Raw genomic sequence first — 72,089 nt, forward strand, 5'->3', positions numbered from 1 at the left:
CAAAACCTTAAGTGACTCAACAATTTTTAATTTTCTCATACACTTCAATTCCTGTCAATGGCTCACGATTCACTCCCTTCTCAACATGCCCGTCGAATTGTTGTCTCATCTTCCTGTATGGGTGATTTCGACGAAGTGATCGTCTGGTATGCATGTACACATTCTTCCCCCAATGCTTCAAGCGTGTAATTTGCATGTCATCCTCATAAATAGGGCATGGTTTTTGTCCTCTCACTTTGTACCCTGACAAATTTCCATATGCAGGAAAGTCATTAATAGTACAAAACACCATGGCTCTTAATCTGAAATTTGTACCCGAAAGAGCATCAAATGTCACAACACCTTCATCCCAAAACAGTTTCAAATCGTCAATAAAGGGCTCCAAATAAACATCTATCTCATGGCCAGGTTGTTTAGGACCTGGGATTAGAAGTGATAACATGATGTACTTGTGCTTCATGCACAACCAAGGAGGTAGATTGTATATTGACAGAAGAACAGGCCATGTACTATGTTGAATACTAAGAGTGCTAAATGGATTCATCCCATCCGTACTTAATGCCAGTCTTATGTTCCTCGGCTTCTTCCCGAATTCTGGAAATGTCTTGTCAATGTGTTTCCATTGCAACGAATCAGCTGGGTGTCTGATCAACCCATCCTTCCTCCTCTCATTTTCATGCTAAACCAACTTCTTTGCTTCATCCTTAATTGAGAACAGGCGCTTCAACCTTGGTATTATAGGAAGATACCATACTACCTTAGCTGGTGGCCACTTCAAGGGATCCTTATTTAAGCCCTCTTGCTTGTATCGTGACACACCACACTTTAGGCAAGCATCCAATTTTGCATTCTCCTTTCGATATAGCACACAATCATTAGGACATGCATGGATCTTGGTGTACTCTAAACCCAATGGACACATCAACTTCTTCGCATAGTAAGTCGACTTAGGAATGTCATTTCCTTCTGGAAACATATCAGAGAGGGTTTCCAACAACAAAGTGAAACTAGTGTTGGTCCACCCGCTCTTCGCTTTCAAGTTATATAAAGTTAAAATCCCAGAAAGCTTGGAATACTTAGAACAACCAGGATACAACGGTGTCTCAGCTGCTTTCGACACATTCTCATATATATGAGAATCTTCATTAACATGATCTCCTAACCCGTCTATCATCTCTTCTATCTTGTCTTCCTCGACATCATCATTAAAACCCACTTCATTATCATCAAAACCATTCGGCTCTCTCTCATCAGCTTCATTGTCGTTAATAGAAGAATTATCCGCGGGAGGAAATGTTTCACCATGCCAATACCAAATACTGCAGTCTGGCATAAACCCACGAATAATCAAATGGTCCTCTATTTTCTTAATGTCTTCCCACCTCTTCACATTGTTACAATTACGACAAGGGCAGAAAATAGGTCTTGCTTTGGTTAGCCTTTGTTCAACGAGTGTACTCCATTGGTGTTGCACTGTGATTCTACAGAACTCGTTGACCCCGGCTAAGTATTCAGGTGTGGTTCGAGAACCACTATACATCCAACGACGATCCATTTCTAAAAATGTATGATTAAAACCCAAGAAACAAATTATATTCAACATCACATATCAACACATTCCAAATGCATGATTCCAAAGGTCCTTATCGCTCCAACCTAACCCATCCTTGGAAGTTTATTCTCACTAGCAAATGGTTGACCATTTTTCGGCCCTAAGGAAATTTCGGCAGCATTTCCCTATGGTTCTCAAAGTACACGATGTAATTAATTTCTTAATTACATATGTACCCCGAGAACACATTAGGGAATGCTAACACAAAATTACCTTTACTTCCGAAAAACAAGCAACCATTTACATCCTAAGTGAGAATACAATTCCAAGAACAGTCCCAAACAGGGACTATTCAAGATTTACTCCTAATGAGTAAATCTTGAACGGGTATCTAGGCATATGAAAATATAATGCATAATAAATATTAACACATTTGAATTGGCAGAAAATTGGAAGAAAATTAAACAAAAATCATAAGAAAGAAACTCTCAATGCAATGTACTAATTAAATAAAAAAAACAAGCTACAAAACAATTAATTACTCATACCAAATTGTCAGATTTAAGCCGCATTAAATCACCATCTTGAAATGAGGACAGAGCTACTTTAATGGAGTTGAGGGAGCTAAGGACCGAGCTGCTCCTGAAACATCATATTCAAGTCACTCCCATTTCCCACCAAAATCAAAAAATCAAATTAAATAGAAGTAAGTTTCCATTTCCAAACAAATGGCCAGGAATATCACTATAGTAAGACTAATACTGAATTTGGCTCCCTTTGTTTCTCTTCTTTTTAATAAATTGACCTGGAATATCTATTAAACCAGCAGTCCCTTAAAAATTCCAAAAGAATTTCAACCAACAAAAAGCAAAGTACTATCCGATTAGGCATCAAGTTATTTATAATTTACGTAATTAGATTCTTCATAGAATTAATGAAGTAGGATTTACTAATCCATATACTAGGCATTTTCTACTTCATTATTGTATTTATCATGTGTTATTGTGTGCTTAATTTTAAATTATACACTTTTGTATATGTTATTTAGGTCATTTCTCTTGCAATCATATGAGAATGTGGGATGCATTTTTTTGTTTCCTATTAAATTTCTTCTACTTACCCATCCAATGATTTAGGGTCAGATAACAATTTTATAAAGGTTTTTATTTTGATAACATTCAAAAGTTATTTGAAATATGAACTTTTAAACTTTTGTTCCTCTTATAGTGATTAAAAGAGTTAATATTTTCTCCATTAAATTTTGTGTTCAACGGATGTTTAAGAATACATATAATAATACATATATAGAGAGAGGGAAGTTCTATCAACTTGAGCTACCCCTCACTCTCGGATGTTTAACGATATTAATGTATGTATATCATATCAAATAATTATTGGGTAACTTTTAATCAATTTTAGAGTAACATTAAATTGAACAACTAACATTATAATGTAAGACATGAGATAAGTTTTATGTTGATAATACAAATACCTTTTCATCGTATTGTGATTGGTTTTTTTACTCATTTTAAAGGATTAACCTTATTGATAAAATATATAGTGAGATAGTTTCATGAGAAATGAGTAATTTAAATATCATAATAAGTAACAACTTATTATTATTATTTTATTGACAAAAAGATACTATCACAGAAATGGGGGAATGAGTATCGAACCCCCAACCACTTGAGGGCATCCCTCAATCTCTTATGTCCTCTATTTGTTCATTTCAATGTGGAAGTGAAAAGACTGAAAACATGGATAACCATAGGTTGACTACTTGAGCTACAAGCAAACTTAAATCTATACTAATTTTTCCAGTTGTATTGTACTAGTCAAATAAGCCAACCTTTCATATAAAACTATAAACATGCAATCTAGTGAATCTACATTACATTCCTAATCTAAAATCATTTGAATAAACAAAATAATTAGCAATTTTATAAAGAAAATCCCTCCTTAGATGCCAAATCTTTTGCAAGACATATTCAAAAAAATACCAGTACATTTCAACCTCACTTTAGACAATCCACCAAACAGTCAAAAATAATGCACGTAGAAGTTCCTAGTGCAGGGAGAAGTATTGCATTATTTTAACTAATGGTATTCCATTCAACTGATAAGTGGTATTAAAAATGACTTAGTCAGCTAGCTTTAGCAAAGAAAAACTATATATCTTGGGTAAGACTGTAGGAGACAACAAGACCGAAACACAAGTGCAGAGAGAGACCAAGGCCGCAATTTAATTAAAGCACAAAATATACAACTACCTCTTGATCAAAGCGAGAATCTTTTTGTGCCCAGTGGTAATCACATCCAAAGCTTATCATGCGCAGGACAACTGCAAATAAACGGATTCATGATGTAAGGGGGGATCCAGAAAGATAGTAATAATTTAGGGAAAAAATCAATCAATTAATTCATACTTAGCTCAAAATTCAAAGGCTTTTAAACTAAAACATAATAAAAACCCAAAACAAATGGAAAATAGTAAAATCAATCAATTAATTTGGGGGAAAAAAAAATAAAACCTATAATTAAGTAATTGCAATTAAGCAAACTGAAACAAGGGTTACAAAATTGGGGGAGGAGAGAGAAATAGTACGCATTAATGGAGAACTATGAGCGCTTCAATGGAGAACTCAGACAGCGCTTCAATGGAGAACTCAAAAAGCCCTTCAATGGAGAACTCGGAGTGCACTTCAATAATGGAGAACTCGGAGTGCGCTTCAATAATGGAGAACTCAAAGTGCGCTTCAATGGAGGAGAAGAGTGAGAATGAGAGGAGCAAAAGATTGAACTAAGCTTGGAGCTCCTTCAATGGAGTTGAGGGAGGTGAGGACGACGGCCTTGCGCGCGGGAGCTGCTTCAATATTGGAAAGAGAAAGAGGAAATTTTTTGACAGAGGGAGTGAGAAAGGGGAAAGTAAAAATTTAGGGCTTACTTTAAAACCTTATTCGTAACGGACACCCCATGCTAGTTACAAATAACAAGGTCAAAATTCTGTTGACTTTTCTATTTGTAACGGGCAATATTTGTTGGTTACGATTAGTTAGTTAATCGTAATGGGCAGAATAATGCCTGTTACAAATAACAACTTATTCGTAACGAGCACCAATCTGTCCGTTACGAATAACAACTTATTCGTAACGGGCACCAATTTGTCCGTTACGAATAACCCTTTTCCTGACCAATTCACAACTTTTTTGTAACGGACATTGAATTTTCCCGTTACGAATGACTTAATTGTAACGGAAAATCATATGTCCGTTACGAATAGGTTGTTACAAATAAGATTTTTTCCACTAGTGTGGCGACAGAGCCAATTCTTGGCGCCAGAGATATTTCAGCAGCGATAGAGCTCGAAGCCTCTTAGAAAGGTGATTTCGGCCTAATACAGCAATTTCGGGTTCCCTGGTACGCCAGTTAGCCCCTATAAGCAATTTGACATGATTAAGTAGTCGGTTTGATTACAATCGCAATAAGTGATCGACCTGACGAAAGATCATCTCACTTAGCTTAAAGCGCCTAAACGTTGGCTTATCACGGACATAATGGTTCAAAAGCAGCAAACCGCCGACGTACTGCCATAACGGAAGCAAAGTTAAAGCAAGCTTTAGAGATCGGCAAGCGTTGGCCTTCGGAAATTTTTCTTCGGAATATTATCGCAACAAACATTCAAGTATCATTCAAAAGCTCTTTTGTTCAGAGACGCGTGGACATTTCTTTCAAAGCTCTTTGTTCAGAGACGTGTGGGCATGTATTTCAAGCTCTTTTTTCAGAGACGCGTGGACATATATTCAAGCTCTTTTGTTCAGAGACGCGTGGACATTTCTTTCAAGCTCTATTGCTCAGAGACGCGTGGGCATCCTATTATCAAGCTCTTTTGTTCAGAGACGCGTGGACACATCATTTAGAAGTTAATATTAAAAAAATAAAGAATCTCTATTGTTCAGAGGCGCGTAAACATATAAAAAAAAAAAGAAGCTCTTTGTTCAGAGATGAGTGAAAATCGAAACAGCAAGATGGCGTTCCCTAGATTGTGGAGAGTTTTCAAAAACAACTGAAGGTGATTTCAAGCGAAGTTGTCTTCGATCATGTTCCCTTAGACGTGGAGGATAGTCATAAAGCAGAAGAGGATTGTTTCAAGTGAAGCAATCTTCGATCATGTTCCCTTAGACGTGGAGGATGGTCATATAGCAGAAGAGGATTGTTTCAAGCGAAATAATCTTCTATAGTATTCCCTTAGACGTGGAATGTAATCAAAGCGGAAGAGGATCGTTTCAAGCGAAGCAATCTTCAATATTGGAAGCAGTTACAAGCGTAGCGGTTTTCAAGCGGGATGACATAATCTTAGCAGGAGGTCATCAAAACAACAGCAAAGCAGCAGCAAATCGGTTACTTTCAGAGACGTGTGCTCAACGGTGCAAGATACGCGTTTCTTAACTCTTTTATCTGTTTGACTAACGCTAGTTTGCAGGTATCGGCATTTCAAGAGTGATTCAGGATCGCATAACGTTCTGAATCATTCTCCGTCCCTATCGATACTTTAACTTTCGTTTTCGAAACTTGCGTTTCTCCAAACTCAGTCAAAGTGGGGGCTTCTGTAGACACCCATTTGTGTCTCCCCAAAACCAAACCTAGTGATGAGTACCTTTCGCGTCGAATCATAATCGAATGAAGTTAAAGTGTGGAAAGTCTAGTGTTGCGGATAGTTTTAATTTCTTTTCTCTTCTCTCTGTTTTTGAAAACTTATTGTAAGAAAACAGCCAATCCATTTTGGTTGGTACATGATATGGGTCCAATAGTAGTGTAGTTGGATGGGGCTTGACAAGAGCTTTCCAACGATATATTATAAGCCCAATTCCGATGAATATTGAGGAAGTTATGGCCAAATTACTGAACTGGGCCCGGTTTGAGCCTTATATGCGGCCCAATGATCTAGGGGAGGGCCTAATATAGATTTATCACTCCTAATGCAATTAGCATTGATAAATTGACTTGTGTTGACTTTTTAGAGTTTTAATTAGAATCAACGAGCATTTTTGAGGAAAAATACGATACGATTTTATCCTCCTATACGGCAATTTTTATCTGATTTTAAGAAAACGCGTGAATTTCTGAATCAGCGCCAAACGCCAGCTGTAGCGCCTGGCGCTAGCATTGGCGCATGTCGCTAATGTTGGTGTCTGGCGCCAATGTCCGGCGTTGGCGCTAATCAGGTTTTATTTGCGTCAGAACTCTGTTTTGATATTTTATCTTTTGGACTGATTTTCTTTATAAATAACGTCGTAAAAACTCCGTTTTCATTCACCTACAATCATTAATTATAATCAATTTTCACCAATCTACCAATTCTTTCTTTCTCTCTCTTTTCTAAACTAGCCTTCTCTCAAATATAAAAATTCCGCATTCATTAGATTTAGAAACACTTAGCCATATTCGAAGTTGCCTTCGCCCTAGACGTGAAAGGTTTAATTTCTGAGGGTTTGGTCCCAAATCTCTATTTCAATTATTTAATTTAATTGTTTTGTTTATTATTTTCCTTGAAGTTACTAACGTGTGTATTTTGTTATTAGAAAGAGGTACGAGGCATCAAAGTAAATGCTTTAATTGTTTTATTGATGTTATGATATAGAGTTCATGCTTAGGTTGTTATTATGATTCCTAGTATCATGCCTAGGGTAACTTTAATACTAAGTATGATTGTTATGATGCCTTCTATTTTCTTTCCTAATATTCATGTTAGTATCATGTTAGGGCTAAAGATTTCATCTTTAATGATTAGTGACATGCTAGGGTTTGTTATTAATCTTGTTAGTATCATGCCTAGGATCTTGCTATTATTATGTTTTAACATGATTCATGGTTATTTTTATAATTGTTTTGATTATGATTATAATTTTATGATTGTTATAATTATTATTATGATGATTATTATTATGTCGCTTGATGATATATTATTTTTATTGCTTGATCACGACTTTTATGCATGTTTAAAGGGAATTTATACTTGTAATCACGCTTAATAAGATAATTAATAATCTTGTTTAATATGATTATAATTCAAGTGATCGCCAATAATAGTTTTATTTGTGCATTAAATTCAACCAACATAGATAAACAGGTTTAGGGTTAATCTTATTGATTGCATGTTAGTCAAAAAGCGCACATGGATACGATCAGAATAAAGTAGAGGGTTATTATTAGGGCAGGTTCAATCTCTTTTAGGTTGAATTTGTACCTTCATCCCCGAACTCTATTTGGTTCAAGAGCTTATGGAGTTGACGATCTCTTGGATCGTTAAGGGGTGTAACCTTCACCTCGTGAACGGTTTACAAGTTCCTAAAAAAAACTTGTTGGCGACTCTTTTGCTCTATCTTCTTTCCCTTTGGACGCCACCGTACTTTAGTGTATGATCACAGTGGGGTTCAAGCTAGGGGTTAACGCTTGAAATATTCCCTACACATATATATTTAACCCTAACATGATATTAACAATCATAAATATTTGGAAGAAAATAAAAGGCGTCATACTTTTAATCATACTTGATATTAAAGTTACCCTACACATGATACTAGGAAGATCAAAACGCCCTAACATAACATTAGGAATCATAATAACAACCTAAGCATGATTTATACATAATAACATCAATAAAAACCATTAAAGTACTTACTTGGATGCCTCGTACCTCTTTCTAATAACAAAATACACACGTTGGTAACTTCAAGGAAAATATAATCAAACAATTAAATTAAATAATAATTGAAAGAGAGATTTGGGACCAAACCCTCAGAAATTAAAACCTTTCACGTCTAGGGCGAAGGTAACTTTGAATAAGGCTAGGTGTACCTAGGTCTTGTGAATGCGGAATTTTGTATTTTGAGAAAAGGCTAGTTTAGAAAAGAGAGAGAGAATATCAAGAATTTCTTGATGAGAATTGGTGAGAATTAGAAAGAATAAGAATTGATGAAAATTGGTGAAAATTCGTGAGAATTGGTGAATGAAAACGGAGTTTTTAGAAGGCTATTTATAGAGAAAATCAGCAAAAAGATAGAAAATCGAAACAGAGTTCTGACACGCAAAAACGAGATTAGCGCCAGACGCTGACATTAGCGTCGGGCGCTAACGGTAGCGTCAGGCGCCAAGCTTAGCGTCAGGCGCTAATGCTGGCGTTTGGCGCTAATTTAATTATTGACGCGTTTTCTAAAATCAGATAGAAATTTACCGTACAGGAGGATAAAATCGTATTTTCCTCAAAAAAATCTTTTATTCTGATTAAAACTCTAAAAAGTCAATTTAGCAATGCTAATTGAATTAGGAATGAAAAGAACCTTCTAGAAGATTCTAGAAGACTAAAACTATTTCTAATTGCATTAGGAATGATAAATCCACATTAGGCCCTCCTCTAGATCATTGGGCCGCATATAAGGCTCAAAACAGACCCAGTTTAGTAATTTGGCCATAACTTCCTCAATATTCATCGGAATTGGGCTTATAATATATCGTTGGAAAGCTCTTTTCAAGCCCTATCCAACTACACTACTATTGGACCCATATCATGGACCAACCAAACTGGATTGACTGTTTTCTTAAAATAGGTTTTAAAAAACAGAGAGAGGAGAAAAGAAATTAAAACTATCCGCAATACTAAACTTTCCACACTTCACTCCATTCGATTATGATTCGACGTGAAAGGTACTCATCACTGGGTTTGGTTTTGGGGAAACACAAATGGGTGTCTACACCAGGGAGATGATTCAATATCAACCTATATCAACTGAACACCCCTGTAAGTACAATGATACCACGACGCCTTAGAATCATGTCTCAACATTTGAGAACCATAAGGTATTATACACTATGACAGATTCAGTCTGGTGTAAGGCATTCCTCCAAACCTTGGAAGGGCTGGCAGCAAAACGGTATAGGGCCATCCCTAAAGGATCCGTCTACTCCTATAATCAGTTGAAGTGAATGTTCATGGAACACTTTGACACGCTGGCTGATTGTACAAAAAATGACCATCGATTTGATGTCATTAGTTCAAGGAAAAGATTAACCCATACGAAAGTTCATTACCAGATTCAACAAAGAAGCAACAACCATCCCGAACATGAGCCGGGAAGTAGCGCTACTCGCAATGCAGAGTGGCCTATTACATTGGATGAAAGAGCCTCAAAACGTTGGCTAAAGCGTTGGGTAAAGCGCATGAGTTCATAAAAGCGGACGAGATTGACAGAGCCATACTGAACAGAAAAGCACCAAGTGACCCATTTAAGCGGGCTGAAGTCACCCGGGCAGAAAATACAGCCAAGGGGGATCAGCCCAGCAGTGCTGAACAAGGTCGCTGGGATGTAGACAAAACGGTGGAGATAAGGAGATCAGACCAAAAGCGAGGAGTCAGGGCTGGAAGGTTCGATAAGTACACTCTGCTAACTCATTCGAGATCCCATATCTTTAGCGTGAACAAAGTTGACGATAAATGGCAAAGACCGCCCAGAATGGTGAACAGAAATCGTGATCCCAACAAGTGGTGCAATTTCACAAGGACCATGGGCATACAACTGATGAGTGCACACATTTGAAAGATAACATATACTCCCTCCGTCCCCTTTTGATAGTCCCTTATGGACAAATTTTAGTCCCAAAATGTTCACCCCATTTGCTTTTTCCAACAACTATTAATATTAATTTTTTACCAAAATTCCCTCCAATTTGCAACAACATTTGTGCAAATTTAACATTCCCATGTAAATTCTAGCCTTGGAAACCCCTAGTCAATGAGCCAATCCCCAAAGGTTATAGTGTGCTATGATTTATGCATGATGCAATGTTACATTGCTTCTTTGATTTTTACTTTTTTGAAAAAGGAAGATATTATGCATTCAAGTCTCGCTCTCTAACTAGAGGTATCCAAGTTAATTCCCGTTACAACTCATAGGCAACCTAGTGTTGGAAACCTTGGACCATAACTAAAAATTAATCGTGTAACCTCTAAGTCCCCAATGAAGTCGCCACTGTAAGAAGGTAAGCCCATCGTAGGGGATCCTTCTCCTTAAATGCCCACGGCCCTTTCAAAGCCTAGGACTTTACACTTGTTAGGGTTTATTAGGATTTGAATTCTTGACTATTTGGGGGACGAATTAGAATTGATTCCATCATTACACTTTTTTGTAAGAAACAAGTAGGAGTCGCCAATGAGTTTAGAAAAACTCATAAACCTCGTTCATGCCTTTCTTTCAAGTAGAGTTCAAGGGATATTAGCACAAATCGTAAGTTTACCCTTGCCCAAATTGGTCTACGTATACCAAAAATGAGTTTGGGAGCGAGGGTACTAAAATAACGTTCCCTTTTAGGGAGGAATTAATTAAATAAAAGTTCGTTTAAAGTGATCAAACAAGTCTAATTAATTAATTAAAAGTTATTTAAACAAAAAATTTAAAAAAAAAAGGTGATTGATTTAAGTGCTCAGGAATTTACCACTTCTCCTTGCTAGATCTTCGTTTAGAACATATATGGACTCCTTATTGTTCGGGAACCTCCACCGTAGTAACAAGTATTGAGGGGGGTGAGTGTTTAGAACAAGAGGGTTAAGAGTTCACAAAAGTTTCTGCCAATGTTTTAGGTTCATTTCTGTCTGTTTCAGCCTCATATGAAGCCTCTATTTATAGGGAATGGATGCATTTAGGATTTCGGGGATTATGCCGCAGCAGGTATCGCGCACATCCAAATGGGTAGCGCGCGATAGCCCAGCGTAAGAAATTTAGATGCTACTCATGGCAGCGCAACTAGATGTCTTGCGCGCGATATTATGATAAGATTTGATTTTATATTTTTATGAAATTTTGAATCTTCCGGAAACACATCACTAAAGGTTATGCTGGTTGTCACGCGCAACCTTGTGAGTTGCGAGCGCCAGACCAACATGACTCATTGAGATGCGCGCGGATTTCTCTACGGCACCATTGATTTTTAACCTAGGAACCTCTAAATCCGTCATAATTAGGTTTTAACTTCGGGCTTAAGCCTAATTATGATCGGGCTTAGTCGACTTGGACCTTAATTCATTTTGTTTTGGGTTTGGCTAGTTATTATGCATTTTTGTGATTTAATTAGTTGTCCATAAGACTTCCTCACGTTGATCCAACATAAAGATGGCTTTATTTATTGTCATAGCACTTTCTGTCGGGACAAGAGGCCAAAAGTAGATGTCTACATCTAGATTTAAAATTGATATTCAATGACTAATTACCAGAAAGGAAACCTTACCTCAAAAGTTATGGAGAAGAGAAAGCCCAGAAGCCGCAATTAAAGGGAAAGGATTATGAGATTAAAGCTATGAAGCCGCTTCAATGGAAAATTGACATGGCAAGGGAATTAGCAAGAACGAAACCATCAGACAATTGGAGAAAGTGGGCTGTATTTACACTTTTTGAAGGTCAAAAAGGTTCGAGCACTGTAGATTAGATATGTCTTAACATTTTGAGGGGCAAAAAGGTCTGACCCCTGTAGATAGGAAATTTATTACTCCCTCTGCCCTTTTATTACATGTCTATTTCTCATTTTACACGGGAATTAAGAAAGTTAAAGATTCCGTAAAACTAATAATCGAGAGCATAAATATGTATGTGGGGTTAGAGAGATATAGAGAGAAAATTGGTTGGGAATTAGAAGAGAGAAAGTATTGGGAATTGATGTTAAAGTACAAAAAAAGAAAAAGGATGACAAATCATCAAAAAGAGAATAATATTGTAAAAAAGTACAACCTATAAATAGAAATAGACACTAAATTTTGATGACCCAAAAAAGAATATAGGCATGTAATAAAAGGACGGAGGGAGTAACAAAGAGGCAATCCTTATTTGGGTGTTGGGGCTTTTACAGGTTAGAGGTTTGGGAAAACCGTTGCCCTTAAATTATTAAAAGGGTACTGGATCTCCACTTCCCCCTATGAACATGGTTTTTTTTTTTTTTTTGGTTCTAGGCTTGAGCTTTTTTTTTTTTTTCTTTTGACGCTTATTTGTGTTTTTCTACAAGTGGACTAGTGGTACAATGTTAATTAATAATAATCCTTACCATTTCTATAAAGTATTTATATTATAATAGTGTTACGGTCTAATAATGACTCCTAATATTATAGTTCATAATCATGTGGTACCTTAAATTAAAGTGTTACAGTAAAGTGCTACTTAATATCAAAGTTTACAATCAAGTGTTACTTAATATCAATGTGTTACAATCAAGTGCTACTTAATATCAAAGTGTTACAATCAAGTGTTACTTAATATCAATGTGTTACAATCAAGTGATACATGATGTCAAAATGTTACAAAAGTGTTACTTATAAATTAATTAAGGTTCTAACCTTTAAATTGATACCATTTGGTGTTACCTAAGGTCAATTTTGTAGTAGTGGGCAAGCATATATATATATATATATATATATATATATATATATATATATATATATATATATATATATATATATATATATATATATATATATATATATATATATATATATATATATATATATATATATATATATATATATATATATATATATATATATATATATTACCAAATTAATTCAATTAATCAAATATCATAACAAGCTATCATGATACTAATAACACACTTGATATATCAATATAAAATTCCTAACATGATAATATGCGTAATTAATTAAATCAATCCTAGGCGCATATGTTCCTTTTGTAGTGTCTTATTAAACTAGTGGTACTAACTAAAAACATTCTATTTTAGAGTAACCTATAATTAAAGATATAAAAACATAATTAATCCCTTATAATTACAAATTTTCAACAAAATATTAACACTCTAAAACCTCTTTAATTAATAATCTAAAATGTTCAATTTAAATCTTTGACCTTTAAATGGGTAATATAAACCCTCTTGTTAAAACTCAATTGTTGTACTTTTGTAAAAATGCAAAAATATTTTCAAGCCTTAAACCCTCAAAATAAATCTGATAATTAAATTAAAATATTTTATATGCTTTTCTTTTTATGGTTTATTAAAGTTTTTTAATTTATACAAATTTAATGGTAAAACAATTATGAAATTCAAAAAAAAAAAAAAAAAAAAACCTAACTTCGTCCTCTAGACATTAAATTACCAATTTGGAAATATAGGGTTCATAAAACTAGAGATTTTGCACAATAAAAATTCAAAATTCCTACTACTTTTATATAATAAATTCTTCTATGGCAGCTTCCGGACAGAAAGTTAACTATGAAAAATCGGAGGTTTCGTTTAGCAAAGGGGTCAATGTTGATACACAATAGGAGTTGTTAGGAGTCCTAGCCATGAAGCGAGTTGACCAGCATGGGAAATACTTAGGCATTCCTACGATTATCGGGAGGTATAAGCGGATGGTGTTCGCGGCACTTATTGATAGAATCTGGAAAAAATTGAATGGCTGGAAGGAAAAATTATTATCTAGAGCTGGAAAAGAAATTCTCCTCAAATCGGTGATTCAATCAATTCCTACATATCTTATGGGTGTTTACAAATTGCTAGTAGGAATTATTCATGACATTCACCGCATGATGGCTCGGTTTTTGTGGGGCAACTATGACAATTCAAGGAAAGTGCACTGGAAGAGTTGGAGCGATTTATGTACACCCAAGTGTCTTGGGGGCTTGGGTTTCCACGACCTTAGTGTCTTCAATGATGCGCTTTTGGGTAGACAATCTTGGAGACTTGTTAGCCATCCGAACTCTCTTCTTAGTAGAGTGCTCCAAGCAAAATACTACGCTGGCAAGACCTTTCTAGACTCACGGGTGGTCAAGCTGTTTCTCATGGCGTAGTATATGGTCATCCAAGGCTTTGATCAAGGAAGGGCTTTTATTGAGAATCGGGGATGGCACTTCAGTGAATATCTGGCAGGATCCCTGGATTATTGGTGAAGAAAGTAGATTTATTTCTTCTCCTCCTTGTGACGAGCTGCAGAGAGTAAGTGACTTGATCAAGCACGAGACAAGAGAATGGGATGAAGATCAAGTCTTGAACTCTTTCAATGATGAAGATAGTCGCTGCATTCTTGCTTTGCCACTAAGTTCGAGAAGTGTTCCAGATATAGCGAGTTGGGCATTTTCAATGGACGGGTGATACTCAGTGAAGACCGCATATATGTTAGGCAAATCATGCAACCTCGACGACTTTCACAAGTCCTGGTTTGAAATCTGGAAGCTCGAAGTTACACCCAAAATCCGTCATTTTCTCTAGAGAATGTGCACAGGTACGCTTCCAGTTAGAGCTTATCTAAAGTATCGGCATATGACTTGCCCTTGGTGTGTGGCGGTTTCAGAGACAATGCGCCATGCTTTTTTTTTTATTGCTATACAATGAAGGATTTATGGGAAGAGTGTGGGTGCTCAAAGCTTAGATTATGGCCGCAAGATATGAATTTCATTGACTGCTTTGAGTCTTGGGGCAAATACAAGTCGTAATTGAGGTGTAGAAGTGCAATTTTGATGTGGTGTCTGTTGAATAGGAGGAATGATAAGGTCTTCAAAGGGAATGATTCATTCCATCCCGCACTAATTGACCGAGTGAAGAGGTTGGCAGACGATTGTATAGCCTACACTACAAAGATTTATGGCAGTATTGGTGGGAGAAAGAAGGCCAGCAGCTCCAAGACGTGGATTGCTCCACCATCAGGGGTCATAAAGCTCAATTGTGATGCTTCAATTCGAGATGATGGCTGGGTAGGACTGGGTGTGGTGGCTAGAGACTGGCAGGGGGATGTAATCTTTGCTGCCACAAGGAGTTTTCGTGCAATCTGGCCCCCTGCCATTGCTGAATGTAAGGCCACTATCATGGCATTGAGGTTAGCTAAACGGTATAACCTTTCCCACGTCATTCTTGAATCCGATTGCCAAGTTCTTATCAACAGGATTTGCAAGGGCTCTATTTACTTCACTGATCTCGATTTATTGCTTGAGGATATTTTATGTACTAGCTCTAGCTTCGATTCTATCTCTCGGTGTCATGTAAAGCGGGAGGGTAATACTGTTGCCCATAATTTAGCCCGCATTGTGCCTTTTGGTGTTGAACAGATATGGGAGAACTATAGTCCTTGTGAGGTTTCCCCATATATTTTGATGGATAAATTAATAATATAAGGCACCGTCCAATTTTCCTAAAAAAAAATCTTCTATAAAAATTCATTAAATTATTAATAAAAACATATTTAAATATGATACACAGTAATAAATTGAATCAGAGAGAGAGAGAGTTATTTTTTTTTTACAAAACATAATTAAAATAAGACCAAACGAACCAAAACTGAAAGAGGAGGAAAAGGAGGGTCGTAGCTGCTAGTTGGCGACTACTAGTCGGAGATGGATGGATTTCAATGGTGCACACAAATCGAGGGAGTGAGAGAGATGGAGAGTAGGGTTTATGGTTTTTAATTAATTTGTTCTTTGATTTCATGATCACATGGGATATTTATAGGCCTTATAAAATCAACTTTGGGTAGTTACCAAAGTGACATTGATGATAGGAAAGACTCCCTTGTCCTTGTTTTTAAATACTCCCCCCGTTTTTGTTTTTAAATGCATCACTTTCTTTTTATGGGTGTTTTTTTTAAAAAAAAATGCATCACTTCCTTATTTGGTAACTTTATACTATATTTTATCATTTCTCTTTCTTATTTTAAACCCTACTTAAATTATTTTATCATTTCTCTCTCTTCTATGCTCCCCACTTCTATAATAAAAATATTTACTTTTCCTCACATTCTTTCTCTTTCATGGTCCCCCACTTATATAATAAAAATATTAACTTTTCCTCACATTTTATCTCTTTCATGGTCCCATCTAACTTTCACTATAATAAATTATTCACCCACTCACAATATTATATTACTCTCCTAAAACTCCGCGCATCACCAAATGATGCAAATAAAAAAAAATGGGGGGAGTACTACAAAGCTTACTTATTTTATTATTTAAATACTTTTTGGAATCAACAATCTTTATGTAAAACTATGTAAATAAATATTTTTTCCCCTTCTAATGACATAAATATTTTTAAGTTCTTAAAATATATTTTAAAAAATCATTAATTAATTATAAAATACAATAAAATGCGAGGTATTACTGCCTACCCAAAACTTAAGCACAAAATTAAAAAAGAAGTCGTTTAAATGAATAGTTTACTCAATTTTTCAACAGAATGTCATGGGTAGGCTTGCGCCAAGATATTTCTATCGGACTCTGCACCATATATAGTTAGTCTGCACACTCTTTTGTAATTTTAAAAGATACTTGCAATACGGTCACCTCTAAAACGATATCCCTATATGTAGCCTCAAAATATTAGTTCTTAATTAAGTCTTTGCAAGTTGTTTTGTCTTCCATGCATGTTCGCTTTACGGGTATAAACACTGTAACACTATAGATTTAGTAAGTTTATCCACCACAATCCAAATGGAGTCGTTTCCACTTTTCGATCTAAACTAACACCCAAAAAAAGGCTAGAGTGATTCAAATTAATATAAGATGTAATTTTGATTATAGTGTACATGTTGTAAAAACAATACTTTGTAAAATTTTATATGATGGTGCACGGTTGTGCAATAATATTAGAAAAATAATCTATATGTGAGTTAGAACTATTTGTTCAACATTAAAGAAATAGAGAGAGAATAACTAATATATACAATTGGTTTGCTACTCCACCTATCACCAATTTGTGTGATACTTGTGCAATATTAGTATATAAACACTCCAATGTGCTCTTGTGCTTGGTCAAGTGATGTACATTCAATATGTGATTGAGTAGAGTTAGCACATCATATGAGTTCTTGGATATAAAGAAAATCAAATTTTAATTTTTTTTTTAAAAAAATACAAGTAACAATTAATAACAATAACAATATATGAATTAATTTTAACATTAGATACAATATCTAAGATATAATACAATATTAATTAATTTAAATTGAAAGATAGATTGTTAATGTTATCCCATTACATTGAGCAAGAAGATTAAAATGAATAATTTAATTTATCCAACTTTGAAATCTCCTCATATTTTATCAACTCCACACCCACTTCACTAAATCTTTAATCCATTACTTGTAATCCTGTAGTGTGTATACAAGCTGGTGGGGAGAACTCTAGAAATTTGAAATTAATAAAATTTGTGAATTCATATTGACCCGTGAACTTATATATTTGTCATGTGGGCTACCTCCAAATTTAGCCTTACTATCAATAAAGTATAATCAAACAAAATAGTTCACCTATATATAATACTAGTTCTACATAACATTTTTTAGTGAACATCAATTGTATGAGCCAAAATTACTCATAAATCTAGCCTTTTGATTTTCATTCCACAACAAAATTAACATACCTCAAATGGGTAAATACTCTAAGATTTTATCTTTAATTCTTTTTCTCTTCATCAATAACACAATCAAAGTAGTTCAAGGAGATGAAGATTTTATCCAAAAAACATGTAAGAACACTCAATACATTGATCTATGCATCTCTTCCTTGAAATCAAACCCTTCGAGCTCGAATTCGGATCTCAAAGGGCTAGCAACTATTATGGTAAATATTGGAATTGCCAATGCATCGGATACTTATGCTTATTTATCATCACAGCATTCACAAGTGCCTAAAAGTAGTGGTACAAGTGATACTAATATGAAGAATAATGTATACAAATTATGTGCTTCTAAGTATACTTATGCTAATGATTCTCTCAAGTCTACACTCCAAGATTTGTCCATGGAAAATTATGATTATGCTTCTATGCATGTTATGGCGGCCTCTGATTACCCGAATGCTTGTCACAATGCATTCAAAAGATACCGCGATATGGATTATCCAACGGTGCTCAAGGTTAGAGAAGATGGTTTTAAGCATATTTGTGCTGTGGTTTTGGGTATTGTTGATCAACTTTATTCCATTGATAACCATTTTTAGTGTGTAATTTGTTGTACTTATAATATGTTTAGTAAACCTTTATATTATGTGACATTGCTTATATTTCCTCTTGTTCGTCAGTTAAATATGTCAAGATCTCTTATTTAAAAAATGAAGTGTCAAGGTCAGATTTATTGGCTAATCTAGTTTTTCATCATAGTTGCTGATTACTAGCTCTTTATGCATCCGATGTGAATAGACTTTAGAATGCATATAGGTCAACATAATTGTTCAATCTGCTAGTGACATCTAATTTCTTACCCTTTTGTATTCTAATTATGCAATGTAGTACATGATTTCAATTATTTAATCTAGTTTTTTGTTTTTTTTTTTCCAATAAAAAATAATTGTAAAGACAAAAAAATTGAACATACGTCAATTTTCACACACAAAGTTTAGTGATATAGGCTTACCCATTAAGCCAAAGTGAGAGTGAGAGATAACTCAAGTGGTATGAGTTTCCCTCTCGATATCAGAAGATCGTGGGATCGATTCTCACCCCATCCTTTGAGGCTGCTTAAACACCAAAAAAATTAAGCCAAAGTAGTGTTTGATGGGTGTTTTCTTTATTACTGGAGTCACTTCCTCTTGTTGATTTATACACTAACTTTGATCTATGTGTGAATTTTAAATTTAGTTCATTCAACTTCTAGTTGATCGATATATTTGATTATTGTTGTGAATTTTGTGTAAAAATAATATAGGATTATCAACCACAATGGTTTGCATTAATTAGTTTTGCTTTTTATTGTGGCAATTTGAGAACATTTGGCATTTTTCTTTCACTAATGCTTATTTGCTTACTAGGTTATCCCCGTGCGTTGCTCCGTTGGAGTTAATCTTTCTTGTAATTTATATTATATTTTGTTGTATTACATTGCATATAAAGTTTAAAATTGATATTAAAATAATTTACATTTAAGGAAAGTAAAAATTTGAAATCACAATCAAATATCAAACAATTTAGGTATGTAAAATTATAATTTAGGAGAAAAACTTGCTTAATTGAAATTTATATAGACAATTTTTGCATTGAAGTCAAAATTGTAAATTAAAAAAAAAAATTAATAATTGATGACATCACACATAGAATTGGAGGGAAAAATTTTAATGTGATCGAAAATGACACGTAAGATAGTTTGAGGGTTGATATCAGCAACGTTTTGTTTTAATAATAGTTAATAGATTAATACGGAGTATCACAACATATCGTTTTGTACGGATGATTTTGAACTATAATCGCCACTTATTGTTTGAGAAATCATAAGAGCACAATATAAATGGATTTTAAGTAGGTGGATACTTCTCCTTAGCTTCCTCTTTACTTATATGATAAAGATATTCGAAATTTTTTATACACATCATTTTATATATCTCCTTCACTTATACAATAAAATAATACGGAGTACAATAATACTTATTTCTCTCTTTGAATATTGCAACATTTTTGTTCTTAGAAGCTTCATATACATTGGCATTATTGCAACATTCTCTTATCTTTTCCTCACATGAGTCTCTTTTATTATTATTTTTTTCATTTTTTATCAAATAAACAGCTTAATTATCATGTTTCCTATGCATATTAGGATAAAATAATGGAGGAAGTATTACATCAATACGTTATATCAAGATTTTTATGACAGTAAGTAACAATAATGTTCAATCGTTAAGTTCATCTATGAATGTGGAAAGTATAAGGTCTTGGACTTTTGGCGTCAATGATATTGATTGACACCAAATTTTAATGGGCCAGTGTTATCAAAGTAGAATAGCTATGCTAATCAAACTTTTTCTTTTTCCCAAATTATTGGCAACTTTGCAGGGTAATCGTCCAATGTGACAAGCTTTAGCTATCTTTTTGGAAATGGATAGTACTTTACTTGATTGAACACATATTTAATGAATTAACTTTGAGCTAATAATTAGCCATTTCTTCCCAATTGCTTTATATCTTGACTGTTATAAGATTGATTTTGCATGGGCTTGTACTTTAATGCTATACATAGAATGGAGTACACTATTATTAGAAAAGAAAGTAATCAGAGTTTCTAATTTTATTTCAAAAACTAATTAAGATAGATATGAGTCAAATTAGGGTATGTTCTAATACGTTTATTTTCATTTCAGTTCAGTTCAGTTCAACTCAGCTCCTAATTTCCATCTCTTATAAAATATTCAGTTCAGTTCATTTCAGTTCAGCTGAGTTCAGTCTATGAGAACAAGCCCTTAGTTATAGTCGTATTTGATTTATTAAGATGGTAAAAGCTAACGAGTGCCCCCGTGACGTTAGATAAGATAATTAAATGTAAAAATATTATAGTAAAATTAACATTAATTACACTGGTCGACGCTTGATTTTATCATGCATTCCGAACTTAATACTATTTTAAATAACATATTAATCCCTTATCCAACGCTGTGGGGCGCTTGTTAGCAAGATCCTATTTAGATTATATTTAATTAACCAAATAAGACTTGGTCTAATATGAAGGTTTGCAACCTACAATCATAAGATTGTGAGACCGAACTCAACCAGAGACATTTAGTGATGCAACTTCCTTACCTCTTCTTCCCCCTCGGAAGGATTCAACCAATTATTCAACCAATAAATGATGTCATCCTGCCTAACAAAAAAAAAAAAAAAACACTACCTTTGTTTCTTATTAGTTGCAACAAAGGGATATTATTTACGAGATATAAAAAAAGTTTATTTGTTGCACATAATAAGAAACAGAGGTTGTAGATAAATTATATCAAAAAAAATATATAATCCCACAATTGCTAGCTAATATCATTCTGATAATTGATCATATCATTCAATAATTAACCATGTCATCCAGCTAATTAATCATATTCAAATAGTTGCCGATATATATTGCAAACATTTACACATATCACCTAAGCAACAAATTACAGTAAGCTTATACAAAAGATATATATATATATATATATATATATATATATATATATATATATATATAACATGTCATCCCACGACTACAAAATCAAAATTGTAGTTGTCCTGACAATTGACTATGTCTTCCAACCAATTATTCTTGTCACCCATCCAATTAATCATATCATTCAATATAAAATATACACATAAATTATTTTATCATTCTTCTCATTGAGTATTTGTATGAGTTTTAAGATTTTACATAGATATGATGCATATTAGGTTGAAAACTTTATTGTGAGCCGGAGAAAATCAGTGTTCTCTAAGAAATGAGAATCAGAGAAAAGAGAGAAAATCTAGAGAAAAATCGAAAATCAAATTTTTATTATCATTAATGATAGGCTGGATCATGGAGCGATATTTTTGTAATTTCTGATCACTGGGCATAGAATAATGGACTTGGCCCAAACAAAGGTTAATATATATAGCTCTACAATTACAGGTTGATTCTAAACAAAATCTACAAAATATCTTAGCAAATTACTACTTGAATTTCGTTATGCAAAACAAAATTCTTAACATAATTGCCATGATTGCAATCCAAAATATGAGCTGGGTTAGCTCATTACCCCCCTTTAAGATTGACTTGGTGAAAAACCCAGACCAATCTTAAACACAAGGCTGAGAAACAAGACCAATCAGCTGAGAAAGGAATCGATGCTCATTAGTGCCTAAAGGTTTTGGACATGATGTCTGCCAACTGAAGAGTAAATTTGACATGAGTAGTCTTAATGAACCCAAGCTGCACGTTTTCTCAAACATAATGAACATCTAACTTGTGGTGCTTCCTCCTGAGATGCTTCGTTTGTCCATGAAACAAGGATTATCTGCAATGTGTTGTGCTCCTACATTATTACAAAATAGAGTGATAGGCTTAGGAGCCTGTATACATAAATCATCTAACAGTCCAACAACCCAAATAACAGATGACCTCATCTATTGTTTGACTCATGCTGCGATATTCTGCTTCTGTAGCTTTTTTTGGTACAACCTTCTGCTTTTTAGTTTCCCATGAGATCGATGATTTTCCCAAGAAAACACAATATCTTGTAAGAGATCTTCCTTTATCTAAAAAAATTGCCCCAATCAGCATCACAATATGCTGACAGCTTCAAATCAATGTTTGCAGCATAGAAAAGACCATAGTTCGGTGTGCCTTTCAAATATCTCAAAACATGAGTGGCAGCAAGATAATGATCAGTAACTCATGGTGCACTTAAAATTGACACAATTGCTACACAATATATAGGATATTTGGTCTTGTAAGATTCACATAAAGGAGCCTTCCAATTAGTCTTCTGTATACTTTAGGATCCTGCATCAATTCACCTTTATGCTGACTCAAAGCAAGACCTTTTTTACTAGGAAAAGGTGTTGTTTTGCAATGCTCCATTTTGGTACCAATAAACATATCCAAAACATACTTCCTTTGATTCAACATAATTCTTGCACTAGATTTTGTCACCTCAATCCCAAGAAAATACTTGATTTTCCCAAGATCTTCTATTGTAAAAGCATAATGAAGAGCTTGCTTCACACCAGAAATAAAATTAGGATCATTCCGAACAACTAGTAGATCATCAACATAGGCTACTATAACAGTATACTTGCAACCATTGCTATGAAAAAAAAATTGAATAATCTTGGTGTGATTGAGTAAATCCAAAATCCACAAAAAATTTGCAAAGTTGTACATTCCATTGCCTCGAGGCCTGCTTGAGCCCATAAAGGAAACGTTTAAGCTTGCACACTTAACCTAGTTGTACCTTATTGTAACCCAAAGGAGGTTGCATTTATATATCCTCATCTATGAAGCCATGTAAAAACGCGTTATTGATATCAAGTTGCTGAACATCCCAATTTAAACCGGCAGCAATAGCAAGACTAGCCTCACAGTTGTCAACTTGGCAACCGATCTAACTGTATGCTTGTAATCTTTGCCTTGAATCTGTCTATCACCTCTTGCCATCAAAGGTGTCTTGCATCTTTAAACATCACCATTAGGTTTAAATTTGATCTTATTGATCCATTTACAACCTATTGTCTTCTTATTTATAGGAAGCTTAGTAATCTAACAAGTATCATTCCTTTCAAGAGCATCTATTTCATCCTTCATAGCTTTAACCCATTCTAATCTATCTGTAGCTTCATTGTATGAATTAGGTTCCTCAACATTCAGAACCTTAGAGAGACTTGAAGCATCAGCACCTCCAAGAAATACCAAAGAAGGTTCGGTAAACACATTAAAACTATGTGAAATATAACTACCATGATTGACTGATTTGGGTAAATTAAGACACTATATAATCATTAAACTTCTTAGGCATTTTCCTATTTCTTTTAGAACCAGAGTATAGAAACTAACTGAGAATTGGAAATATTATCTTAGTTATGAATAGAATTAGAAGAAGAAAGATCAAGAGAAGAATTATAATGAACAAAGAAATGAGGAATTGATGGAGTAGATGACTCTGAAGATGAACTTTGAGAAAGAACATCATTTTGAACAGAAAGAGAAGGCAGCTAAAATATAGAATGCTGAAAAATAGCATCATCTAAATTTAAATCCTTTAAAGGAAAAACATTTTCCACAAAATGAACATGTCTGCTCAGAACTATCTTGTGAGTATCCAAGTCATAAAGCTTATACCCTTTCTGAGCATATGGATAACCCAAAAATATGCATCTCTTTGACCTTGAAGCAAACTAATCCGGAAGCTTTTGACCTAGAAAACACACACAACCAATCACCCTGAGGTTGTTATAATCAAGTTTGACTCCTAACAATTCTCAACTGGACTTAACCAACCCAAAACAGAAGATGGAATCTTATTCAACAAATATGTTGCAGCCAATATATATAAAGTCACTCTAGATTTGATAGGTAAAGCTGCATGAAACATCCAAGCTCTAGCTCTCTCTAATAAACTTCTATGTTTTCTTTTAACCATCCCATTTTGTTGAGGTTCACTAGGAAGACTTCTCTGATGAACATTGCCTTTGTTCAAAAACAAAAGGGTACATAATTCTTTCAACACTTCAGTACCATTATCAGATCTAATGGTCTTAATAGTAACCTTGAAGTGATTCTCAACATAAGCAAGAAAACCAGCTATAACATTCTGTACTTGAGCCTCTTATGAATGAGATGAGTCCAAGTTGTTCTAATATTATCATCCAATATAGTCATAAAATAATGAGCTCCAGATAAAGAACTATGAGCATAAGGACCCTAAATATTTATATGAACAAGATCAAATGGTGAAGTAGCCATTAATCAGACACTGAATAAGGCATTTTATGATGCTTAGCAAACATACATACTTCACAATTAAAATCACAAGTATATTGCTTGAGAAAAATTCTGATACATGTTTCATCTTGCTTAAAGACAAATGTCCTAACCTAGCATGTAATACATCAATACTAGGCTTATTAAAAATTGAAGTAATTGAATTATATATAACAGTATCAGAATGAGTACTAGATTTAGAAGGAAAATTTAGGGGATACCTTGAAAACTTGTAAAGATCACAAGACTTGATTCCATAAGTTATATCTTGTTTAGTTTTAAGGTCCTGAAAAACATAAGAATTGTTCTAAAAACAGTCAAAAGAGAGGTTTGATCAAGCAATTTCCCTACAGAAAGGAGGTTACGCCTAAATTCTAGTATATACAGGACGTTTGAAATAGAAATTTCTGGTGTTAATTGAACTGTTCTTGAATACTTAATATGTTTAATTTATCCGTCAAGTAATACTGCTGCTATATGTGAATTAAGCTAAGTTTGATGCCATATGATCTGATGCTCCATTATCTATGATCCATGCATTCTGATTAAATGATTTCTTCATTAATTGAGCATTATGAACAGAAGTAATACTTGCAAAATTAACTATAGTGATAAGATCAGATGCTATTTCTTTGCCACTTTATATCATCTCGACAACTTGTTGAACACAGTTGAAACCACAGCAGGATCTAGACCATCAAAACAAGAACCAACTCCACCATTAAACTCCATTGGAGCTTTTCCAAGAATACCAGAATTAGTCTTCACATGTGTCTTTGATTTCAGCGTTGACCACCACTCTGGATAACCAATGATCTTGAAACATTCTTGAATAGTATGACCACTAGCCTTACAATGATCACAAGACTTATCATAATTCAACCTCTTATAAACTCTCCTTTGCTATGAAGTAGCACCTCAAGATCCACTGCTAGAGCACTAAACTCTGGTAATAGATCAACAACATCATTTAGTTTCTTGTGCGTTTCAATCTGCTGTAGCATGTAATAAGACTTGGTAACAGGAGAAAGAACATCAGACCTCAACATGTTTGTATGACTAGATCATAAGACTTGTTTAATCCAGTAAGAAGTTGCATCAACTTATTACGCTGATTGTAACACCCTAGAAATTCCTTTCTTTTAAATACCCACTTTACTTTTTAAAATACGATTTAGGGATATCTAAGACATTAACGCCACCGTGAAAACGGCTAAGGTAACTATCAAAGATACACAGCGGAAGACTTTAAATTAAAAACCGTTTAAACAAGTCAACTCAAAAGTCAACCAAACGAAAGTAAAATTTAAAAACCAAACAAACAAAGTCAAATAAAATCAAACTACAACTTGGAACCATTAAAGGCCCTTATTCAAAACCGTTCCAAAACCAAGCCTTCGCGTTAGTCCACATGAAAAGTATCATAAATAAACAAAGCATAAAACACATCGTAAACTATTGGAAACTAGCATGATTCACTCTTCACTCATGCCCTGTCATGAATATGCTTCAATACCTGAAAAGTTTATCTCTAGTTGTCCCCACTACTCTCCATTAAAAATGGGTCATCATAGGGCCAAGATAAAGACATGGCCAAACACACAAACACACACAATCAGCAAAGCTGAGTACGTAAGCGTAATTAAACACACTAACATGCTTTCACCTATCAACACACACTTACCTCGATGCACCTGTTTACAAGCACACACAACAATCAACAAGACACTTTAACTAGACACTAAATAATTCATTTAGCGTTGATTACGCATCGAACGGGTTTCCAACTATACCTCCCCCAAATAAATTCAGGTTAACTGATACGTGAGCTAACCGTGCTAGCGACAAAACCACTCAAAGGTGGCGGAATTCCTGCGCATAATAATAAATAAAAAGGAATGTACAGCGTCCTGTACTCCATTAGAAGTTATTGTTAAATATAAAACCCCATAACTCCGCCCATTGTTCATACTCAAGGTATATACGTTCCTTGGTGCGTAATCTCTTTCACTTTACGTTATTTACATGTTATTGGACTTGGTGATGACTCTCAAAGCATAATAAATCAATCAACGATAATTATTCAATCAACCAAACATACCAATTTAATTCTTGAATAATTAGTGACCACATATTATTTAATGTTGAACCATTTTTAATTCTACCTCAGTGTCAAAGACACCTTAAACGCATAAAGCGCCAAAAATCCTATCCCTCGGTGTTAAAAACACCTTAAGTGCACAAAGGCACCAACATACAATTTATTCCTTGTGTACATAGACACTTATATAGCTCCTTCCTCATGCTTAAAGCATCAATAAAAATTATTTGAACCATAATAAAATTCCTTTTTAATATTCCAAACATAACTAAGCATGTAATTTAATTAATCATGCATTCTAACATGCCATAAATAAAAGTGTGGTTCAAACACAACATGCCAAACATTAATTTTCCAACTATTAATCCATCTCAAATAAATCATGCTTTCTAATTTAATCACCAATATCAATAATCCACAATTTCCAATCATAAATCTTAGCATGATACTATTTATATTTAGGATTAATTAAATCAAGCCTAGCATGATACTACATCACCAAAAATATGCTAAGTACGCGAACGTACCTTGAGTACGATTTTAAAATTGCCACGACTAGCAGAAATTGCTTACTTCAAAGTCTCCTACACATTAAAATCATAATAGAATATTAAAATCCACTCTAAACAAATTTACAGCAATATATACTATTTTAAAACCCCTCATAATTTAATTAAAGTAAGCTGAAATTATATATAAAACACCATAATTAAGTCTCAATTAATGGGTAATTAAAATTTCTTCAAGAAACATAATAATAAGTGTTCTACATAAAATTTCAGCACTTTATTTTAATTAAAACTTGCTGTAATTAAGCCTTAAAACACTTAAAACAAAGGTCTACCCCAATATACATCATAATCCTTCAATAACTCATAAATCAAGAACCTAGGGTTTCAAAAATTGGGGCTTTTTAATTAAAAACCAAATCTAAAAATTAATTAACATAATTATAATAATCAAACATCAAATTTAAATCCCAAAACTCATAATTTACTATTAGATTAAAGCATAGATTAAATTTGAGCAAGAAAGATTTGATTTTAAATTTTTTTTTTTTCCGAAACTCACGACTGCCGACAGCAGGCCAGCGCCACTGTCGGCTGCTGCCAGCACTGGTGGTCACCGCTGCTGCCGGCTGGGTGGCTGGTGGTCGTCGGCGGCCCACCGGTGGTGGTGGTGGTGCGAAAACAAAAGGGGAAGGGGAAGGAGAAAGAAAAAGAAAAAGAAAGAAGAAAAATAAGGAGAAAAGGGAGAGAAGTTTACCTTGGGTTTTCTCCACTCTGGGCAAAGTTGAATTGCCTCATAAGAAGAATATTTATACCCCTTCTCTATCACCCTTTTACCCTAAACTTTCCTCCTTTAGTTTTTCCTAATCCCTTCCCTACTAAAACTTGTTAAAATCATAATTTCCTAAAATAAAACCCCAACTTTTATAAAATAAATAATTAAACAAACTTTCCTTTAGTAAAAATATTTCCAAACTTACATAGGATAAATAATTAAAACACCATAATTAAAATATTAAAATTATTTAAATACCCTTATAAAATACATATTTTAAATAAAATACGTATAAAAATACGGGGTATTACACTGATTAGCCTCCATAATCTTCTTCAGATGCCACAACTACACTGATTCATAGCACCAACTGCAGTATGAAAATACCTTTTAGAATTTGCAATTAATACCGGACTTGCTTCAATTGACCATATTATTCAGCAATTGAAGCTTCATTTTGCTGTATACACGATATGTATGTTCCTCTTCAACTGAAAAATATGAGAAGCATTACTCTCACAAAAGCGTTCAGAAATTTCCTTCCGTAGTTCATCTGATGAATTAACAAACATGAAACTACTAGCAAGAGACTTAGCAATTGAATTCAGAATCCAAGACACTACCATGTAATCATTCCTAACCCACTTCTGACAATCAAAAGAATCAGGTTCAGGCATGCTCAATGTTCTAGCAACAAATCCAAGCTTAATCTTAGCTATTAGAGCCATTTTTACAACTCTACTCCAATTCAAGAAATTTTAAGTAGTAAGAGGAAGACTCACAATCTGCACACCTGGATGATCACTATTAGAGATGTAGTAAGGATCATTGAAATTTATTGAGTGTGAATTCATCGAGTTCGAGAGCGAATTCGCTTCTCCAACCATGTCAAAATTGAAAAAAATCGCAAATTAAATCAAAATTTTATGAAATCACGAAGAATTCCTACTCGATTATCGAGTAAGTCAAGAAAGAAAGAAGAAATCAGAAGATCAAATCAGAAGATTGTGGTCTTTGATACCATGTGCACTGGACAAAATCAATCTTTTGGAAGAAATGAGAATCAAATAAAAGATAGAAAAAATGGAGAAAAATCAGAAATAAGATTTTATTATGTCATAATCTAGTGAATGAGAGGTATTACAGGATATATATAGCTCTACAATTACAGGAAGATTCTAGACAAAATCTACAAAATATCTTAGCAAATTACTTACTGAATTTTGTTTTATGCAAAACAGAATTCATAACAGAATTGCCATGCTGGCAAACCAAAATATGAGCTGAGTTTGCTCATCAATTAGGTTTAGGATTTTATATTTTGTGCGAATTCAAGGAAGTAGTAAAAAAAATCTTCAAAATTAAGATAAATAATTCTATTAAAATATTCCTGTTACTGTTGATTAAAATATAATATTAATAATTGATTAAAATTTATAATAATGGATCTAGTTTTAAAGCATAAACTAAAATGAATTTTATGATATAGAAATTACAAATTTTGTAAAAAAAAAAAAAAAAATGATGTATTAAAGTTACAAATTAATTTAGAAAATTGGCAAATTGCAGCCGTTTAAAAAAAATGCAAATTGCAGCCAAAAGTAGTTATAAATTGTAAATTGCAACTCTATTCAATTTTCATCGGTTTTCGTGTCGAAAAATTTTCGGTCTAGGTTTTAGCGGCCATTTTTAGTCCTTCAGGATCCAAATTGAGCTCGGAATTGACAAAAAAGATTAACGTAAATGCCTTGTTTTTACAGGAAAAAATAATTGCCCACTAATCAATACATTTTTGTTACGCAAAACAAGACACTTACGTAATTTTTGGTTTGAATCACATTTACTAGTAACTTGTAGAATATTTTCAGTTTGGGAAATGACTATGATACAAACTTACCAATTTCAAGTTGAGCCACGCAGTGTGAGTCCTTTTCTACTTCTATACATAATTACTAACTAGTACATTTTGGTATGTAGAATGCATTCACAAGTGAAGATTGAGAAGAAGCCCTTTAGCACAAGCCTAAAACTTGAATGACATCACGCCGCCCTCTTGTGCTAGGTAACATAGAAAAGAAGTCTGGCGAGCCATCAGGAAGCCTTGTCCATTTCATCAGTTGACTTCCCAGCCAGAGGCAAACCAGTGAAACCAGATATGCTTTCATCTAGGTATGACCGTATGACAGAATAGAGGCTGCTCTTTACTTCTAATGTAGCAAATTCGCAAGAAACTTGGAAAGATGTTAGATAAGAATGGCCGTGATATATAGCAGGGCTCCTTAGCTTGGCACTACCTGAGAGTATGCAGACATTATCATATATCAAAGAGTCACAACAGAAACTAATAAAAAGGTAGGAATGGCACCATTTGAACCTTGTGGATATGATCATGTGCCTTTAGGGCATCAATAATGCTATCAACCCATCTGCAGATAGACAAGTTAAAGATTAAGACACTATAGACAAGGTGTCTTTCAGACAAACTTTATCCACATGCAGGTTACTACTATAAAATGCACATTTACGATAGACATTTATTCCTTATCAAAGCGTGCCCCTTAACTATTTTTTTTTTGAGGGAAAACAGCGTGCCCCTTAACTATGTTGTACACATAATTCTAGTAGAATTTCCTGCATATTATATACTTTTCAACTGATGAAGACATGGAAGTGTTTGGATTTTCCAAACAAGTGTGTTTACTTTGAACACAGGTTATGAAATATAATTTACTAGGCAAAGTCCCCTAGCAAGAGTTTCCATTTTTATTTCAAATTACAATCACATTCACAGTTGCTTTCAGGCACAAAGGGCCAGCCTGATTTTTCAAACAAACAAATGGTGAATTCTGAGTTCTTTTTCCTGAAGAGGGCTAATGTTTCATTTTTATCTGCAAACAGGGATGTAAGGGAATCAGCCTCATTTCCTCAAAAAAACAAAAAAAAAAAAAAAAAAAAAAAAATGGGAAACAGGCTCTTAGTAGGGGTAAGACCTCAAATGTTCAATTTTTCACCCAATCCTCAGACGAACCTAGTTAGAAACATAGAAGCAGAGGCAATGGATTCTTCAGGATGTGAAAACGTTTAAAAACAAAAAAGAATTCAAAATTAGAACATGGGATGTTTTCCAAAGGTTGATTTGATATGTAGACAGCATATTAATAACAAAATACTCTAAAATACCTATTACACAGTGCCTATAGTTGACATAATTACATAAAGAACAGAATAGCATATTGCATTTAATGTCAAGAATTACCCGTCAAGTCCAGGGTTTAGAGGATAGTAGATATTTTCCAGGCCTAAATTTTTTGCAGCCAAGCCAGTTGTCTCGCCAATACAAGCAACTGCATTATTCCACTTCCCCACAGAAGGGATAAACTTCACCCAAGCTCTACAACAATTTAAGATACAAAACCCAAATTTAGACATCAGAATGCAAAATATTAAACTTGGATACTAAGTTAAAGCTAATGAAGGAACTAATGGCTTAAACATAGATCTTGTAAGTTTAACAAGTTTTGAGCCTCAACTTGGATCAAATATAAGCAATGCAATTTATATTGGCGCAAAAGAGAGGATTGAGTCAATATGTTCCTACCAGAAAAGATACAAACACATATTATCTATGGACGGTTCAGATCTAAAGCATATCCACCAGTTAGTTTTTTTCTTATAGGAGAAACCATACCGAATAGCAGAAGGGGAAGCAACTGCAATGACAGGAGCAGCAATGGCTTTTTCTAATAGCAGAGGATCAACATGTTGAACAGCTACCTATAAAAAGAAGACCAAAAGTCAAGCTCATGAAGGATTAGATATAGTAAGTAACCGATACAACCTTTGGTCAATGATGGGGTCTGAAAGAAGTGAAGCTACAGTCACCCCCAACCATCAAGACTGATATAGGCAGCTAATTAGATGGCTCACAAGTCACTGGAGAAAGAAGAAAAGAGAATACAGAAATAATAGAAATATACTGTGCATACCGTAGTATAGGTATTTAGCCTAGTCACATCAAATCCCCGAGATGAAAGGCCATCCTCTGGAAAATAACACATTCAATTAATGTCTACTTTGGGAATAATATATAATGAAAAACTTAAATAAGAGTTGGTAATTTGTGTAACCTACAGTGGCATAATTTTTATTACCACGGTTAGTGTTTACACAAATCAAGTTAGTTGAAACTATGTTCTTCTCATCTTTAACTGATTAGATACATTCGCCCCAAAAAAGGAGCATCAGAGTTAAAACACGACACTATGAACCAGAGTTTCTGAAGAGCTAGTGCTATACAAAACATCCAAAACAGCATACTACAAATGCTCAACCAAAAGGGCTCCTCATAGTAAACAGGGTCGGATGTACCAATTCACAATCACTTAGGCACGGACAATATCATCACGTACCTAAACAAAGATCCAATGTACATACATGGCGTTCTCATGTGCAAAAGAGATAGCCTATCTGCACATAACTAAGCAGAGAACGAATATGCACAATTTCAAACTCAATATCACAGAGTTTCACACTTCGGTCCTCAATTCTGTTGTTGCTAGACTTGCTAAATTATTCTGATGAAATCCATTTCATAAATCTATTTGCCCAACCCTCAAGCAAGAAGAGGAAAAGAAAACTGCACACACACAATTAAGTGCATGCACGCATAAAAGTTTCTTATCTGAAACAAGTAATATCAAGTATCAGAATAATGGACGGTGGGAGGGTTTGTGATTAAACAAAGCTCTAAAGTCGGAGCATTCAAGGAGACGATGACACAGGCTTGGGCTGTCACGAAGAGGGTGGTGATCCAAATGATTGGATCTAATTTGTTTGTAATCAAGTTTTTGTACTGGCGAGATAAGGGGAAGGTTTTACAGGGCTACCCATGGTGCTTCAACAATCAACTATAAGTTATCAATGAAAGTTCAGGCAATGAACAACAATCTGAGGTAAAGTTAACACTCTCCCTTCTGAGTGCAAATTAAAATTCTGCCTTTCAATTGTTTATCTGTTCCAGTTCGTAAAGCAATTGTTGTGAAATAGAAATTGAAGTAGAATATATAATAATAATTTCAGTTTGGACAATTATAAGAGGGTAAAAGTCAATTTTAATATCTCGGTGTCGATTCCAACATATTAAGTGTAAGAATGGGAGGTTGACGAAGATTGATTTTGCAAATGAATGTCGAAAAACTTTCTTTTGCTACATGTGCAGAATAATTAGGCATAGTCAGAAAGATTATTGCAATATGACTGAAGAAGACCAGGAACATGGAATGGGATGGGGGGATTTTTGAGAGCCACAACTTGCAGAGGGGCTCAAAAACTGATGGAGAAGGTGGAGGGAGTAAAATCATGTTGAAAGGTGCTTTATGTGTGCAAACCTAAACATATATGAAAGAGGATCCATTGGTAATGGAGGATAAACATGCTTTAATTGAGAAAAGGAAGAAAAATACAGGAGAGGGGTCTCATGGTTTGTCTTAGGGTTCACGGATTATTTAGGCTATATAGTTCATCTGGTACAGAAATAATCCTCCATTCAGTGTTAAGTATTGCTATCACAACAAAATTTATCTACTCTATAAAAATCTTATATGATCAAGACAATAACAATTTAAAAAGATAAAACACAAGAGATTGATCTTGAGGGCATTAGAAAACACACAGCTATAATATCTCATTAGAAGTCAAATTTTAACGTGGAAAAGAAAAGGGAAAACACATAAATAATGAAGATTTATGAATTAAGCATTTCAATCAAAATAAGAATTTACTACTTCTTAATTGCATAAAAATGTCTTGAAAGTAGAAATTTAAATGCAATTCATCCAATAGAGCATTACATATACTACCTCCGTTACAGGTTATGTGCAACGATTGAACATGTTCCCTCTCTACTTTATGTCAAATCGTTACACATAACCTGTAACGGAGGTAGTAAAAACAAAATTCATAACATTTCACGGAGTGAATCTTACTACCTCCATTACATATTATTTGCAACAATTAGACATTTTTCCTCTCTACTTTATGTCAAATCGTTGCAAATAATATGTAACGGAGGTAGTATTTCTATTTAGCTGCATAGCTTGAGTTGCGGACCACAAAGTTGAAACATTTTTTAAAAAAAAAATCAAAGACAAAGGCTATGGAACCATTTATATTGTCAGAAAAGGTCTGAATAATTTGTTTCAAACCTTTTCATGTAGCCAAGCAAGCTATGCCAAAATGACAACATTAAATCATATTTAAAGTTTTAAATAAACACATCTAATAATTTAAAAATATATATATAAGATGCTTTGAGCTTACCAATTTCACTGCTAGCTTTTACTGATGCTGGATATAAGACCCTGCATTTTTCATCTCCATGCCTAGGAAGTTCAGATGCCAAAACCTTAGCAGTTGCTGAAATCGAAACTCCCAAATATTGCCATCAGTTGACAATATGAATACATTAGACATCCATAGTGCACTACTAGCAACCAATTATTCACAATTCCAGCATATTAGATCACGCAAACTAAATTGTTTCCTAGAATTTAAAAATCAAAAGCATCTCATATATGTCCTTCCAAATGGAAAAAATAAATAAACTAACCAAAGACGGCTTGAATGCTTGATATGTTATATATCAAATCAAACTAACCAAAGCCTATGATTAACAACCTGGACATAAAGGGTAACAAAATAGAGGAGAGACAAATACACATAGAAAAAAGTTATTTTTTTTTTCCTACCACCTTTAAAAAGCACGGTAACCATTTGACTACCTTAAAAATATTTTATTTTACCACCTTACGAAATACTTGCTCCATTCTTTATTACTTAACCTGTATTCCTTTTTGGGAAGTTTCTTTTTACTTGACCTATTTCTTTTTTGGCAAATCTAACACTACACTTTTTCTTATTTACCCTCACATTTTCACCATAATAAAAACCATATACCCTTTGTTAACGTACCCCCTTTCTCTCTCACCTCAATCATTCAACCCCAATTCTTCATAGTTCACCAGTGACCACCATATCCTCCCTCCTCCAAGTTATCCATGACAGCTACCCATCTCCACTACCCTAACAATATTTTTGAAACACCACCACAACATCAATCATTACCGTACCCTTATCTCCCTCTTCACCATCAATGGTCTCCAAACTCCTGCCCTCACACCTTCTCTCGTCACCTCCAAGGGTCTACCGTACACCGTCGTCACCGCCTTAATATGTAAAAGCGCTTAAAGTTCAAAATCGAGACCATGGTGGTCGAATTTGGCTAGCAATTTGTAGATCCGAAACCACCATAACCAAATTCTACCACTAATCTCTCAATTTATGAAAAATCTGTGACAATTTGGGGAATGAGAGGAAAGAGAAAATACCCTTACTCCATGGACGGTGGTTGGTGGATTATGGGTATTTTCTCTTTCCTCTCCATTATTTAATTTGGTGGTGGTATGAGTGATATGGAAAAAGGTGATAAAATTAAGATGGCATATTGGAGTAGTAGTATTGATGAGATAACAGTTGGTCTCGCTGTCACGTCGTTGTTAGATGGTAATTGTTGTCGAGACATTTTTTGTGGTGGTCGCATTTGGTGATGAAAGATGGTTTGGAGGGGAGTCGCCGCCGTAGAGGAGAGTCGGTGTTGTTGTGGTAGTGAAGGGGCTGCATGCATTTGTGGTGGAGGTTGTAAATCTGACTTGTAGTGGTGAGGTTGGTGACAGTGACGGGAAAGGGTAGGAGGGTTCGGTGGGTAGTGGGTAAGGGCAATATGGTATTTAGCTTTCTTTTCAACTTTTTCTTGTAGGTCAAGTAATGAAAAACAGAGGAAGTATATATGTGTGTGTGTGTGTGTGTGTGTGTGTGTGTGTGTATTCTAACTATTAATCCATTAAGTGGTGGCAAAAGCAAAAGAATGTTTTTTAAGGTGGCAACTAATAATTTTTTCTTTATTTACTACCATAAAAAATTCTTTTATTGAATATAATAACCATTTGATGACTTCTGTCCATGAATCTATTAAGTGGTGGCAAAATCATCCTTTTTCATTTTTTAAAGTGATAAACTATACTAAATATCATTTTAGGTAGTCAAAATCAAAACTGAGCTTTCTAAAGGTGGTAAAAGTCAAAGAATCCTAGAAAAAATTATAACATTTCACTTACAAAATCTAATAAAATTCAACAAGTCATGATAAAATAAGCCATTCATAATGCTATTATTTGTACAAAATACCACCATTGTCAAAAAGCATTTTATACGATAAAGTTATAAGAATTCATGGATTAATGGATTACTTTGATATCAATGCATGAGAATCACCTTTTGATGGTGCAAATGCAACTTCAAGGCAATTTGACGACTGCACCACATCCTCAAACACGGTAGCTGTACCAGCACCAACTACTCCCACTTTAACATTTGGTGATCCAGCAGCCCTATATAAGCAAATGTATTAGGGATTTAGAGCTATAAAAGCAAAACAAATAGTCAGGGTAATTACTCAAGTTAAATTACAACCAATTAAGAAAAAATACTCCAAAAACCAGTGAAAAAAAGGCAAATAATTCAGTCATGCAACAGATTCAAAATACCAAAAAAATGTATTATAGAAACATGTATCAGCAAATGGAAACCAATAAAGATATTAAGAGCAGTAGTATGCCTAGTCAAAATCCCCAAGAACTAGAAGAAAAAGAACCTTTCATAAGTAAAAGGATATCAGCCTAGACTTGTCAAATTTCGACCCGATCCGCAAACCCAACCCGAACCCGACCAAGATTTGTGGGTCTCGAACAAATATTTTTGATTTGTAACCTGATTTAACCCGAATCTGTTTAACCCATAAATTTGCAGGCCAAACCCGGACTCATCGACCCATTTTAATGGGTTTTTCTCAAAAAATTACATTTATTTGAAAATTAATATCTAGTTTATTGATTGAGTTTGATCATTTATCTATCAAATGACATTCATTTCTCTCTCATATAACTCTTGCTCAGAGTCACACCAACCACCTCCTACATCAATTATCGACCCACACCAGATACATCCGCATAACTCACATCACCTTCATACCATCAACTACATAGCCTACATCCGTTCAATTAAAAAAAATATTGAAAATTTAAAAAAAAAAAATCAAAGTAAGCTTGCAAAAATATCAAAAACTTCTAACAAAAAGCTAAAAAAATCAAATAAAAAAACGTTGTAAATCCGTTAGGTTGACCCGAACCCAAAACATTGGGTTAGGGTTGAGTATTTCTCAACCCGTGACCCGACCCAAAATGACATGTAACCCGAAGCGACCCAATCCAAACCCGACCCAACCGACCCGATTGACAGGTCAATATCAGCCTCTATGCTAACCAAAAGGAAATAAACTAACTATTTCTATACAAAAACTACTTCTATTCATTGCTAGTCCAATAATTTTTGACGAGTGAAAAAGACCAATCAAGGAATAAAATTTGTTATTGGTAAGTTCTCAAGATTTTTGAAAATAAAGTAAATAAAACCCGCTTTTAAATTTTTTACACCGTATTACCTCATATTTTCTATGTTTTCTTTTTTCAATTAGTAAAGCCACCACAAGGATAATATAATCTAATAGTCTATTCAATGTTTGTTCTTGATTACAAAAAATAGTAAATAAAAAAATCTAATGATCTATTCAATGCAGTGTAGATTGCCTAGCAAGGCGTAAAATTAACCTTAATCAATATAGTTAGATGGTTCTCTAAAGTGAAAATTTTATCCAATATAATTATATTCCTACCCTCTTCCAATCACACTTTCTTCTTTTCTTTTCCTTGCACTATATCACAAATATTCCTAATACAAAAGGATAATATAAATATGACTTTATTAAGTGACTTACACAATATAGGACCACTTTTATGCCATTACTAGCTAATTTGTGTACCTTAGGGAGCAACACATTCAAATTTAAACTTCTAAACAAATCATTAATTGGCCATTGAATTATGTTACACCACATTCTGTTATAAAGGAAGAGAATGGGTGAAACAAAGAGAAGTGTTTCTATATGTGGAGGGAAAAAAGGCACTGAAAATGAAATCCACAAAAGGTGGAATGTCATCCATATAACTCATTTTTACCCGTTTAGGAGAATGTAGGTCATCAAGAATCTGATAGTATTCAATTATAAAAGGGACTGCATGACAGAAACCAAAAACTCCTTACAGCAAGTTGTAATGCTAACCTCCATGCATCAAGAAATACTAATCCTGCCTCGGGAGAAGTGATAATGATCCAGTCAAATTTAGTGTCTGCAGTAGTTGGTAAACAGATCAACAGAAATTCGCTTAGATATAAGCATTTCAATAAGTCTACAAAGCTGCAGGCATGATAAAGTGCTGATCAGGGTATGATAATGATTAGCCAAAGTAGCAGGATACAACTATATTGTGCTCACACGAAATTCGTGAAGAGAATTAGAGGTCGAGTTACCCAATATCTCAAGGTCATATAACCATCGATCAAATGAAGCTATGGATTTTATATATACTTAAGATTAAATTTATTAAACACAGAACTGTCAATTGAATCTTATCGCTCATTTCTGAAAGAATAATCATTCCTTAATTCAAAAGTATTGGAGTATGATGCCATTTACATATGTGTAAAAACAAAACAAAAAACCAAAAAAATAAAAATAAAATAACATGCAATGATCTCTTAACTAACACATCGTTCCTGAGGACTGTCTTCACTTACTTAAGGGTGCCATGTAAACAGAAATTAAATTATAAGAATAAATAGATAAATATTCATACATAGAAAATGGTTGGTGCACAGGTTTTCTGACTAGATTCTAAGATATGAGATTCCACCTCCACTCATTTCCAACACAATCTCTTTCCCAAGCCAATCTAATTAACCAAACAGCTTTCAAATTTTAGGACTACTCCTACAATTGACTTTTTAAGTTATAGACAATATGTTGAGTATTCTACAACAATATCATAAATTGGTAGCTCTGAATTCAAGGACAGACAATATATTGAGTATTCTACAACAATATCATCAGTTGTTAGCTCTCAATTCAAGCAAATGATAATTTGTAGGATATAAAAGTTAACAGAATTAGTTAAAGATAATGTGATAAAATACTTAAACACGGCCACAAACTGTCAAGAGAAGAGCCAGTAATATACCAATTAATGTTGAGGGAAGCTTGCCTAAGTCAGGGCCCTGTGCATGTTCAATAAGAGGAAATTCCAGACAGTGTATGCCATATTTTTCCTACAGCCAACACTCACAATGTCAATAGCAGAAGACAAACAGTGGAAGTTAATCTATGCCAGACTTTTAAAATATGAATGAAAAAAAAAAAAAAAAAAAAAAAAAAGGGAAATTGGCAAACACCAAAATGTCTATAATCGATTATTCAAGTATGGCTCAACCATATGTCATTTCCAAGATATGCATAAATCTCAAAATCAATTAAATGCAAAGACTCCAACATTGCCATATGCTACTCCCTCCGCCCCTTAATTAGATTCCTACTTTTCTCTATTATGTGAGTAATAAATGCTAAAAATAGAAATATAATAAAGGGACAGAGGGAGTATCAAATTATTGACACAAATATGTATAGCTAATAAAATTTGAACTAAGAATGCCCACTTACAAGCTCATGATTGATTCATTGGGCTTTGGACATCTTTGAACTGTAACTTGTATGGACACCGACATTTGCCAAACTTTCGTGTTTTAAGACTTCTATGACTGCTCGCACTGTCAGCCATAAAATCATGGCCCTTTATTGCTAAGAACTCAAATGACTTGTTCGGCTCCTCTGCTAAAAAAGAAAACGCAAAAGCAAGCGGATGGTTCTAATCAAGAGGGTTTTACTCAAGATCTCTCTTTCCAGTCAAATAGCCATATAAACTAAGTTGTATATTCAAAATGAAAGGAAAATTAAAAGGGCTTTTACATCTACTAAGGGTGTGCTCCAAGCTTAAAAATTAAAGGGAATTAGTGTACTTATTAATGTACTTAAATTTTCAAAAAATTAAATTAAATTAAATTTAAAAAAAAAAAAAGAAAAGAAAAAAAGAAAAAAGAGAGACAAATGAGAAGAAAAAATGAAATTGAGGATATTTCAAAGGTAGAGATCGTATGGTTTTACACATCACAAACTTGTTTTACACGAAAGGTATGATGATCTTAGGGAGTTATATGCGGAAAATGAATCACAGGAGAATTATAGGACGGCAGTTCATGAGTTAGAAGTAGAAATTATTTGTATTTCGTAAGTTCCTGCTAATGACGCTTTATGTTTTGCACCAAGTTGCTCTTATAAATCATGGTCAAGTTGTTAAAGAACAATGTGGCATCACATCACCACATAATTAAAACAACAATACTCCCTCTATCCGGGATTAGTGTTCACATTAATAATCCAAATTACACTACCAATGAGCAATTAATTCCAGACGGAAGGAGTAGCATTCACTCTGAAAGGGATTAAAAATTTTAAGGTTTGATTCTATATTGAAGTACAAATAAAGTTTCGAGTAATTATCATCTTGCGATCATCCCTATATTACTACTTTGTTAGTAAATAAGCAAATGAAACAGAAAAATACTTATCTAAGTTGTGTAGACCATATTATCAATGGCCACTCGTGGAAACCAATGACCTAAAAGACGAATCCGCGCTACCCCGGTGCAATAGACATCCTCAAGGATAAGCACGGCGTCGGAATTTGTGTGCACCCACAAACCCGACTAGAAACCAGAATTCTTGCCCAAAAAACCGAAGGGATATTTTTAAGAGAAGGTAAGAAAGATGGCTGATTTTTGTTATGTATTATGGAAGTGTTTAAGGTTGATTTATAAGGGAATAGAGGGAGCAGAACGACAAGCAATTAAGGGGGAAACGGTCATCAACTAAGTGGTGTAAAATCCACCGATTAATTCCCCAGCTAGCTTTAACCAACATTAAAAGGAGTAACAAGTAGTCTTTAGCCAACAACATTAATCAGCAATAATACCCATTAAAATAGCAATAAGAGGAAGCTAAAATGGATCCCATATTCCCAATAGTCATTAAATCCCAACAGTCAAAAGAATAAATATCGTAACTTAAACAACTTCCAACATACTTAACCCATTAATCCCATTATCTGTAATGATTAATGTGTTATTCTGGAATCTGAATACACCATTCATTCGGCCTGGTAAGACACTGCATTCTGCATATTAACATTTCGACATTGACATTCAATCGTCTGTTCTCATTTCAAAATCGGTTTCCATTTACGACTTATAATGAACAATGTTCAATTAAATGATCCTTTTGAACTGACAATGCATATATAAACCGCACCAATTGAACAAAATACTTCCAATTCTTCAAAATTTCCATCTCACAACAAATTAACCCCAACACCTCCACATTCCCATTAAACCTAAATTCCTATTTTGGCACTAATTAATCAAATTTCTAAATCAAACCCTTAAATACCCATAATTTGAATCAACTACAGCAAACCAAAACGCATAAAAAATAACTCCAATAAATCAAACAAAGGGAATTTCAGCAATTTCAATTAATTTCAGTTACAAAAACGAAATGCAGGGAAATTGAACAATGGAATTTGAATCAAGCTAAGTGACATTACCAAAGCATTGATGAGCTTGGCATTCTTGCCACGTTCTCTGGTAACGACAACTTTAGGGGTCAATTGCGAAGATGAAGATGCTCGTATTGAAGAGCAAGGAAGAAGATGTTGATGACGAAGCTTCGTGAAAGAGGAAGGAGAAGACAGAAATGGAGGAGAGATAAAAGTTTGAAAAGTGAGAGAAGCCATTTTTGGAAAAACGGGAAAGGAGAACTCGGTGAATAAACCGCGACCTTGGCTTCCTAAACCGGGAATTGCCGGGCAATCTCTATGTTTAGTGAATTTTGTTCATATTAGGGTGTTAATTGTCTAATTGAGCTGAGCAGTCACGATCAATTTAAAATTGACTTGGTCGAAACTTGGTTAAAAATTCAGCTTGAGTTGGATCGATTTGAATTCAGCTTGACTTGAAAGGTTAACGAGTATAAATTGAGCAAGCTCTAATTCGACTTGATACGCTCGGATAAGCTCGTGAGTAACTCGATGAAATTTTTTTATTAGTATATAATTTACAAAATTACAAATGAAGTTATCATGTTTTTGTAAAATGTGATACATAATAAGAGTTAATTAATATTATCAAAAAGAATGAAGTAAATCTTTAATAATAAATACTTACGAAAACTATAATACCTCGTATTTTTATACGTTTATTTAAAATAAGTATTTTAAGAAATATTTAAATAAATTGAAATGTTTTATTTATAGTATTTTAATTATTCATTTTAATAAATTTAGAAATATTTTGTAAAAGGAAAGTTTATTTAATTAATTATTTTATTTAAGTTGGGGATTAATTTAAGAAAGTTTTATTTTAGTAAAGTTTTACCCCCTCTGTTTTTAAATACTTGCTTCATTTCTCCTTGTGCGGAGTTTTAGGATAAATTGGAGAAAATAACAATATATGGAGGTAGTGGGATAAGTGGAAGAATTAAAAATTGTAAAAAGCAAAAGTAGTGGAGAAGATTGGAGGAGAGAAAATATGTGGTGGGTCCACTAGGTGAGAGATATTAGTTAAATATTGTAAAAACTTTCCAAATAAAGAAATGGAGCAAACATTTAAAAACGGCCGAAAAAGGAAAGTGGAGCAAGTATTTAAAAACGGAAGGAGTATTAAAAAAGGGGAAGGGGAAAAAGAAAGAAAAAGAAAAGAAAAATAAGGAGAAGGGAGAGAAAGTTTACCTTGGATTTTCTCCACTCTGGGCAAAGTTTGATTTGCCTCAAGTGTTGGATATTTATACCCAGCACCAATATCCAAAGCACCGTATCGAATGGCACCTGCAAAGATGAGTGAATTAAATACATCAAACCCAGTGCATCTCCTTGGGGAGCACCAATTTTGTTTGTTAAGAAGAAAGATGGGAGCATGATGTTGTGTATTGATTACATGGAATTAAATAAGGTGACCATAAATTGATGATTTGTTTGATCAATTGAAAGGTGCAACAGTGTTTTCTAAGATTGACTTGAGGTCCGTATATCACCAGTTTAGGATTGCAGATGAAGACATATCTAAAACTGCATTTAGGACGAGATATGGACACTATGAGTTTACGGTGATGCCATTTGGATTGACTAATGCTCCGGAAATCTTTATGGATTTGATGAATAGAGTGCTTCATCAATTTATGGATAAGTTTGTAGTAGTGTTCATAGATGATATATTAGTGTATTCAAATAGCAAAGAAGAGCATGTAGAACACCTGAAGGCAAATCTGCAAACTCTGAGAGAAAACAATCTTTATGCAAAGTTTTCTAAGTGTGAATTTTGGTTGAAAAAGGTAGCATTCTTAGGTCATTCTGTGTCTAAGGATGGCGTGGAAGTAGATCCAGCCAAGATCGAAGTTATGAAGGGTTGGCCTACGCCCAAAACAGTGTCTGATGTTCGGAGTTTCTTAGGTCTAGCAGGATATTATAGGCGTTTTGTGAAAGATTTCTCAAAGATTGCTAAACATATGACTTCTGATAAAGGACAAGAAATTCGAGTGGGATGATAGGTGTAAAGAAGCATTCCAACTCTTGAAACAAAAGCTGGTTACAACACTAGTGCTTACACTGCCAGATGACAGTGGTATCTATGATGTGTATAGTGATGCATCAAAGAATAGCTTAGCTTGGGATATGTGTTTATGCAAAATAGGAAGGTAATTGCATACGCATCAAGGAAGTTAAAGACCCATGAGGTGAATTACCCAACCCATGATTTAGAACTTACTGCAATTATATTTGCACTAAAGATCTGACGTCATTACTTGTATGGAGTCAAATGTAGAATTTACACAGACCATAAGAGCTTGAAGTACATTTCCACTCAAAAAGATTTGAACTCTCGCCAAAGAGATGGTTAGAGGATACGACGGATTATGACTTGGACATATAGTATCATGAAGGAAAAGCAAATGTAGTTGCAGATCTCTAAGTCGTAAGATTAGTCATGGATTGAATACTTTGGAGGTGGCTGATGAGTTATGTAGGGAAATGAGTAAGTGAACTTAGAAGTTGTAGAATGGAGAGTACCAGCTGGCATTCTTGCGAATTTGACTATTCAACCAACCATATTCGATGAAATAAGGGAAAATCAGTAGGAGATGTAAAATTGGATAGGATTCGTGAGAAAATAAAACAAAGCAAAGCTGTAGATTTCAAAATTCATGAAGATGGGAATTTGAGGTACAAAGGTAGATCATGTGTACCTCAAAAGTGTGAGGAAGTGAAAGTTAATGGAAGAGGGACAGAATACACCCTATTCAGTGCACCCAGGAGGGGATAAGCTATACAAGGACTTGAAAAAGGTGTATTGGTGGCCTAGAATGAAGAATGAAGTTGTGAAATTTGTAGCAAAGTGTCTGACTTGCCAAAAGGTGAAAATAGAGCACAAGAGACCCCAAGGGACTGTGTATTCATTGGAAATTCCTTGGTGGAAGTGGGATTGCATTTCAATGGATTTTGTGACTTGCCTTCCAAAATCAAAGAGTGGAAATGAGACCATTTGGGTAGTGGTGGACAGACTTACAAAATCTACAGTGTTTATACCAATGAAAGAGACTTGGAAGATGGAGCAACTTGCAAAAGCTTACATCAAGAATGTTGTGAGGTTACATGGAGTTCCAAAGGATATTGTGTCTGACAGAGATTCTATTACGAGACTAACGTAAAAGTTTTAAGTTTAATTGATTTGGTTAAGGGCGTACAATGGTTCCAAGTTGTAGGTTTGACTTTGTTTTACTTTGGTTTGACTTTACTTTCGTGAGTTGACTTTTTATATTGAGTCGTTTTAAAGTATATATATTAAAGGAGAGTCTTTTGTTGTGTGTCTTTGATAGTTTCCTTAGCCGTTTTCACGGTGGCGGTAATATCTTAGATGTTCCTATTTAAAGTATTAAACAGGCAAAACAAGTATTTCAAAATAAAGGAATTTCTAAGGTGTTACAAAAACTATTTAACTTGAACATAAAAAAAGGCTATAATTTTAAATTAAAAGGACCATAACTTTAACGAGGATCATGAGCTACTTGACTCAATTCGAAACTTTAACGAGCACGAGTTAAGCAAGTTTTATTGACTCAAAACTTTAGAGAGCACGAGTTGATCACATTTAAAAGGAAAAATGGAAACTAAAAATCCAACCTTTGCACTTTTTCCTCTTAAAAATCCAACCTTTATTTTATTCCTCAAAAATCCAACCTTTATACCCTACCTTCTCTAACAGATCCATTTGACCTTTAACCTGTTAAACAGGTTAAAATAATATTTTTTTTAAAAAAAATTCTCTCACTTCCCTTCTCACTCTTCCTCTTTCTCTCTCATCTCTCCTTAAATATGGAAACACCATAGCAGCTATGTCGGCGCCACCAATTCTGCCACTACACAACGACCCACCTAGCAGCCCCTGCTCGCCTCCCCACCTAGCCACCTCCCAACCGTCACCACCTCAATTGACACCCTACCAAATAAAACCAAACCACCATCACCTCACCTTTACCCCAAACTGAAACCACCAAACCAACCCAAAATCACATCCAACCACTTCCTCTGACTACAGCCCCCACTCCCACCACGATTTCTGTTCTCTTGGTGCGAGAATCGACACCCAAAAACTTTACCTCGCCATTTTGAAAACAAGCCACCTTGTTGTTCTTCTGACAATAATCCACCCAAAAAAAACCCACGATTTTTGCCCCAAAAAATTTGGTAGTGATTTTTGTGGGTTTTTCTGGGATTTATAATTAGTGCTCAATTTGGTAGTGATATTTGTGGGATTTATAATTTTGTGGTGTAGTGCTGTGATTGTCGGAATTTGAGTTTGGAAGAGGCTAGGTGTGGTGCTGATGGTGGTTGTTTGGTGATTGTGGGTGGCGAAGTGGTGATGGTGGTTATTTGCTGGTGTGGGTTGTGCGGGTGTTGTGGGTTGTGATTATGGGCGGTGATGGGAATGGGGTTGCTTGGTTTCGGTGGCCGATGAGCGGTGGGGAATGGGGTTGCTGATTTTCTGGTGGGCGGTGGGGAAGGGGTTGCTGGGTTTGATGGCCGTTGGGTGGTGGGGATAAGGCGGTCAGTGAAGGAGGGTGGGGCTGGGTTTTCTGATTTTCTATTTTTTATTTTTTTAATAATTAAAAAAATTAATTGACCAATTAATGGCTGACACGTGACACATAACTTATAAAAACCGGTCATCAACAGGTAATGGATCTGTTGGAGAAGATGGGGTATAAAGGTTGGATTTTTGAGGAATAAAATAAAGGTTGGATTTTTAGGAGGAAAAAGTGCAAAGGTTGGATTTTTCTTTTCCATTTTCCCCATTTAAAAAGTTTTTGAGAGTTGAGCACCCCTCAGCTGTAACACCCCCAAATCTCCCTCTACGGAAATACCAGTATAATACGTATAATTATACCGTAGAGATAGACTTGGGCGTATTACCGCCGCGTGATTACGCAAGGCTACTCAAAATACTTAACTCAATACCAAAAACTTGCAGCGGAAACTCAACTTTCTTTTATTAATACTTATGAAAATAGTAACATTGTTATGAGTACTCTAAATAAAGACAAGACCAACATTTCTAAACTAGGTGAAGCAAATCCCGGGACTCCCATATGCTCATTCATGACTCCACCTGAAAATAGTCAACACTGCTTACCATTACGGTAAACAAGGCGAACCAAAACAAATAGAAAATACAGATTAGCAAAATATGCTAAGTACGATAAGTGCAAGATAATGTAAACTCAATTTATTTGCAAACATGCTTTTAAAATCGATTCCAATAAATAATTCACTAATTCCAAAACTCATGATTCAAAACCAATTCCAATGATTCAACATTCAAAATAATTGATAAACCAATTCCTTTAAAAATCCAATTCCTTTTTGAACCAATTTCTTTAAATCCAATTCCTCACCCAAGTGTGCACACCCCCCAAGCTATTCTCCTTATATTACAAGGCTATTCTTGAGGAAAGACCCGGTCATACAAAGTCCTAGGCCTTATCAATAAACCAAACCCGCATAGTGGGATTACCAACATGCTTATATTATAAAGCATTAATAATAATAATAATTCAATGGTTCAATAAATCCTTTTAAGATCCTACAAATCCAATATAATTCAAACTCCTTTTTGATAAGTCCGCATACTTTCAAAATCAAAACATTTTAAATAAATACTTGAGAATAAAATCTCATATTAATAGCTTTCCAAAATCAATAACTCTTCCTTGAAAAACCTTTTATTTAATTCAACAAACCTTTTAAAAATCAAATCATTTATTTAAACACGATAAGTAATTCAAACCATTTAAAACATAATTTAAAAACCAAAATACTTTTATCAATACCTCCAAACATGATTTATTTCAAAATCATAATTCAAATCAATTTAATTCAATTACCAATCAAATCATATAAAACATGTTATTCAAACCAATCACTTTCAAAAGTATCTAGCCACCTAACGTACCTTGATCCTTGCTTAGCTATACACACCAAAAGAACCTCAAGAATCTTGGTCGAACACACCCTACAAATAAATATAACCTTAATCAATATAAGGTTAACAAATAATTAAAAACCCCCAACTATGTGTACACAAACCTTTTAATTAATTTCTCATAAACATCATTAAAAATATGATTTTATATAATTAAAACTACTCATAATAATTTTTATAAATCCCCCATAATAAAAATAATAATAATTGAATAAGAGAAGAGAAGAAGAAAAGAGAAGAATTGGATTTGCGTAGGAAATAATAGACAGAACTTTCAGAGGCTATAACTCCTTTGATATATCTCGGAATTGGGTGATTCTTGAGCCTACCCTCAAGGACTTTTCAAGAGGAACAACTTTCTGTGAAACATCTATACCCCAAAAACTGAGCATAAGTGCCCGAAAATTGGCTTCAAAGATAAACGGGATGATTTGTGTAAAATTGAGGAGAAGAAAAGAAGAGAATTGGTGTGAAGAATGTGAGAGGTATGAAGGGGTATTTATAGGCTAGGATGTAGAAAGGATAGAGTTTAAGGTGTGATATGATTACTAGAAAATGTGATAAGTTTTTGGGGTTGTTAAGGTACTTGAATCAAATTAAGTCTAGATTAATAGTTGGGTTAAAAGATAAGAAAATTTAAATGGATATACATATGGTTGGGAGAAGAAAGATAGGAACAAAATGAGATAATGAAGAACAAAATTAGAGGATAATTTAAAATATAATAATTAACAAACTAAAGTGATAACAATCAATAATAATAAAATAATTGAATAAATAAATATTTTAGATAATATCAAAATTAGTTAAATACATAATGTATATTAAATATTTCTCTTGAAATAGTTAGTAAAATATGGACCGACCTTAAAAAGATAATTAAACCTATATTATTAATTTAGAAATCCAAAAATAATTAATTATTCAAATGATTAAATACTTATATTTGGCGCTAAAATTCAAATATTATTTTGGCCCCAAATAATGAAATTACTAAAATACCTTTTTTATAAAATAATTCTTAATTAATTAATTATAAAATACGTATGAAAATACGGGGTATTACATCAGCTATAGTGATTGACTCACTCCATTAGCACCCCTAGTTCATATCATCTTCGTCCTCTGTTCCAAAATATCTAAAACGTTGGACATTTTTCACTAATTATGTATTAGCTTTGACCATAATTTTTTAGTAATATAATAAAAACATATTTTTATTATAAATATGTTGTTAGATAGATATTAATATAAAGTTTTATCAATGGTAATTTTTAAATAATTTTTATTAATTTTTAATTATATAATAATAAAGTCAAAGTAGTGAATTGACAATTTGACATGTGTACAAACTTGACTATGTTATATATTTAAAGAAGGATTACTTACACAAAATAATTGTTAAGGATGAATTTTTTTCACAAACTTTTAAAAAAATTGGGTGTACAATAATTATTGTACATCCCTTATAAAGATAACCTAAAGTGATTAAAAGTTACCCCTGAAATGAATAAAAGTTACCCCAATATGCGTTAAAGTAACCCAATTCAAATAAAAATTATCTACGTTTTATAAGTAAAGAATCACATTTTAAATGACTAAAAATAAATTATTAGTGATTGAATGTAATTAAATTACCTTTATAAAACTTTTCTTGTTGTTGATTTATATAAAAATTGTATTATGTTTAAAGTTACCCAAAAAAAGACAAAAAGTTATCCTAAAATTAGATAAAAGTTACCCTTATACTGCTCGATGTACACTAATATTAGTGTAAACAGGATGTATACAAAAGTTTTTGAATTTTTTTAGAGTAAGCCATTAAAAAGGTAATATTTACTATTATTTCCGGTACTTAAAAGTGGTATCCACTCAAAATTCTTAAAATGTCCATAAAAGTGGTATCCACTCAATATTCTTAAAATGTCCATAATATTATACTCCGTATTACTCCTTTAAATTAATTAGTGTATATAAATATAGAAATCTAAAGCCCGCATCCTATAAAATTTGTTGGAGATAATAAAAGTAAAGAATATTTAGTGTAACAACAATAAATGGTCAAACTAAGACCATGTTCACTTCACCTTCAAAAAATAATATTCAGTAAAAATAATTTCATTTTATCCAAATATAATTTCAGTTCAGTAAAAATAAGTTCAGTTCAGTAAAAATCAGTACCTTTAAGAAGAAAATATAACAGAGAATCGGTAAAAATAATTTAAGTTTAGTAAAATTAATTTCAGTTCAGTAAAAATAATTCAAGTTCAGCAAAAATAATTTCAATCTAGTATAAATAAGGTGAAGTGAACGGGGCCTAAGAAACAACAAAGAATATGTAAAAGTGAGGTTAGTAGAAATTGAAATATATATCTAAAAAAATCATCAAAAAAAAATTTGGTTGCATTGGATGTACAAATTTGATAGAAACATCGATGTACTATTATTGTACAACATCTAGTTTAATGGCTATTAACTAGCTACAGAGTAATTAAAAATAATACACCTTGAATGGTCTGTTCTGATTTACTGAATTGCGCTGAACTGATTGGAGCTGAAATGAACTAAATAGAGCTTAAATGAATATTTTATGAGAGAAGGAAATTAGGAGCTGAACTGAACTGAATTGAACTACTGAATTGATTGGAGCTAATTTGATTGGAGATGAACTGAACTGAATTGAACTAAGCTAAACTGAAATTAGCTAAAGAGAACATGCAAGTGTTCAACAAATACTATTAAGAAGTAATTAAGTAAATAATCTCACAAAATTCTGGAAGTACGAAGCATGAAATGTCAAAGTTGAACTAAGAGAAAAGTCTTGTTTGTGGTGCAAAAAGGATCAAATTAATGAACTTTTATTCTAGAAGAAAGAACAATACCATTGACTTATAATTACAAGCCTAACAAAAGTTCTAACCCATGAAATCCAACGTTGAACAATCAACTTTATATTAAAACCTCCCATTTTAAATGGCACACAGTAATATTAATACATTCTATTTTTTATGAATATATGAACCATGCAAAACCTAAAATATTACTTCTCTCAACACCCTACAATAATAAACTTCCGTTGGAGTCCAACACAAACATGGTTCTCAACTTGGTACTTTCTAGTCGTTACATTAACTTCCTACACCCTCTTGTCCCTCTTTCTCCACCACACCCTCACCCTCCTCCTCCCGAACCGCCGTCGCTTCTACATCCCCCTCGGCCCCATCCCCGCCATCCACAACCTCCTAGTCTCACTCCTTTCCATCACCATCTTCGCAGGAACTCTCCTTTCCACTACTGCTGAAATCCACGACAACACGCGTTGGCTTTGGCGTTCCACCCACCTCCAAACCACCCCTATTAAATGGCTCCTTTGCTTCCCACCGGGGACTCGTCCCACGGGCCGTGTCTTCTTTTGGTCCTACACATTCTACCTCTCTCGTCTCTTCCTTCACCTCCCCCGGACCTTCCTCAAAATCCTTAAACGTCGTCGTGTTTCGTTCTTCCACGTCTTGAACCAGTCCTCTCTTTTGCTCATGTCCTTCCTATGGCTCGAATTCTCTCAATCTTTTCAAGTGCTCGCAATACTTCTCTTGACCTTGCTATACGGTGTCGTTTATGGATACAGGTTTTGCGTTGCTGTTGGTTTTCCAAAACCTAGGTTTCTGTTTCTTGTAAACTGTCAAGTTGTGTTGTTGGTTTGCAACTTAGTTTGCCACGTTGGAGTGTTATTGTTGCACTTTTTTAGTGTTAATAAAGGAGGGTGTAACGGTATAGGAGCATGGTTGTTTAATTCCGTGTGTAACGGGTTAATATTTCTTGTGTTTTTTAAGGATTTTAAGAAGAGGTTTAGTAGAACAAGTTTGCAAGATGATGATTCTTCAACTCATCATCATTCCTCAAGACACGTTAAAGAAAAAGATATGTGAGTTGTCTATCGCTGTCAGAGAGCAACTCAACCAAAAGATTAAGCTGATGGTTGAAACTCAATAATATATTTTATATATACTCTATTAGTCGGTGATCGCCGTCTAAAGCCAGTATTTACGTTTTCCATTTCCGTGCTACCTTAGGACGACTGCATTAGTAAATTGGTACTAAATCAACGATTGAAACAATTAACTAGTTAACCATGGCGTGTTCCCTACGGGTAAAAATAGAATTTTGTACATTGTTATGGACTAGGGGGGTATTTTGTTGACTAATTACGTACGAATATTCATATGACATTACTTTGTCTTTGAGATTGCTTGATCAGCTTAATTATTTATAAGCATCTTATGTCACCCCTTTACATTCTTACTTTCTTTTATGAATTGAATCCTTTGTTTAAGATGATGGTTCTCCTGTTTTGACTTGTCATAAATGTCATGGTCAAACTTATTACACCTTTCGTTCCAAAAACTAATTGACATGTTAGAGTTTTTTCTTTTTTACTATTCATATACTAGCTAATTTTGATCAATTTTTTTTTTAATAATATACTTGTATTGAAAAGGAATTTTATCTAGAAATATGTTGTTAGTCTTGTTACTAATACTTCCTTACATACTCATTATATATATTTAAGGTCAATTTCATGCTACATTTAGGGGTCGTTTGGTTCAAACAATGGTATAGGTTTGGAATGAGGAATGAAATCTGGGTGGTATGGGGTTGGAACTTGATACTTGATTTCATGTGTTTGGTTTTTATCTAGGACTGATAGTTTTCCTTTAAATTTTAAACTAAAGGTATGGAAATTAGCCATACCCATCTCCCCCCTTGGATTTCAAAAACCCATATCTTGGGGGTTTGAGGTATGGGTTTGAAAAATGAAATTTCTATAAACAAAACACAAGGTATGAGTTTTGATCATTCCAAATCCATACCTTATACCTAATATGCTTGAACCAAACACCCTCTTGCATGTATGTCATATTTGATTGTCTCAATTATTCTCTAACAAATAAAGTAATAAATAATTTAAAAAAAATAAAAGTCAAAAGTACAGCTTGAACATCATGATGAGACGAGATAGTATAATTAAACTAGTTTTAATTTGATTTTAAATGTCTTAGGCCCTGTTCTTTTGAGCTTCTGGGCAGAGCAGAGCAGATTTCAGCAGAGCAAAGTAAAGCAGAGCAGATTTCAGCAGAGCAAAGTAAAGCAGAGCAGAGCAGAGCAGATTTCAGCAGAGCAGAGCAGATTTCAGCAGAGCAGAGCAGATTTCAGCCGAGCCGAGCCGAGCAGAGCAGAGCAGAGCAGATTTTATTGTTATTATTATTATTATTTTTTTTATTATTATTATTATTATTATTATTATTATTATTATTATTATTATTATTATTATTATTATTATTATTATTATTATTATTATTATTATTATTATTATTATTATTATTATTATTATTATTATTACTACTACTACTACTACTACTACTACTACTACTACTACTACTACTACTATTATTACTACTACTACTACTACTACTATTATTATTATTAAATATTAATTATTATTATTATTAAATATTAATTATTATTATTATTATTATTATTATTATTATTATTATTATTATTATTATTATTATTATTATTATTACTACTACTACTACTACTACTACTACTACTACTACTACTACTACTACTACTACTACTACTAATATTATCGCATTATTATTATAATCATTAAATTTTTAAAGTTAAATATTAATTATTATTATATTAATTATAATTATTATTAAATATTATTTAATTATTATTATTAAAAATTAATAATTAGTATTATCTTTAAATATTAGTCATTATCTTAATATTAATTGCTATTATAAAAATCAATTATTGTTATTATAATTAATATTATTAGTTACTAATATTATTATTACTGTTAGTGTAATTACTATTATTATTATTATTAAATATTAATTATTATTGTTATTATTATTATTATTATTATTATTATTATTATTATTAATTTATTATTATTATTATTATTATTAAATATTAATAATTATTTATTATTATTTTTTATTTTTTTTATTAAATATCAATAATTAATTATTGTTATTATTATTATTAAGTATTAATTATTATTATAATTAAATATTAATTATTTATTATTATTAAATATTATTTATTTATTATTATTATTATTATAAAATATTAATTATTATTATTATTAAATATTAAATATTAATTATTTATTATTATTAAATATTAATTATTATTATAATAATTTAATATTAAGTATTAATTTTAAGTAGAGCAGAGCAGAGCAGAGCAGAGCAGATTGAAGCAGAGCAGAGCAGATTTCAGCAAAGCAGAGCAGAGCAGAGCAGAGCAAAGCAGATTTCAGCAAAGCAGAGCAGAGCAAAGGAGCTCTAAAAAACGGGGCCTTACTCAGTAGTACAATAACAATTACCGCCTCCATTTTAAGATGATTTAAATTTTAACACCTTTAATTTTGACTTGTTTTTAAAATTGCTTATAGCTTATTAACCTTATTTGGTTTGTGGTCATAAATAACAGTAATGATAGTGACTGATCTGTTGGTAATACGTAAACAAAAATCCCATATTCTTCACTACCATGGTACATTGATATTGGAACTTCATTATGAAGAATATTATAGTGATAATTAAGTTTTTTTTTTTTTTTGTGTCGTCGTTATATCAGAGCTCGAGATATATATGATCTTAGGGCTAATAAAATAGTCTAAAGCCTAATTGAACATATCCTATAAGGTTAAATAAAGGGCCTAAATTGAGCATAAGAGGAGGATACCAATATTGGGCCTTTATCCCTCTAGGTGGCCTACCACGTACAGGAGTGTATGCATATATAGACCTGGCAAACGGGTCATTCGGGTTGGGTCATTCAGGGTCGGGTCAAATTTGGGTCAGCAAATGTTCGGGTCGGGTTGGGTCATTTCGGGTTTTGGATCAATAAATTATCGGGTCGGGTTGGGTATCGGGTCAATACTTTGGGTCAACTTTGGGTCGGGTTGAGTTCGGGTCGGGTTGGGTCAAGTTCGAGTCAGGTCAGTTTTTGAGTCCATGTATCGAGTCAAGTTTGGGTCGGGTCAAGTTCGGGTCGGGTCGACTTTGGGTCGGATAATTTCTGGTCGATATTTGAGTCAAGCAATTAAGCTTAAAATAGTAGATTTGTAATTTTTATACGGATTAATTATTAATTTTTTTACAGGAAATATAGTTGTTTGTGTTAATATCATTGTTATGGTTGTCATCATTATTATACGATTATTGTAACGTTAATTATTATTATTATTATTATTATTATTATTATTATTATTATTATATATCAAGAATATAAAAAGTCATACAATCTACAAACAATTACTAGGAAGCCAAGATACAATATGAGCCCCTACTCCTCTAAACTCAATTCTAATGAAGATGTGAGCAACAGCACGTTCCCCAATGTGTTGAGTTTTTGAAAACTTATGTACTCGCTTCAGCAACACAACAAGAGAAAGAGAAAGGAAGGAGATCACCATACCAAATCACCTAAGAACTAGTTTCATACCTGACCCGCTAACAATTATTATTATTATTATTATTATTATTATTATTATTATGGAAATTCTCAATGGTACTCTTGTACTTATTTTTTTTTCTCAACGGTAAACACTAACTTTTTTTTTTTTTTTTTTTTTTTTTTTTTTTTATCTATGGTAATCAATAATTAGCTAAACTAATTCAATGGTAATGAGTTAAGCATTTTAGGTGAAATTAACTGTGGTTTATGTATAAATGGGAGGGAAAAGATGAAATGACTTACATACCCCCATTTATTATACTCAACCAATTTTGTCTTGTCAAGGTCTGACTAAAACCTTAGAACTTCATCATCTTCATCATCTTCATTCGAGTTCTTCATTGCTTTATCTGCAAATTCGATTCTTCCCAAAATTTGTGTCTCCAAAATCTATGAAAAATTTAGGTTATTATCAAGGATTATTTAGTCGCAATTAAATTAGGGTTTTTTGTGAGGTTTGCGAATTATTAAGGGGGATCTGGATTGTGCTATTGACGTTTAAATTGTGTGAATTTGGAGGAGAATTTGATTCGAAGAGGTTACGATTGTCAGCATGGTTCGATCTTTGGGAGAATTATACCATTTGAGGTGCGATCCTAAGTCAGGTATGTATTTATTTCGCTTTAATTTGTTGTATGCTCTGTTTTTGTAAATGTGTAGGGTATTAGTGAATGACTACTACTGTTGTTGTTGTTTTGTTGATTAATTTTGCAAAATTAATGTTGTGCTGTGTATGGTGTTAATTATTGGGGTTGTATTGTTAGAAATTAGAATTACTTGATTATTGAACTTGATGTTGTAGGGTATTATGCTTATACACGTTTTTTCTTAAATTTGCTGCAGAATGGGTGATAATGTTGTGCTACAATTTCAATATAGGGGTAAAGATGTGTTTGTTGTTGTTGAGGACATTGATAAGGCAAATTTGATTGATCTTATTATAGAGTACTGGGAGAAAGCAACTAAGGCCAATATAGAAACTCCAAAACACCCCACATTTGCATATGTGTTTAAAATGAAGCATGTTAGTCTTTTAAGTGATGCTGACTTAATGAAAATGTTTAGTAATTTGCCTGAGAAGAAGGAGATATACATATGGGTAGGAATAGTTGGTAAGGATACTAAGGTGGTCCAAGCTGCTAGGTCACTTATGTTAGGGAAGTCACCAACTGCTGTTGAACCTGATGTGGCTATCAGTAAATGTAAACTCACACCTAGGAAAGGAAAGCCTAGTGTACCAGAGTTAGTGGAGGTTGAGGTTGTGTCTAAAGAAGACTTTGAGAGGCATATGATTTCTGTAGGTAAACTTCCAATGGATGACTATGATTTAGAGCAAACTGACCATGCCATTAATCAATGCATAGATGATAAAATCAATGACATTCTAGATTCACCTCATAGAGAGAATAAGAGTGATAGGGAACCTGATACTCAATTAGGGACTGCAACTGGAAGAGGCAAAGGAAGAGGTAGGGGAACTGGTAGAGGGAAAGGGAGGGGTAATGCTAGAGGGAGAGGCAGGGGAGCTGAGAGAGGCAGAGGCAGGGGGGCTAACATTGAGACAGGTAGAGGGAGAGGGAGAGGGAGGGGAAGAGGTAGAGGTGGGGTTGGTGCAATTGACTATTGGTTTAACATTTCTCCCACTCCATGGGATCCAAACCAACCTATTGAAGAACAGGACACACCTATACCATCTGAGTTGTTTACACAATAAACACAGCCACCTCACCCATCAACCCAATCACTGTTGCAACCTATTAAAAACATAGGAGTGTTTGCTAGGACTAGTAAAACTTCACATGAAAGAGAGTCTGCTGAATCTTCTAGAGTGTCAGTATTTTTTAAGAGGAGAATTCCTAGGACTACTGCTAAGAGACATGGAGTTGTTACTAGTAGCAGTGCAAGTGGCAGTGAGCATAATGCATCTTCTGGGGTTGTTATCAGTAGAGGGAGTTTGGCCATTAGCCTTAGGCTATGTATGGATAACAAAAAATGGAAGGAAAGGAAGGGAAAGGAAAGGGAGGGAGACAAACTTCCTTGTTTGGATAATATGTTGGGGGAGGGAAGGGGAGGGGAGGGAGGGATCCATTTTCCCTCTTCCTTTAATAAAGACCATCCCTTCAAAATTGGAGAGATATGGAGGGAAAATGGAGCTCATTATTTCCTCCACTTTCCCTTCCTTCCCCTTCCTTCCCCTTCCTCCTATTTCCCTCCCTTCCATTTCCCTTCTAATTTGTTATCCAAACATATCATTAGGGATGATAATGACCAGACCTTGAGTGTGCAAGATGATGAAGAAGATGATGAAGGGTACAACCCACATGAGGCTGAAGATGAAGACACTGATGAGAGTGTGGATACAGAAGATGAGAATGAGGGAGATGATTATGGTCCTCTGATTGAGGATGGCTTTGATCCATTTGAGGAGCCTGTGTTTGAATGTGAAAATGAGAAGGACAACTATTTTGCAAAGTTGACAACAATGGGGAAGTATACAAGGATGAGGGCTTTGGTAAAATTGTTTTGAAGCCATGGCAATTGTTCACAGATAAGCAGCATTTGAGAGATGTTGTTAGGGACTATTGCATACAATGTGGTTTTGCTGTGATTGTGGACTATGCAAGCAACTTTAGGTACTCAGTCTCATACTCAGATATGAGCTGTAGTTGGAGATTACATGCATCCCTACTGCCAGATGGAACAACATGGGCTATTAAGTCCATAGAGAATTCAGAGCACACTTGCCAAGGTGTTGAGATCAGAAATTCCATGGTGAATTGCAAATGGGCAAAGAGAGTCTTATTAGATGACATTAGGGCAAATAATGACATCCCTGCAAAGTCATTGAATGACCTACTGTTCCAGAGATATGGGGTCAATATGGCTCAGTCTAGTTTAAATAAAGTGAGAACACAAGCACTTGAGGAGATCCATGGCAGGCATGATGTGTCATACAAAGACCTGCCCATGTGATGTGATCAAAGAGTTGAACCCAGGGTCTTTGGCATTCTGTGCCTGGAATGATGCAAACCATCCAGAAAAGCTTATTCATTTCATTCAAAGCCTCTTTAGATGGGCTAAAAGCTGGCTGCAGAAGTCTCATAGAGGTGAATGGAGCTCATCTCAAAGGGCATTATGGTGGAGTGCTCCTTTCAGCTGTGGCTCTGGATGGTAATAATGAGATCTTTCCAATTGCTTGGGCAATTGTGGGAGGAGAGGATGCTAAAACTTGGAAGTTCTTTTTATGGAATTTGAAGAATGCTTTACAAGATAGTGGGAGAGGAGATGAGTGGTGTATAATCTCTGACAGGCACAAGGTAATGATCTTTGTCCATTAGTGTTCATTTTATGCATATATTTCATACAAAATAATGTAAACTAACTTGTGTCTACTATATATTATTGTTAGGGAATTGAGGCTGCAATTCAAGACTTATGGCCTAAAGTGGGTAGGAGGTACTGCTGTAAACATTTGCTGAAAAACTTCAAGCCACAGTTCCCTGGTTTGTTAATGTTCTCACTGTTCTGGTTAGCTTGTGGGGAATTTAACCCTTTCACCTTTAGAAAGGCTATGGTACGTTTGAAAAAGGCTAATCCATTGGCTTTGGAGTGGTTTTCTAAACTTGGACCACAGTCAGTCTGGTCTAAACATGCATGTAATCCAGCCATAAAGTCAGATGTCAACAAATCAAATTTTGTTGAAAGTTTTAACTCAACATTAGGCCTTGATAGGTGTAAACCTGTTATGACATTGCTTGAAGGTAGTATATGCTTACTTGCTTTGGTTTAGTGCTTTTACTTGTATGCTTTCACCTGTAAACTCATCATGCACTTGCATATTATGCTACAACAGGTGTGAGGAGACTCACCATGGTGAGGATGGCTACTAGAAGAGAGGCATGTGAAAAATGGAGAGGTGAAATCTGTCCAAACATAGTCAGAAGACTCCAAGTCATTAGCCAAAAATCAAGATCATGCAAGTGTTTGGGAAGTGGAGAAGGTGAATATGAGGTGTTGGATTGGAGATCATCAGTGCTACCTGTAAATTTGAGGGCAGGGACATGTGTTTGTAATGCATGGAAGTTGACTGGCTTGCCATGTAAGCATGCCATGAGGGCCATCTTACACTCAAATGATGACCCTCATAAGTATGTCAGTGACTGGTATTCCATCACCAACTACAAGCTGACTTATGAAAACAACATCAAGGCAATCCCTCATGTGGAGCAATGGCCACAAAGTTAGTACCCTGAGATTCTCCCACCCAAGATGAAGAGAGGAATAGGCAGACCATCAAGAAACAGAAGGAGAGAAGAGGGTGAGCAAGCCAAAGGCAAAAGATCTAAAACTGTAAGGTGCAGCAAATGCCAAACCTTAGGCCACAATGCACAAACATGTCAAGGTGGAATGACAGAAAAAGAGAAGGCTGGTTTGACAACAACAGGATAAAGGAAGCCCCTAAGAGAAAAGGTGTTTCTATAAGCCAAGAAAAGGTGTTTCTATAAGCCAACCAGATCCAACACCTGCATCTTCTTCTCAACCATTAAGAACATCTCCAAGAGCAAAGAAGGCTAAGACTGGTGTGTCTGCATCCCAGCCTGTTCCTTAGTTCCAACATTCAAAACCATGTTTTTGGTTTTATTTTGAACATATTTAGTTAATGATATCAGCTTATGTATGCTGACATGTTTTTTGGACAACATTAGTTAATGATGACATTGTTGTATGACAATTTGATGTTTTTGGATAACATTAGTTAATATGCTGATTTTGGTATCTCTCTGATACTTTGAATGTAATCAAGTTAGGTCATTCACATATGTGTTATATGGCATGCAATATCTGTAATTTCAATGTTGTGTATGCAAAACAAATAGAACGCAAAATAGGGGAAATTCTTGAACTTTTATTCAATATGAAATTAGTACATAATTAGGGAATACATAAACACCTAATTGACTGAAACTAGGGCTACAACAATTACCCCTAATTACATCTTCCTAATTTCGATTTGCAACAATAACTAGCATAATAAAGTACATAATCAGACCAATTTTAACAATTCCCTTAACATACTTCACCAATCCATCCACCTTTTCATTCAAAGCAACAATAGGACTCTGTTCAACCTCTGATTCTTCCCCCGACCTAATTACATCTTCCTCCTTCAACCACGCAAAAAAATCGCAAGACCTGCACTTGTAAAACAGCCTTCGTGGGTTTTTTGTCGTTTCAGAAACCATGACAGCAGCCACCTGAGATGGTTTGCAGTAGCAATGGACATGCTTCACCCAATCAAGCTTCTCATCAATGGTGATACCCCTAACAGAAGAAGAACGACATAATTTCATTGAGAAACTTAGCTTAATTGCAAAGAATTGAAATACAGGGGATATTTGATTTGGGGATTTCCGTTTCTAGGGTTTATAAAGAAAAGAATTGGGGATTTTGGTTTAGGAGGGAAAGAACAATCTGATTTGGAGGGAAAAGTGATTTTTATGGTTAAATTAGTCTTTTTTACTTAAGTTAACTACTGTTAGGCTAATATTAAAGGATCAATGTCATATATTTACCATAAAATTAGTTTAGCTAATTATTGATTACCATAGATAAAAAAAAAGTTAGTGTTTACCGTTGAGAAAAAAAAATAAGTACAAGAGTACCATTGAGAATTTCCCTTATTATTATTATTATTATTATTATTATTATTATTATTATTATTATTATTATTATTATTATTATTATTATTATTATTATTATTATTATTATTATTATTTTATTATTATTATTATTATTATTATTATTTTATTATTATTATTATTATTATTATTATTATTATTATTATTATTATTATTATTATTATTATTATTATTATTATTATTATTATTATTATTATTATTATTATCTATACTACTCCCTTTGTTTTTATTTATGTACTCCATTTTCATTGGACATTTAATATATTTTGTAATTATCAATGAGTATACAAATAAAATAGTTGAATCTTACAAACTATTCAATGTGACAAGCTCATTTTGCGTATAAGGTAGTTTTAGTTCGGGTTACAAACATAGTACAGGCTTAAATAGATTTAGGTCATTTTGCGTATAAGGTAGTTTTAGTTCGGGTTAGTTTAGGTTTTGGGTATGTTCGAGTCAATTAATTCGGATTAAATTCAGGCCAGGTCAATTCGATTATCAGGTCGATTAGGGTCGGGTCATTTCGGGTATCGGGTTAAATTCGGGCCGGGTCATTTCGGGTATCGGGTCAAATTCGGGTCGGGTCATTTCGGGTATTGGGTTAATTTCGTATATCGGGTCAAGTTTGAGTCGGGTGACAGGGTAAAGTCGTATCCCCTAATCAAAAGTAAATACCTAAGTCCTCTAACTAAAGTAGATAGGGAAGTAGGGTCGAACTCCACAGGGAAACAAGTCTTTTTACTCCTAATTAATTATTATAATCTAGATTATCTAAGTAACCAATATTTTTATTGGGAATAAATTCTATACTACGAAGAATAAGTTTAGGGAGAAAAGAAACAATAATAAGGAAGCCTAGGGTCACAGGTTCACCAATAATTAATATTCCGGGATAAAACATAATAATTAATAATTAACATTGCACAAATAACATGATTAACAGACTCTCGCAATTTATTAATCAACATAGATCTAACAGGCTCTCGCAATTTACTAGATCTAAGTTCCTATTAAAAATAGCCTTTAATATTAAATTAACATCTGCTCGATTCATCAATTCAATATTGCTAAACATTCACAATCAAATTACATCTGCTCGATTCATAATCTAATTGCAAAGAATTAAAACAATTCAATAAGAAATTATCATGCAATACCAATAATCAATAATAACAAATTATCCCTTCATATTAATTATGGATCCCCATAAACCCTAGAATGAAACTACTCAGACATAATCATAACTAAACTAATCAAATAAATAAAACAAAACATAATCAAAGAAGTAAATGAAATAGCTGAAATTAAAGGAGAAGAAATTGTTACCAAAGGAAATTTGAATTAATGGAAGTAATTAAGAACAAGAGTTGAGAGAGAATTTAAGAGAGAGAAATATCCTAAGTAGAGAGAGAAAATCTAAAAAAGAAGGTAAACCAAAATTACGTACATAATTCGTACTTAAACATTCCTCAAAACAAAAATTAAAACTAATCTAATCAGGTCTGAGAAAAACACGCACCCGAACGGGCTAGAGGTCGCCCGATCGGGCGCGCCTTTTTCCTTGCGCCTCTTCTCACAAGCGACGCCCGATCGAGCTAGATGCTCGCACGATCGGGCGCGCCTTAGGCCACGCACCAACATTGCACGCCGCGCCCGATCGTGCTATCTTTCTCGATCGGGCCCTTGCTTCTCATTAAGGCTTGGACTTCGATTGAGTTTGATTCTTCGGCCCAATCCGGATTTCCTCTTCGGGTCTTGAATACTCGGTCCAAATACCTCGGTATCCCGATTACCGAGCCCTTAATCACCGGCTCTATGACTCTAACCGGCCTTGGGCTTCAAAGATGGTCGTGCTCTTCTAATTTCCGTAGTCGCTCCATGAAAAACCCGAGAAAATGCTCCAAAGGTGCAATTTCCTACAAAACTCAACAAAGACTACGAAAACACTAGAAAACACCAATTAGCAATAAAAGTGGCTCGAAAGAGCCAAAAACACTACTAATTAAGACCAAGGGACGGGGGTAAATTACTATATAAAATGGACATATCAAACTCCCCCAAGCCAAACCTTTGCTTGTCCCTAAGCAAAGAGCTCATCAATGAACATATAAAACATGCCTCACCCCAATAATCAAATTAAGCACAAACGATTCAAGGCAAATCTAATGAACATGCTCCAACATCAATCAATCTTATTCATCCAATCACCCTTCCTCCCCAACAATTGTCAAATAGAGCAAACCACAAGAGCATATAGAATTCAAGACTAGTGCTCACACACTCAACTCTCATTTATGTGGCAAGTAAAAGATGTACTCGATCGCTCTCCAACCAACCCCTTTACTTGTGAACAATGCACACCCATCTCACACTCTCGTGTGTTTAAAACAATGAACGCTCAACCTACTAGTAGACTCGAAATATGTCAAGTCATAACTTGCATTGATAAACAACACTTTCACATTTACACAACTCTATGCACAAGGTCGGAAGGTCTTTAAAGCTTGTAATGTAAGGCTAGGGTAAAGGGTAGGATAAATTTGGGAGTATGTGAGAGAAAAGCTATGCATTAAGGGAGCCAAATCCTAACAAACCCATGATAAAAAATAAATGATGATCATACATCTCCAATAACATAACTAACTCCAACAAAAACCACCAAATACAACTCCAATCAACATAAACAAATCCATTACTTACAAAATTCACTCATAAAAATATGATAATGTAGAACTTGAGTGAAATACAAACTTTGAACTCATTCTTTTTTTTTTTTCTTCTTGAACAACCTTCAAATAGAACATTTGAGCATTATAAATTTTTCCTTTTGCTCTTTTTTTTTTTTTCTTTTTAACTCATATTGGAAATTTCAACTTTGTAACACAACATATCAGTATTTTCCAATCAAAAATCAAAGAACAATCACTCTTCTTTTATTCCCACATTTTGCAAATAATGTGCACACCACAACTCCCTCACCTCACCAACTAATAGCTCCCCCAAGCCAAGCTTGGGACTAGTAACCAATGGGGCTCATATAGGCTTGTAATGTGGCTAAATAAACAATAAAAGGGCACAAGCAACAACATGGGTAGCAAGAAGGGAACAAATGTATCTAAATACTCTGAAGGCTACCTAAAAGAATGAACACCTTCGTCCTCCTCATGTGCATAATAATAAGTCATGAAACACTACTCATAGTTGCAAACCAATACTCAAATTCATTGACATACCAGGAACTATGGAACTATCACACATTCCTAACCAAATCAATTAGTCAAGCACTATATTCACAAATAGTTGGCAAAATTGACGCATGTTTAGGAATCTAAACAATTAAACTTCAAATCATGACCAACAAATCCACAATGCTCATTATCAATAACCAAGAATCAAAATAAATTTTCTCAAGTAAGGGGCACAGGGAAGCATGATTTACAATTCATTGGAACGTATTTTTGGATTTTTTATTTTTCAATTTTTTTTTTGTATTTTTCTCATAAAGGAAAGCAAATAGAAACTACACTAAAAAGCACAAAAAACTATACTAGAAAACAAATAAAAAGAGAAAAGGAAGAGAATTACCAAGCGAAAGATCACCCCCCCAAGCCAAATCAAGTAAGGCCCTCATTGACTTGGGAGTGTAGCCTACTCCTCATCCTCGTCCATCCTCGAATAGCCCCTTCCATGGCTAGAACCGACTCCTCCATGGCTCGAACCACAACCTCCATAACTCGAACCACCTGCAAAGTAGTTAGGGTTCACATTCCCCCCCATACCCCCAAAAGGAGCGTCACCCCCATATCCATGGACTGAAGAGTAGTCCACATAAGTACCATACGCACCGGGGTGAGAATACCCTCCTTGGGGGTATTGGAACCAATCGGGAACTAATGCCTCGGGGGGGATAGCCCCTCGGCGTGCATAATCATCGTACATCGGGTATAGACCCCTCCCGAGGTTCCTCTCTATGTGTCCTACCCGCCCATCCAAGGTGCTTAACCTAGAAGCTAGGTTTTGCATCATACCCTCAACTCTCTCTTGCCCCATCTCGATACGGTCTAATTGGCCTCTAAAAGCCGAAAAGTCATAAGGGGCATTGGGGTCAACATTATAGTCGACCGAGGAAATGGGTGCCCTATAGGTGAAGGGTGGAGGTGGTGGGTAGTGTGGTGAATGGTGATGAGGGGAGTGGTCTAGGGGAGATTGGTGGGGTTGTGGTGAAGGGTGAGGTGGTTGAACCTTACCTTGACCGTTAATCTCAAAAGTATAAGAAGGCTTCCCCTTCTCAAATTTGGTCAAGGCGGGGTTGGGCAAAGTAAAAGCATTGTCCCTTCTACCCGATTCCCTTTGAATCACCCACCAAGTCTCACCTCCCATGACATTTATCCAATTTAGGCCACCTAAATAGGGTAGGTCCATAATTGTTGGGCCGGCTACCTTCCCTTCGTTGTTAGGGACAAAGTTAAGGTGTTTGACCGCTATGTGAGTTACTAGACCACCAAAATAAATGGGTACCCTAGACCTACCCGCCTCGGCCGCATTGGCCACCCGTTGGAAGTGTTGGGCCATCTTATGGACAATGTTGAGCTTATCACTCCTAGGTATCATGTATGACCCTAACAATTCTAGCTCATCCCTCCTAATATTGGCAGGTTTATGCCTCCCAAAGATGGTAAGGCCAACAAACCGTTGCCAAAACTTTGGCACGGGATGTTGTATCCAAGTGCCCTTGACATGTTGGAGGTTTAAGTTGGAATCCCCCGTAAGGGATTGATAAACAACGACAATGTTGTCTTGAGGAGGTTCAATTGGTCTATCCGATTTTAACTCAAACAATTTGCCAAATTCTTTCAAAGACAATCTAACATCATTATTAAGCAATCTAAATTGAACATGAGTAATCAAAGCATTAGATTTTATGACATTAAAACTAGAAATGAATTCCAAGGTCAAATAATCATAAGTATCATAGTGCAAGTTAAACAAACCACTCATGCCAATTCCTTTAAACAATTTTTCTACGGGTTTATCAATTCCTAATCTAGCAAGGGTGGGGTGATGAACAAAACGTGTAGGAATTACATGCCTTGACGTGAGATTGATCATCCTTTGCCTTTGCTCTTGGGTGGTGATGACCACCCTCTCCCATCCCGGAACTTGCAACTCCGGGTCAATCCTAGGTGCTGGTTGCCTTGAGCTTTCCCTCCTTACGGTCCTAGATCTTTTGAGAGCCATTTATGATGAGAAATGGTAGGAATTGAAGCTTTCTCTCTCTTAGGGTTTTGATAAAAATTGAGAGAAAGTGGTAGAAATTTGGTGTAGATTGTAGAGAAAGATGAAAGGATTAAGAATATGCAAAAATATTTGAGTTTTGATGGAAGAATTGGAGGAGATATTGAAAATAAGGGAGTTTGAAGGTGTGGAAATGGAGGTTTTAGAGAGAGAAAGTAGTAATGAAGAAGATGAAAGAAGAAGAAAGTGAGGAAAGAAATAAGGGAAAGGAATAAAAGGGACGGCCAAAAATAGGCGCACCCGATCGGGCAAGCCTCGCCCGATCGGGCGAATAATACTGAATTCCAGATGTATGGTTGCGCTTCGCTCGATCAGGCGCGAATACGAAGTTAAATTTTGCCTTTTTACTCGCCTGGTCGGGCGAGCTTCGCCCGACATATCTTTTCCTTCACTCGATTTTCCACAAAAATGCGCCCGATCGGGCAGGCCTCGCCCGATCGGGCGAATTAAGCTCCAAATCCAACTCCAGTTGCGCGCCCGATCGGGCAAGCCTCGCCCGATCGGGCGAATTAAGAGCTGAAATTTTCCTCGTTTTCGCGCTCGATCGGGCGAGCTCCGCCCGATCGGGCCCATGATCAGTCGGATTTTCTTAGCTTCTTCTTCGATTTCTTTTCGTCTTCAAATTTTTCTAAGTCTCTTTACCTCTCAAACCTATACCTGTACAAAAACACTTATAAAAGGTAAAATTAACTCTCCTCGCCTCTCTAAAATAAAAATAAAAATAAAAATAAAAATAAAGAAAAACTAGTCTAGAAAGCAAGAAATACGGGTTGCCTCCCGCAAAGCGCTGGTTTATCTAGGTCCCGCACGACCTTCTTACCACCTTGTTGCTCAGGTTGGAAGTGGATTTAGGAGGGTTTCCTCCGCATCTCTACTAGTAGCGCCCTCATGATACACTTTCAATCGTTGGCCATTTACCTTAAACTCTTCACCCTTGTCATTGACCAACTCTACCTAACCAAATTTGTTCACCCTTGTGACAGTGAATGGACCGGACCACCTAGACTTCAACTTTCCTGGGAAAATCTTTAATCTAGAATTGAAGAGAAGAACCTTATCACCCGGTGCAAACTCTCTTGGTAAGATCCTCTTGTCATGCCACTTCTTGGTCTTCTCCTTGTAGATTCGCGCATTATCATATGCCGACAATCTAAACTTATCTAACTCATTGAGTTGGAGGAGTCTTCTCTTACCCGCGACCTTAGAGTCCATGTTAAGCTCCTTGATCGCCCAAAAAGCTTTGTACTCCAACTCCACGGGAAGATGACATGCCTTACCATAAACTAATCTATAAGGCGAAGTACCAATTGGTGTCTTGAATGCCGTTCGGTATGCCCAAAGTGTGTCATCAAGCTTCATACTCCAATATTTCCTTGACTTGGCTACTACCTTTTCTAGAATCGCCTTGATTTCCCTATTAGAGACCTCAACTTGACCACTAGTTTGAGGGTGGTACCTAAGCCCGATTCTATGATATACACCATACTTCTTAAGGGGGTTATCCAATTGTCTTTCATGGAAGTGAGTACCTCCATCACTAATAATATCCCGTGGAACACCAAACCTCGGAAATATGATCTTCTTGAAGAGCTTGATGACTACCTTGGCATCGTTTGTTGGTGAAGCTATGGCCTCGACCCACTTGGACACATAATCGACGGATACAAGTATGTACCAATTCCCATTGGAAGATGGGAAAGGCCCCATATAATCAATACCCCAAACGTCAAATATTTCTACTTCAAGAATCCTGGTTTGGGGCATCTCATGCCTCCGTGAAATGTTGCCAGTCCTCTGGCAAGAGTCACAAGCCTGCACAAAAGTGTTAGCATCCTTAAACATAGTGGGCCAATAGAAGCCTGACTCATTAATCTTAGCCACCGTTTTTGTGGGGCCATGATATCCTCCATAAGGTGAAGTATGACAACTGGTAAGAACGCCATGAACTTCCCATTCGTGAACACACCTGCGAAATAATCCATCTGCACACTCACGAAACAAAAAAGGATCATCCCAAAAATAATGTTTAACATCAGAAAGGAATTTCTTTTTCTGTTGGTAAGACAAGTCAGGAGGTAGAGTACCACCCACTAGATAATTAGCAAAGTCCGCATACCAAGGGTGTTGCTCTACAACTGCATACATGTTTTCATCAGGGAATGAATCATCTATAGGAAGAGAATCCTTACCCTCATCATACCTGATTCATGACAAGTGGTCTGCCACTATGTTCTCTGCTCCCTTTTTATCTTTTATTTCAATGTTGAAGTCTTGGAACAAAAGAACCCATCGGAGTAGCCTTGACTTTGATTCCGCCTTAGCTATCAAGTACTTCAATGCTGCATGGTCAGTAAAAACAATGACTTTAGAACCAACAAGATATGATCTAAATTTTTCTAAAGCATAGATAACAACAAGAAACTCCTTTTTCGTAGTGGCATAGTTGACTTGAGCTTCATCCAAGGTTTTGCTTGCATAATAAATAGCATGCAAAACCTTGTTCTTTCTCTGTCCGAGCACGACTCCTAGCGCAAAGTCACTTGCATCACACATGATCTCGAAAGGAAGGTTCAAATCGGGAGCACATATGATGGGTGCCGATATCAAAGCCTGCTTAATCATGTTCAAAGCCTCAAGACACTCGTCAGTAAAAATTAAAGGAGCATCCTTGAGCAAAAGCTGAGTCAGTGGTTTAGCAATTTTAGAAAAATCTTTGATAAAACGGCGATAAAACCCCGCATGACCCAAGAAACTTCTAACTCCCTTAACATTAACCGGGGGAGGTAATTGCTCAATCACTGATATCTTAGCTTTGTCTACTTGTATGCCCTTATTAGATACGATATGACCTAGAACTACTCCCTCTGTCACCATAAAGTGACATTTTTCTCAATTTAGAACTAAATTGCACTCTTCACATCGTTTCAAAATTTTAGCGAGATTAATTAAACATGAATCAAACGAAGAACCATACACGCTAAAATCATCCATAAAGACTTCCATAATAGACTCTATGAAATCAGAAAAAATGCTCATCATACAACGTTGAAAGGTAGCGGGTGCATTACATAAACCAAAGGGCATTCTACGATATGGAAAAGTGCCATAGGGGCATGTAAAAGTAGTCTTCTCCTGATCTTCAGGGTGAATCGGAATTTGGAAAAATCCCGAATACCCATCCAAATAGCAAAAGAATTTATGATTAGCTAACCTCTCAAGCATTTGATCTATAAAGGGAAGAGGGAAGTGGTCTTTTTTAGTGGCGATATTTAATCTATGATAATCAATGCACATACGCCACCCTGTTACAGTTCTAGTGGGAATTAATTCATTTTTTTCATTTGTTATCACAGTCATCCCACCTTTTTTTGGCACTACCTGCACAGGACTTACCCATTTGGAGTCAGAAATAGGATATATAATACCTACATCAAGTAATTTCATAACCTCCTTCTTGACTACTTCCTGCATGTTGGGATTTAATCTTCGTTGGGGTTGAATGTAGGGCTTATAGTTGTCCTCTAGATGTATCCTGTGCATACAAAAATCAGGGCTAATACCCTTGAGATCATCAATACTGTACCCAATAGCTTTCTTATGGGTTTTGAGAAACCCTAGAAGTTGGGAAGTTTGTAGGCCAGTAAGTGCAGTACTGATGATCACGGGGTATTGTAGACACCCATTTGTGTCTCCCCAAAACCAAACCCAGTGATGAGTACCTTTCACGTCGAATCATAATCGAATGAAACGAAAGTGTGGAAAGGTCTAGTGTTGCGGAAAGTTTTTTTATTTCTTTTCTCTTCTCTCTGTTTTTGAAAACTTTATTTTAAAAAAACAGCCAATCCAGTTTGGTTGGTCCATGATATGGGCCCAATAGTAGTGTAGTTGGATGGGGCTTGCAAATACCTTTCCAACGATATATTATAAGCCCAATTTCGATGAATATTGAGGAAATTATGGCCAATTTACTAAACTGGGCCCGGTTTGAGCTTTATGTACGGCCCAATGATCTAGGGGAGGGCCTAATATGATTTATCATTCCTAATGCAATTAGGAATGGTTTTGGTCTTCTAGAATCTTCTAGAAGGTTCTTTTCATTCCTAATTCAATTAGCATTGATAAGTTGACTTTTCAGAGTTTTAATCAAAATCAAATAGCATTTTCGAAGAAATTATATTATTTTATCTTCCAGTACGGTAAACTTATCGGATTTTCAAAAACGTGTTAGAATCAAGACTGTCGTCCAACCCCAGGCCTTGGCGCCTGGAACCAGGCTTGGCGCCAGGCGCTAGCCACTGGTGCCTGGCGCCAGCTAGCCAGGGTTGGCGCCAACCTTGTTTCCTGAGCGTCAGACTCTGTTTTGTTAAATTATCTTTTTTGGCTGATTTTCTCTATAAATATCGTATCAAAAACTCCGTTTTCATTCAGAATTCTCATCAACAATTAGTTTTAATTAGCTTTCATCAACAATCATTAATTCTTTAGCATCCTTTCATTCATCTCTTTCTTACTTTGTTTTCATACAAAATTCCGCATTCGCAAGACTTAGATACACCTAGCCATATTCGAAGTTGCCTTCGCTCTAGACGTGAAAGGTTTAATTTCTGAGGGTTTGGTCCCAAATCTCTCTTTCAATTATTTAATTTAATTGCTTTGATTATTATTTTCCTTGAAGTTACTAACGCGTGTATTTTGTTATTAGAAAGAGGTACGAGGCATCAAAGTAAGTACTTTAATTGATTTATTGATATTATGATGTAGACATCATGTTTATATTGTTATTATGATGTTCCTAGTATCATGTCTAGGTTAATTTTAATATTAAATATGATTGTTATGATGCTTCCTATGTTCTTCCTAATATTAATTCATGTTAGTATCATGTTAGGGTTAAAGATTTGATTTTTATTGCTTAGTGACATGCTAGGGTTTGTTATTAATCTTGTTAGTATCATGCCTATGATCTTGCTACGTTTATTATGCTTTAATATTAACATGAACATGATTATGATTATAATTATTATAATTTATGATTATGATGATTATGAATATTATTATTATTATTATTTTGATGATGATTATTTTATCTATGATGATTATTATTATAATTATAATTTTATTATTCATGATTTATTATTTATTATGTTGCTTGATTTTTATTGTTATTGCTTGATCACACCTTTTGTGCATGTTTAAAGGGAATTAGTACTTGTAATCATGCTTAATAAGATAATTAATAATCTTGTTAGGTTAACTTTGATTATAATTCAAGTGATCGCCAATAATAGTTTGTTTGTGCATTAATATTCAACCAACATAGATTAAACAGGTTTAGGGTTAATCTATTGATTGCATGTTAATTAAAAAGCGCACATTAATACGATCAGAATAAAGTAGAGGCCTATTATTAGGGCAGGTTCAATCTCTTTTAGGTTGGATTTGTACCTTCATCCCCGAACCCTTATTTGGTTCTAGACCTTATGGAGTTGACGATCTCTTGGATCGTTAAGGGGTGTAACCTTCATCCTATGAACGGTTTACAAGTTCCTTAAAAACTTGTTGGCGACTCTTTTGCTCTATCTTCTTCCCTTTTGGACGCCACCGTACTTTAGTGTATGATCACAGTGGGGTTCAAGCTAGTGGGATTAAGACTTGAAATTTTCCCTACAGGTATAGTTCCTGTTCATCAAGAAAAATATATTTTAAATGAGAAGGGAGAGGTTTTAGCTCAGGTTTCTTGACCTCTGCAGG

The 72,089-nt window shown here is 34.6% G+C and overlaps 4 protein-coding genes and 2 pseudogenes across 5 annotated transcripts; 4 read left to right on the forward strand and 2 right to left on the reverse strand.

Annotated features, from left to right (window-relative positions):
- Nucleotides 1-679: 679 nt before the first annotated feature.
- LOC145640273 (uncharacterized) lies at nt 680-1,555 on the reverse strand. The gene has a single exon (XM_081691574.1). The coding sequence runs from the start codon at nt 1,553-1,555 to the stop codon at nt 680-682; it is 876 nt and encodes a 291-aa protein (XP_081547700.1).
- Nucleotides 1,556-13,887: 12,332 nt separating this feature from the next.
- Nucleotides 13,888-15,708, forward strand: LOC145640274 (uncharacterized). Its single transcript, XM_081691575.1, has 3 exons — nt 13,888-14,286; nt 14,471-14,688; nt 15,078-15,708. The coding sequence occupies exons 1-3, from the start codon at nt 13,888-13,890 to the stop codon at nt 15,706-15,708; spliced, it is 1,248 nt and encodes a 415-aa protein (XP_081547701.1).
- Nucleotides 15,709-17,857: 2,149 nt separating this feature from the next.
- On the forward strand, nt 17,858-18,670 carry LOC145637886 (cell wall / vacuolar inhibitor of fructosidase 2 pseudogene; annotated as a pseudogene).
- An 11,304-nt stretch (nt 18,671-29,974) lies between these two features.
- LOC145637887 (uroporphyrinogen-III synthase, chloroplastic-like) lies at nt 29,975-42,102 on the reverse strand. 2 transcript variants are annotated; one of them, XM_081688893.1, is made up of 10 exons: nt 41,823-42,102; nt 39,348-39,435; nt 38,393-38,459; nt 36,490-36,605; nt 34,480-34,575; nt 32,148-32,203; nt 31,850-31,935; nt 31,418-31,552; nt 30,536-30,587; nt 29,975-30,455 (listed from the first exon to the last, which is right to left on the reverse strand). In XM_081688893.1, exons 1-10 carry the CDS (start codon nt 42,009-42,011, stop codon nt 30,441-30,443), a joined length of 900 nt encoding a protein of 299 aa, XP_081545019.1. In that variant the 5' UTR covers nt 42,012-42,102; the 3' UTR covers nt 29,975-30,440. The 2 variants fall into 2 exon arrangements, with proteins under 2 accessions (XP_081545019.1, XP_081545018.1); XM_081688892.1 differs by having other exon boundaries at nt 30,527-30,587.
- An 8,714-nt stretch (nt 42,103-50,816) lies between these two features.
- LOC145637888 (fatty acid elongase 3-like pseudogene) lies at nt 50,817-51,823 on the forward strand (annotated as a pseudogene).
- A 6,541-nt stretch (nt 51,824-58,364) lies between these two features.
- LOC145640276 (uncharacterized) lies at nt 58,365-59,589 on the forward strand. The gene is made up of 3 exons (XM_081691576.1): nt 58,365-58,661; nt 58,754-59,105; nt 59,198-59,589. The coding sequence occupies exons 1-3, from the start codon at nt 58,365-58,367 to the stop codon at nt 59,587-59,589; spliced, it is 1,041 nt and encodes a 346-aa protein (XP_081547702.1).
- The last annotated feature ends 12,500 nt before the right edge of the window (nt 59,590-72,089 follow it).

Source organism: Chenopodium album, chromosome 7, assembly GCF_948465745.1.
Source record: "Chenopodium album chromosome 7, dcCheAlbu1.1, whole genome shotgun sequence".
NCBI lineage: Eukaryota > Viridiplantae > Streptophyta > Magnoliopsida > Caryophyllales > Amaranthaceae > Chenopodium > Chenopodium album.

Bases quoted from the DNA above. Each gene is read 5' to 3' on its own strand.
- LOC145640273 (XM_081691574.1), bottom strand. From the start codon at position 1,555: ATGGATCGTCGTTGGATGTATAGTGGTTCTCGAACCACACCTGAATAC.
- LOC145640274 (XM_081691575.1), top strand. From the start codon at position 13,888: ATGAAGCGAGTTGACCAGCATGGGAAATACTTAGGCATTCCTACGATT. The intron at 14,287-14,470 runs GTTAGCCATCCG...AATATCTGGCAG, and splicing joins GTAGACAATCTTGGAGACTT to GATCCCTGGATTATTGGTGA. The intron at 14,689-15,077 runs GTGATACTCAGT...TCTGTTGAATAG, and splicing joins TGGGCATTTTCAATGGACGG to GAGGAATGATAAGGTCTTCA.
- LOC145637887 (XM_081688892.1), bottom strand. From the start codon at position 42,011: ATGGCTTCTCTCACTTTTCAAACTTTTATCTCTCCTCCATTTCTGTCT. The intron at 32,204-34,479 runs GTAAGCTCAAAG...GTTATTTTCCAG, and splicing joins AAAAGCTAGCAGTGAAATTG to AGGATGGCCTTTCATCTCGG. The intron at 31,553-31,849 runs GTATGGTTTCTC...AAATTGTTGTAG, and splicing joins GCTTCCCCTTCTGCTATTCG to AGCTTGGGTGAAGTTTATCC.
- LOC145640276 (XM_081691576.1), top strand. From the start codon at position 58,365: ATGATGCAAACCATCCAGAAAAGCTTATTCATTTCATTCAAAGCCTCT. The intron at 58,662-58,753 runs GTAATGATCTTT...TATTATTGTTAG, and splicing joins TAATCTCTGACAGGCACAAG to GGAATTGAGGCTGCAATTCA. The intron at 59,106-59,197 runs GTAGTATATGCT...ATGCTACAACAG, and splicing joins TGTTATGACATTGCTTGAAG to GTGTGAGGAGACTCACCATG.